Raw genomic sequence first — 72,089 nt, forward strand, 5'->3', positions numbered from 1 at the left:
GTGGGGGTGGGATGTTGCGCCTTTGGCAAATATTATGCAGTATTGCACAAGCTATTGCACATGCTTTTTCAGGAGAGTATCCACCAAATTTCTGAGTGTAGAATGTGGAATCTACGCTTCCATTGGCCAATCCCTCTCTCTACAACATTTTTTGTGATATGATGAAGGGATACGAAATTAAAACCTTATTTATAGCCTATATTAGGATAGAGAGCTGTATTAATAAACTAAAAAAAACAATTGTGTATAAATAGCTTAAAATAAAGCCTACCTGTTGTAATTGAGTTGGGCTTCTGTCAGTTGCATATGGAAAGGGGTGAGCAGCCAACCTCGTAAAGGGTATCCTTTACCTCCTAGTAGATGACACCCTGGCGGCACAAAGTGCCTTTCAAACTGCTGCTTCAGGCCACTTTCATTCATTATCCGCACGTCATTGTGTAGACCCAGGCCATTTGGGTACCACATCAAAAATGTTGTAGTCTGCATCAAACATGACTTGTGTGTTGATGCTGTGGTACCTCATCCTGTTCACAAACATGCTCATTTATGCTGGGAGCAATGATCTTTATGTTGGTGTCATCAATTGCGCCTAGTACTCATGGGAAGCCGGCTATTTGCATAAATTGTGCTTGCTTCTGTTGGATTACGCGGAGTGTTGTTGAGAAGTCGACGAAACGTGTGACAAAGTGTGGAGCTGTAAGTGCCATAATTGTTTCCATGACAATTCGCTGACAAAGATCAAGTTGCTGACAAAGATGATGTCTGCTCTGTCCAAACGATACTGTTTAATTAACTGTTCATCATCAAACATTTCCAAAACATTCTTTCTTCTGAAAAACTCGTGAACGTCTCTGTCTCCTTAGTAGGGTTGCACGGTGCACCGGTGCTACGGTAGCATCGCGATGCTAAAGTTTCAATATACCCGTGATGCCTCTCTATTTTTGAAATGGTAGTATCGTAGTACCGTAGTTAATGTTGCATATGCGCATTAATATATTTGAACACTTACGTCTGCCTTTTTGTGGTGTTCATCTCCAAAATGAATGTGTGTTTTAAATGTCTCGGACCAGTTAATGATTCAAATTGGCAATTTGAATGAGTTGGTTAAATGGTTCACTAACTCAGTGGAAAATTGACGCCACCTACTGGCTGTTTTAGTTCTGCATTTAAAGTAAGCCTAATGTAACGGTAATAATTTTTGAATGTATTTTTCTGGGAGACTTTTATTTTGACAGCGGTTTTTTTGTGTGAGCGGAGACGCACAAAAAAGTCAGACAGTCGTGAGTTGGTGGAGAAGCCACACGGTACAGTTCGCTTGTGTTTTTGCATTAAATAACGTGGTGATTTACATTCACATAGTTGTTGCAGCACGCAAAAGTGCGGACCCTGATAGCAATAGACTTCGGGGCGGATCCGCCTTCAATTCGCCTGGTCCGCTGTACTCTCAGATTCAATTCGGCCACACGCACAGAATATGCCCCGCCTCCGCACAACGCACTGTCAACTCGCGGACTCGCAACTGACGCTGGGCGAATTCTCTGACCGAACGCGCCTTTTTTAAACCGTCACAGTCACTTAATCCATCTCCTCACACAGTGGAAACGCTGGAGCTGGCAGGTCGGTGAGAGACGGAACACGGTAAGAATAGTTAAAATATGCTTTATTTGTACAGTTACGTAGCCATTAACATTACCGTTGATTGCTTTGCTTGATGTTTTTAATTCTGAAGTGATTTTTGCAAGCCAAGTTTCAGCACATTGCTCTGTAAATTAATGAAACTTTTTGAGTAAAAGCTTTTTGGACGGAATGTCTTTATCTCTCTAGGAGGTGGGGTGATTCAATCGGATTTTAATCCAACCCTGAGCGCATGTTTTCTCCCTTTCCAGTAAAATAGCAGGCGAGATAAACTGATGTTAGGCCTAACGTTAACGTTACCTGTTTTTTTTACACTGAACTTCTGGTATAGTTTGAGTCTTTTGTTAATATTTTGACATATATTCTCCACCTCCCCATGTAATGTTGTTTCAGATAATTTTCATATCATATTAAATCTTAAAATACTGTGCGTGCGTGTGTGCGTGCTGCTGCGTGTGTGTGCGCTGGTGTGTTATCACTTGTATCAGTAAACTTTAGTTCTGGTAGACTTTATTTCAGTCATATTAAGATATTAAATCATATTAAGATACTTGCGGTGTGTTCTGTTGTGTGCTGCGTGCGTGTGTGTGTTGCGTCATGCGGCTGGTTGTGTGTGTGTGTGCGTGCGTGCGTGCTTGTGTGTGTTGTGTGTGTGTGTGTGTTCTGTTGCAGCTTACAGCTGCATTCAGCTAGCAGGCTGGTCTTGGAGTATTTCATCTTTTCCAAACAACCGAGTAAAGTAAGATTGATACTGTTTTAAACTTGATTTAGCCAGCTATTTTGTCAAAATACTAATAATGGTCCACACTACAGTTTTAACATGTAATAAATGTGCAGTTTCAAAAGATTATACCAATAATTTAAAGTTAAAAGTTTTTAGGTTTATAAACTACTTCGTAGTTTAAAAACCCACTTGTATCAGTAAACTTTAGTTCTGGTAGACTAATTATTTCATGTCATATTAAGATATTAAATCATATTAAGATACTGTGCGTGTGTGTTCTCTTGCAGTTTACAGCTCATTCAAGTGCCACTGGTCTGTTTTTGGAGAATTTCATCTTTAAGGTACGTATGTAAACTTTGCCTACAGACTTAAAAAGAACACGGAGGTTCACAACTCGCATGCAGTTCTGTTTATTAACGGCTAGAGCTCCAAAAGTTACATAGTGTACCTATAAATGTCAGATTGTACACTCTTGTTTTTAAAGACAGTGGTTATGTGTATCCTTAAAAAAAACTGGTATCTCCTATGTGATTTCATGAATTTGTTTAATGAAAATTTGCTTGTGTATCACAGGTGCTGTGAGAAAGAGCCATGTCTCCCGTGCCGCCACTGATGATGACATTACAAAACACGTAATACGGTGGTTCAACTTGGCAGCAGATAGGGGAAACTCAAGGAGCCGTCCCACTGTCAGCACCCAACAGTAGCTTTCGGTGTTTCACAGTTAACTTCTGTGTTTTGAAGTGTTCGTTTAACAGTTAAGTAGTAACAGTTGAGATAAAGTTTACTACTTTAAATAGTTTTGTTTCTATTCATCTTCAAAAAACCCAGTTTCCACACAAAAAAATAAGCAGTGCAACATTAATAAGAATAAATGTTTCTTGAGCTACATTAAAAAAGTGTTCTTTTTCATTAAATAAAAAATGTTCTTTGGACAATTTATGGTTGCATTTCATTTTCTGTAATACCTATTAATTGTATACATAAATAATTGTTACTGGCTAAAATGGCTGAATTTTGATTTACAAGTTTTGAATGATTTCATCATGTTTTATTAATAAAGGCAGGCATATTAAATATTATAGAGCAATCCAGTCTATCCAATGTCGGTCCATTGATTTGAAATATTTCTTTAGCTAGTTTTGGCCAGAATACTAGTTTTAAATGAGGGATCTGAAAGGTATCCGACAGAATGACCAGATCGGATCCGTGGCGGATCAGCTGCTTTATAAACGGGTCCTGATCGGATCCGTGGGGATCAGCTGCTTTATAAACGGGTCCTGATCGGATCCGTGGCGGATCAGCTGCTTTATAAACGGGTCCTATGGATCCGTGGCGGATCAGCTCTTTATAAACGGGTCCTGATCGGATCCGTGGCGGATCAGCTGCTTTATCAGGGATACAGGGCGGGTCTGCCCCAGATCTGGTCCGGATCCGCAATCCTTATTTGTTCCGGATCCGCTGCGCTGTGCAAGTGGACTCCGTTCCGGACCCGTTTTGCGCATCCGTTCCGGAGCTTGGACACTTCCGGGGCGGATCCGTTCGGAGTCAGTTTGCTATCTGGAAGATCTTTTGCTTATCCGGGAGTTCGGTTTTGTACATCGGAAGATACAGACCGTGTTAGAGACTGGCTTTGGAGCAGAGAGGAGCTGCCAAGTCGAGAGTTTCGCTGAGAACGCTGTAATCTTCGCTGTAATACGACTTGGAGAGTTTCCGAACGAGGTTTGACATTTTTTTTCGTGTTACATGTGAACTGTGACCGACGCCGTGAAACGTAACCAGTAAGGGCACTTATTAGTGTGCTGGCGTATCGAACGTTGTGTTAAAAAGCTATTTTTGTATAGGACTTCTACGGAAGTTCGCTTGTGTATTTTGGTGTTTTTGTTTTGGAGAAGGATTCGTTTCCTCCACATGTGCCACACGTGCGCGGAGGCGCGTGCGCAACCTTTGTTCTCTGAGATTTTTCCTGCATCCGAACAAGCTCGTATGGATGTTGTTTTTCACGTTTACCCTGCCATCCAAGTGATTCTCTACGTTGTCTTGGTCAGATGTGAATTAAAGTATTATTATGATGAAAAGTTGGTATATTCACTCAACGCATCTACGCAACTCAACGCTCTCTACGTAAGTCTACGCACTCAACGTTCAACGCAAGGCATCGCATCATTGTTGCAACGAACTGGTATTATTCTCTTTCCGTACAAAAACACTTTTGACAGTTTTGTTGGTATAGACTGAATTTACTGAACCGAAACGTAAGTCCGGATGTGATCGTTGAGTAAATGAAAGTTGTTTTGTTGAGATTATAACCGTATGTGAATTGTGAGGGTCACCTTAACGAGGTTTGTACACGTGTTTGAAACGCTTATGTTGAAGTGATATTGATCATTTAAGTTCATTCCACTGTAAGTCGTGTATTCATTCCAGAGGGTGTTATAAACAAGGTTGTGGTGCACCACGAGGTAATGTACAGAGACAAAGTTGTTTGAATAACATTGTTTATTTGTTTTTTTATTTTTCATATTTGTTGATCATTTGTCTTTTGCTGAAACCAAATCTGACATCCTGAAGAAAAGCAAAGTCAATGATTAAATGTTACAGAAATCTTACAAGAAGTTTTGTTGTGGAACTTACTTTGGAGTAGGGGCGTCTCACTTGCTCTGTTAGGTATCGGTGGGTTGGGAATGTGACTTACTTGTAGTATTGCTTCACATATTTACACTTCAGATAGCCACCGTATTGACACAGACATTTTTACTTACCTGAAGCCATACACATCGGTCCCTTTGGTATTTTATACAGCAGAGTAAGGTAAACCGTGTACGCAAAATACACTGAGACTAAAAGTACTAGGGAGGGGGACCCAGATCCTTTCCTCTTTGAGTCTTCCAAAGTAACCTAGCAATTTCCCCTACAAGGCGGGCCGAGTACGCGCCCGTTACACTAATACTTTCCCTTTATAAACTCTGTATAAAATTAAATTTGTCCAACATATTGAATTATCCCTACGTGAAAACTATCTAGTGTATTTACTATTTACTACAGTAAAACTACTACACTCATAGATACTAAGGTTTGAGTCTTATCATAGTAAATATACAGACAAAAATATTTTGACCTTGCTACACCACAATAAAGAATCATATCGCTCTGTCCCTAGCAGCTTTAGGACTGTCTGATCACTGCCTGGTTCACCTTATCCCAGCCTAAGGCAGAAACTAAAAGCTGCCAAACCTATGGTAAGGACTGTTAAAAGATGGACCAACAAACAGAGCGGGCCTTACAAGCCTGTTTCGAGTGCACCGATTGGAGTGTTTTTGAAGCTGCTACCACTGATCTGGAGAGCTCACAGAGACGTAACATCATACATCAGTTTCTGTGAGGATTTGTGCATTCCTACCAGGACTTCCTTAAAATACAACAATGATAAACCATGGTTCTCAGCAAAACTCAGACAGATTCGCCAAGCCAAGGAGGATGCCTACAGAAAAGGGGACAAAGTCTTGTACAAGCAGGCTAGGAACACATTGACAAAGGAGATCAGAGTGGCTAAGAGAAACTACTCTAAAAAGTTTGAAAACCGGTTTTCAGCCAACGACCCTGCGTCTGTGTGGAAAGGCCTAAAGACATACAACTACAAGCCACCATCCCCCAATTTTGCAGGCAATCAACACCTGGTCAATGATCTGATGACTTTTACTGCAGATTTGAAAATGCTAACTTTACACCTCACACCAACTCGTTTGTGGACTTCAGCTCCGCTTTCAACACCATCATCCCATCACTGCTCCAGACAAAGTTAACCCAGCTATCTGTTCCTGGCTCTATCTGTCAGTGGATCACCAGCTTTCTGACAGACAGGCAGCAGTTAGTGAGAATGGGGAAACTCACATCCAGCACCCGCACAATCAGCACTGGCGCCCCCCAGGGGTGCGTTCTCTCCCCACTGCTCTTCTCCCTGTACACAAATGACTGCACTGCCCAGGACCCTTCTGTCAGACTTCTGAAGTTCGCAGACGACACCACACTCATTGGCCTCATCCAGGATGGTGATGAGTCTGCGTACAGACAGGAGGTTGAGCAGCTGGCTGTCTGTGTGCAGTCATAACAACTTGGAGCTGAACACCTTAAAACAGTGGAGACGATTGTGGACTTCAGGAGAAACCCCCCTGCACTCCCCCCTCTCACCATCATGAACAGACTGTGGCAGCAGTGGAGTCATTCAGGTTCCTGGGCACCACCATCTCTCAGAACCTGAAGTGGGACAATCACATTGGCTCCATTGCTAAAAAAGCCCAGCAAAGGTTGTACTTCTTACATCAGCTGAAGAAGTTCAACCTACCACAAACTCTATTAAAACAGTTTTACTCAGCTGTCATAGAGTCTGTCCTCTGCACATCCATCACTGTCTGGTTTGGCTCAGCCACAAAGTCAGACATCAGAAGACTACAGAGGACGGTTCGGACTGCTGAGAAGATCATTGGTGCTCCCCTGCCCACCCTCCAAGAACTTATACATCCAGAGTGAGGAAAAGGGCTCAGAAAATCACCCTGGACCTCTCACATCCAAGCCATCAGCTCTTCAACTCAACTCAACTTTATTTATATAGCGCTTTTACAATTTTCATTGTTACAAAGCAGCTGTACATGAGACACATTGACTACAAGCAAAACAATCAAAGTTGTACCTGCAAAAACAAGAAAAGGTTGAAAACACAGAAGACAGACACACCCACACACAAAACACTCCACACACACAACACGCACAGCACCACACACACACACACGTACGTACACAGACAAGTACGCACACACACACACGCTCAGTGAGAGCACACATTTAGGATAAAGGAGAGAGAAGCACAGGTCAAATATAACAGACTATAAATTCCTATATGCAATATTAATTAAGTAAAACTTTAAATTCTAAAGCAGCCCCCCCGGTCAGGCAGATAGTGCAAAAACAGTATGCAAACGGTGGCGAGGAACCCAAAACTCTAATCGAGAAAAAAAACCTCAGGAGAACCCAGGCCCAACCAGGGGATTCCAGTTCCCCTCTGGCAAAAGCTGCTGCCTCTGCACAAGCTCCAGAGAACTTGCACAACNAGTAGTGCTTGGAGACCTGACATTCGATATGCATCTGATCTACCTTGATGATATCATAGTGTTTTCCAGAGATTTCCGGAGCCACTGTGAAAGACTAGAAATCGTCTTCAGTCGACTACGTCAACATGGGTTGAAGCTAAAACCAAGCAAATGCTTTCTGCTTAGGTCTGAAGTGAAGTTCCTGGGTCATCTAATTTCTTCCGAAAGAATCAAGGTTGACAACGACAAAGTGAGCACCTTAGATACATGGCCTGTACCCAAGAGTGTTAAAGAAGTAAGACAGCTGATTGGATTTACAAGTTACTACCGGCACTTTGTACCAAATTTTGCTCAGATAGCAAAACCACTGCATGCACTGATGGGCAGTAAGAACAAGAGGAAGGCAAGTGGACTCTTTACCTGGAGTGGAGACTGCCAAGCTGCATTCGTCCAGTTGAAACAATGTTTGATGTCTCCGCCTGTCCTTGCTTATCCCAATTTTAGTGTTCCGTTCGTCCTCACCACGGATGGAAGTCACCAGGGTCTGGGAGCCGTGTTAAGCCAAAAGCAGGGGGGAGTCGAGAGAGTTATCGCTTTTGTGAGCAGAGGTCTCAGAGGGTCAGAAAAGAATGATAAGAATTACAGTGCGTTCAAGTTGGAGCTGTTGGCACTTAAATGGGCTATCACAGAAAAGTTCAAGGAGTACCTCATGTTTTCCAAGTTCACTTTAGTAACCGATCATAACCCTCTGCGTTATCTGGGAACAGCCAATCTTGGAGCGGTTGAGCAACGCTGGGTAGCTCAGTTGGCGGAGTTTCATTTTGAAGTTCAGTACAAGCCCGGTCGTTTGAACACAAACGCTGATGCTCTGTCAAGATTGCCTACTCGGGAGGAACCCGAACGAGATGATACAGAGAAGGACTTCATCCGTATCAGTCCAGAAGAAGTACAAGCATGTTTATGACCAGCTCAAGAGCTTAAAGAGAAGGATGTTGGTGTTAAACTAGCCGTACAAGCAACTGTTAGGAGAGCAGTAAGTGGTTACAGTTGGGATGAAATCATGGAATTGCAGAAGAAGCATCCTGTGATTGCCCCAGTATATGATGCTGTTTCAAGGAACAACAGACTAAGTACAGCAGAACAACGAAGTATGTCCCCTGTGTTAAAGAAACTGTTCAGAGACTTTGAACGTTTTCAGATGCACCATGGAGTGTTATTCAGATGTATCTACGATCCTAGGGATGGAGAAAGAATTAACCAGTTGGTTGTTCCAAGTCTTTTACAGCATTCAGTTTACGTTAGTCAACATGAACATGGAGGTCATTTTGGTGAACGAAGTACCCTGACGTTGATGAGGAGGAACTACTATTGGCCTACTATGTCTAAAGATGTCCAATGATGGATAGGACAGTGTAGGCGATGTACACTGTCAAAAGATGCCTTTCCACGTATCAAAGCCCCAATGACATGTAGCAACGTCACTGCGCCTTAAGAGGTTTTGGCGATGGACTACACCCAGTTAGAAATGTCATTGGGAGGATATGAGAATGTGCTAGTCCTTACTGACATGTTCACTCGATTTACCGTTGCTGTTCCAACGAAGAATCAAACGGCAAGTACTACTGCGAAGGTCCTCATTAAACATTGGTTCGCCTACTACGGGTGCCCCGCTCGTTTACACTCAGACCAGGGAAGATGTTTTGAGGCACAAGTGATCAAAGAACTCTGTAAGGTGTACAACATCAGAAAAAGCTGTACGAGCCCGTACCACCCGCAAGGAAACTCTCAGTGCGAGAGATTCAACCGTACCATGCATGATATGCTAAGAACGTTGACCCCTGAGAAAAAAAGGATTGGAAAATGCATCTACCAGAACTAATGATGGCGTATAACAATCATGTTCATTCTTCAACAGGATACTCTCCTTTTTATTTGATGTTCGGAAGGGATGCACGCCTTCCACTGGATGTTCTGGGTGGAAAGGATTTGGAGGAAAGTGATGCAGAAAACTTGGATGAGTGGGTGAAGAATCATTACGACTGTTTGAAAACTGCGGTGGAGGTTGCAAGTGCAGTCAATCAAGAGATGGCGAAGCGACGGAAAAGGGTGTTCGACCGTAAATCCGCAGGAGCACTTGTGAGACCTGGCGACCGAGTATTATTACGCGACCACAGACACCGAGGCCGAAACAAAATCAAAGACAAATGGGAGCACATAACTTACATTGTAGTGAAACAAAATCATGCAGATGTTCCTGTATTCACTATTAGACCTGAGAAAGGGGGTAAAACTAAGGTCATTCACAGAGATCAGATTCACCACTGTACATTCCCATTAATGACACCTATCACATCTAGTACACCTACGAAACAAGTTACAGATCAGTCGGACTCTGAGACAGAATACCCTGATCTTGTTTGTGTTCCAGTTATTCCCTTTAGACATGATAGAGGTGGAGGGGTGGTTCAAGATGAAACACGTGATGTAGGTTCAGGGGAAGAAGTAGTACAAGAGCAAGAAAATGAGACACGAGATGTAGCCCCAGAAACAGAGTTAGAATTACGAGAAGTTTCTAATAATGTTGATGTTTCTGAAGTTAATTGTCAAAATTTGCCTGAACTTCGGCGTTCTCAGAGACAGAACCGTGGTAAAGTGCCTGTGAGATTTAGAAATGATTACGTGATGAAAAGGTCATGAAACAAGTTAAGCTTAATGTAAATTTTGGGTAATGAATCGGTTAAAGGTTTAAATATTGTGATTACAAGTTTTGAATGTATATATTGCACTTTGTCACTTCTGTGTTTTTGTATTCCAGATCTGAGTCAACTGGAGATCGCAATGGAATGGCAGGGTTTAGCAGGGGGGAATGTAACGGTAATACTTTTTGAATGTATTTTTCTGAGAGACTTTTATTTTGACAGCGTTTTTTTTGTGTGAGCGGAGACGCACAAAAAAGTCAGACAGTCGTGAGTTGGTGGAGAAGACACACGGTACAGTTCGCTTGTGTTTTTGAATTAAATAAAGTGGTGATTTACATTCCACATAGTTTTGTTGCAGACGCAAAAAGTGCGGAAGATCTTTTGCTTATCCGGGAGTTCGGTTTTGTACATCGGAAGATACAGACCGTGTTAGAGACTGGCTTTGGAGCAGAGAGGAGCTGCCATAGTCGAGAGTTTCGCTGAGAACGCTGTAATCTTCGCTGTAATACAGACTTGGAGAGTTTCCGAACGAGGTTTGACATTTTTTTTTCGTGTTACATGTGAACTGTGACCGATGCCGTGAAACGTAACCAGTAAGGGCACTTATTAGTGTGCTGGCGTATCGAACGTTGTGTTAAAAAGCATATTTTTGTGTATAGGACTTATACGGGAAGTTACGCTTGTGTTAGGGCTGGGCGATATGGCAAAAAAGTAAACTCGATAGTTTTTTTCTATATTGATCGATAACGATATTTATTTCGATATATATTTCATTAAAAAACTGTATTTAAAAGAATCTATTTTAAATGCAGTTTATTAACAAAAGTTAACCTTTAACCAGTTAAAATTCTATTAAATTAATGCACTGTTGCAACACAGAGGATATTAGGCCATAAACAACATGTACCAGTTCATTCAGTCTCATTTTGACTCAATTGACTCCTTAAGTAAAGGGAGTGTTCATTCAGTACATTCAACCAATGAAAGGGCTCCGTTACTGTGTACATTCGAACGCTATTGGCTCAGCACCTGCACACATACATAACGCTGCAATAATGTCTTGCTTGAGTAGTGGGATTCATTCAATGCATTCAGTGAACCTTAGTCTTTCAAAAAGACATCTCACATAAACTGTAGTACATTTCTTTAATCATGCAAGCATCGTACATACAAGGTTCAATATTTTAATGTGCACACAAACTCACTTCATTACATCTCTAATCTGTACAGGGCAGCGCTGGTTTGTTTCATATGCACCAGCTCATGTTAGCAGATATGTTAACGATGGATATAAAAACGTTTGTGCTTGAGTTTCGAAGTAACACGCTTGCAATTGCGCCTCAAGTTTGTTTTGTTTAACCGGCGATTGCGAAAAAAAAAATAAGACACTTGATAAACCGCGTGATGACAACTCGAGGTTAGTTTCACCTTTGTTTCCGCTTCCAGTAATGTTTTCCTCCTCATGTTGAGTTTTCTTTGCCAAGTGCAGTATGAAATGGACTTTGTACTTTGACGCTTGCATGATAAAAGCTGCACGCTGACTGACTGTTGTTGCGTTTATTTCTGTGTTCTGTTAGACTGTAAGATTAATTCATATCGAGTCAAAATGACAATAGCTTATCATCGTTTTTGAAATACATTCTATCGCGATTCGATATGATATCGTTTATCGGCACAGCCCTAGCTTGTGTATTTTGGGTTTTTTTGTTTTAGAGAAGGATTCGTTTCCTCGCACATGTGCCACACGTGCGCGGAGGCTGCGTGTGCAACCGTTGTTCTCTGAGATTTTTCCTGCATCCGAGCAAGCTCGTATGGATGTTGTTTTTCACGTTTACCCTGCCATCCAAGTGATGTCTCTACGTTGTCTTGGCTCAGATGTGAATTAAAGTATTATTATCGATGAAAAGTTGGTATATTGCACTCAACGCACTCTACGCAACTCAACGCTCTCTACGTAAGTCTACACACTCAACGTTCAACGCAAGGCATCGCATCATTGTTGCAACGAACTGGTATTATTCGTCTTTCCATACAAAAACACTTTTGACAGTTTTGTTGGTATAGACTGAATTTACTGAACCGAAACGTAAGTCCGGATGTGATCGTTGAGTAAATGAAAGTTGTATTGTTGAGATTATAACCGTACGTGAATTGTGAGGGTCACCTTAACGAGGTTTGTACACGTGTTTGAAACGCTTATGTTGAAGTGATATTGATCATTTAAGTTCATTCCACTGCAAGTCGTGTATTCATTCCAGAGGGTGTTATAAACAAGATTGTGGTGCACCATGAGGTAATGTACAGAGACAAAGTTGTTGGAATAACATTGTTTATTTGTTTTTTTATTTTTCATGTTGTTGATCATTTGTCTTTTGCTGAAACCAAATCTGACATCCTGCAAGAAAAGCAAAGTCAATGATTAAATGTTACAGAAAATCTTACAAGAAGTTTTGTTGTGGAACTTACTTTGGAGTAGGGGCGTCTCACTTGCTCTGTTAGGTATCGGTGGGTTGGGAATGTGACTTAAACTTGTAGTATTGCTTCACATATTTACACTTCAGATAGCCACCATATTGACACAGACATTTTAACTTACCTGAAGTCATACACATCGGTCCCTTTGGTATTTTATACAGCAGAGTAAGGTAAACTGTGTACGCAAAATACACTGAGACTAAAAGTACTAGGGAGGGGGACCAAGATCCTTTCCTCTTTGAGTCTTCCAAAGTAACCTAGCAATTTCCCCTACAAGGCTGGCCGAGTACGCGCCCGTTACACACACCTGTAACAGAAGAACACAAATACAGTTATTTGATATGTCCACCATCACATAGTTTACAGCACAAATGAGTACTCTATATGCTATCAATTTAATGTCAAACAATTAAAAAATGCATCACCTCACAATATCAGAATTATTAGTTGACAAGTACAGTATATACTATATACTCTTATGAACAATCTGTTATGTGCAGATCAATCATTTAACCCCCTGGGGTCCGAGTGGGTTTTAAATCCTGGAGAAATTTTGTCATGTCCTGAGATTTGTGCTTTTTAGTAATGCACCCATATTTTAATACATTGTTATAAGTGGTGGGACATTATCACGTCGTGCTGTCAATCACTCTCTGGTAACGTTACGCTGAGAACCCTCAAAGGCTTTTCATTTATAATTGGCACTACACAAACCAGAAATATCACGCAAACAAAGCAAATACAACAAATCCGTGTTATATGATGTACATTGTCAGTAAAAAACAAGGTTCTTGAAGAACACATTAACGTATTTAAAATGTAATGGGAACTAGCATTCTAGCACTACACAGGCTGCAGACAACGATAGCGCGGGCTGCATAAATCTGGTCTCAGAACAGATTACAATTTATGTCCTAACATTACATCGTTTCTGACATCAGCCTTTTGAGCTTTAGACGTCTGAGGAATTAAAAAGAATGGCATTAAATGGTCAAATATCGTAAATTAGTGTCACTCGACATAGGCTGTGGTAAAGTCAATTTACGGAGCCCGTCTGGTCACCCCTCAGAGAAAAAGCTGGACCCGCAAATCCGTGGCCACAGTTTTGTAATTCGTTACCTCAGTTTAAAAATCCGTGCTCTCGGATTAATAAACTGTACCCACAGTTTACAAAACCGTACTCTCGGATTAATAAACTGTACCCACGAGTTTCCAATCAGTGCTCTCGGTTTTGTAAACCGTCACCTCAGTTTTTGAAATCTGTACCCACGAATTCATAATCTGTGCCCACGCTTTCGCAATCTGTTCGCACAGTTTTGCAAACTGTAGCCTACTCGCGGAATTGAAGCCTCTGTCTGTCAACAGAACAAGCTCCTACAGGAACATTAACGAATATTGTATAGTTTTATTTTAGATTATATTATAAATTCTCTTAATGTGTTTACACACGAGCGCGTGGCGCATATAAACGTTCATTGCCGTGTTTCACTGGCATAAAGTTGGTTAGACATTAAACTTTCGATATTCGTGAATTTAGGGACAGTCTCTAAAGTTACATACACATTCAAATACATGTTTCCAACTTCAATGGCATTTAAAGGGAATGACTTCCCCAACTAACTGTACAGTGTTAATGTGTGTGTCAGATATAATGCACACCTTTTAGATTATTTATATTTATTATAATAAACCGTTAAATCAAATGCAAATATTCCTATGTGTTTCACTGCTGTATGGGTTCATACATAAATATACAAATTTTAAAGCTCAATGGCATTTAAAGGGAATGACTTCCCTGACTAACTGTAAAGTGTTCATGTGTGTGTCAGATAGAATGCACACCTTTTAGATTATTGATATGTATTAAAATAAACCGTCAAATCACATGCAAACATTCCTATGTGTATAATGGTCTCATACACAAATATACCATTATTTAAAGATCAATATACATATAGGAATATGTGCATATGATTTGATGGTTTATTTTAATACTCAATAATCTAAAAGTTGTGCATAATAGCTGACACACACATGAACACTGTACAGCTAGTTTTGTGGCTATAAATCTTTCCTTTTAAATGCTTTTGAAGTTGGAAACATGTATTTGAATGTGTATGTAACTTTAGAGACGGTCCCTAAATTCACGAATATCGAAAGTTTAATGTCAAACCAACTTTATGCCAGTGAAAAGCGACAATGAACGCATGCTTAATATGCGCCACACGCTCGTGTGTAAACACATTAAGATAATTTATAATATAATCTAAAATAAAACAGTACACAATATTCATTAATGTTCCTGTAGGAGCTTGTTCTGTTGACAGACAGAGGCTTCAATTCCGCGAGTAGGATACAGTTTGCAAAACTGTGTGAACAGATTGAGAAAGCGTGGGCACAGATTATGAATTCGTGGGTACAGATTTCAAAAACTGAGGGGACGGTTTACAAAACCGAGAGCACGGATTGGAAACTCGTGGGTACAGTTTATTAATCCGAGAGCACGGTTTTGTAAACTGTGGGTACAGTTTATTAATCCGAGAGCACGGATTTTTTAAATTGAGGGAACGAATTACAAAATTGTGGCCATGGATTTGCGGGTCTTGTTTTCTTTTCTCCGAGGGGTGATCAGACGGGCTCCGTATCAATTCAATTTTACCTCAGGTGGAAAAATGGCAGGTACACGCAGGCTTACAAAATGCAAAGGAAAATGACGGTCAAAACAGGGTTCCCGGTGCTTGATAACAAAAACACGCTTAAGGAAATATGAATTTTACCTTCTTATTTTTGATTATTTCCAGTCCCGACTCGATAAACTTGCTGCTCGGTGGAGTTGCCAGCGCGCCACTGCTTTGCCAAAGATATCCTTCCGCCGATAAAGAAACTCCTCTGTAGTTTGATTTATTTATTTGATTTAAATCATAGTTGTCATTTAAACATTAAACATTTTCAACAAAATAATATTTAATTATGTGATATAAGAAAAATCTACCAAAACTCAGGAGAACTACTTTGTCAAGCGGAACAAAGTGTTCTCGGTCAGGGGTGTGCTCGACTCCATGCATCACCTGCTCAAAGCAATCGGGTTATGACATCAAGATACCGCGACATCGTTTCTAGGCAAGTGCTTCCTGATCGATCTCACGATAGTGTGACGTCGCCGGTCGGTCTGCTCAGCTAAGTACGAAGTGGAAAGTATCTATCACATTGAGCAAGAACGTCGCTTGTGAGACTCATGTAAATTGACCTGGATTTCTGCATTTATCTATCGTGGTTGATTTTCATACAGTTAGGACAGTGAAAGGAAGAAAATACTTATACAGGCCTATTGAATGAATTAACAAAAATATTCCAGAATCTCCATTTGCATTAAATACATAACAAAATCAGCCTAAATATCTGAGATATTTGTATGTTTAAAAGGATTATCAACCAAATATAAGAACTTTAAAAAGTTCAAATGCATAATGTATTTTAAGGATGAAATGCCCACTTGGAGCCCATGAAGGTCTCATATGGGCAAAGCTATGTGGGACCCATATTGGTATCCCACACGGGGCCCAAATGTTTTGCCCATCTTGAACCTATGCCCATGTGGAGCCCATATCGCCCAGATAAAACCCATATGGCGCCCACATACAAATGTTCAAATGTACGCATTTAAAGGAGTTTAAAGGCGTATTATGTATTTAAAGCATAAAATCCGTGTGCCCACATGCAGCCCATAAAGGTCCCATGAGGGCAAACCTATATGGGACCCACATTTGTAATCCCACATGGGGCCCATATATTTTGCCCTTTTTTATCCCATGCCCATGTGGAGCCCATGTCGCCCAGATATAACCCACATGGGGCCCACATACCAATGTTGGCTGGGAAAGGGTTAACAACATTATGAAAAGTGAATGTAAGACATTGAGTGCGTTTATATTTGGCATTAACATGCGAGCTCGGTGATCCGAACAAGCAGATCGGATCTTCAGACAATCAGGACACAACGCGTTTACACTTGTCTTTTCAATGTGTAAGTGGACAACATCCAGATACAGATCGCATGTTAATGCCAAATATAAACGCACCCAATATTAAGGACAGGCTGGAACTCTGCAATTGACAGAAATCCGCCGTAGACTCGCTGCAATTAACGGAAATCCTTCGTAGCGACGGAGAACTTTAATCCATGATTATACTATACATTTGTTTCTAAGTATGTGCAATCCCTGGGATCGAACCCATGACCTTGACATTGCTAACGCCACCCTCTAACCACTGAGCCACAGGAAACCACTGAGCTAGTCTTGATCCTGGAGCACCACAAAATTTTGTTCCAATTTTTGTTTGTCATTTGTGTTACTAGCCATTCCTGCCCACCACAGCTCCTGTCACCTTTTGACAGCAGCCATCGGGCAGATGTTTTTAACACAAAGACAGATACAGAATAGTTTGCATTGATGTAGTGTAAACAAGCTCAAACATGTGCAAAAATAAAGCTCAACATTCAGTACACAGTAATATCGATGCAAAAATTTCATATATAATATTAAGACAGAACATGTATTACCTTAATGTTTTAAATGTTTATTTAAAATATCAAGTCATCACTGGCTCACAATGGATCTCTGTGAAGCATCCATTCGTTCTATCCTTCATTTTGAGGGTGCATTCACAGTAGCCTTCAAAATAGTCTTGTTTTACCAACCTTTAGTTGCGCCACTGTGACAGATTTGGTCCTTGCATGCAGCCTCTGAACTGGGCCACAGCTAACCTCAGCAGGCCAGGAACACAACTGGACACAACAGCATTTGGTATAGCTGTATATGGGTAGCTGACAGACTAATATGCAAATTTGTCCTACAGCGTGAACGCAAAAATGTAGAAAAATGAACTGAAGATAAATCTTCCTTATGCTATTTTATATAATAAATATAAATATGAATAATATAAAACAATGTAATATTAATAGTTTGTTTTCAAAATTTTGCTGATGATAATAATAATTTATTCTACCCATATTCAGCTGGGATACGAGGACCTTTTAATATCGAAGCTTATGATCAGCTTAAGGTTAGCTACATACTGACAATAAAAATTAAAATTCCTTCCGTGTGACTTTCCAGCATTCTGATATCTTGTGTATTGTCAGTATTTAAGGTCATAATTTCATTCAAAACATATGAAACAGTCAAACAGCAGCAAGTCATTTATTGTTGTCTGTGGTAAAGCTGAGTGGTTCTAGCTGGCAGTGTCTCGAAAGGGAGAGGGTGGCAACAACTGCACAATAATCATTTCCCTGAGGCTTCCAAAATGTCCCACACTTGGCCCGTACACACGAGAGCACACACGCACAAAAACGTGATACTCTGCTCATCCAAATTAGGTCTAAAGCCAAGCCCTGTGCACAATGTTTGTTTTCTTTCTAGTGCTATCTTATTCCTGGATTACTAATCAAACAGGCCCTGGGCGATCACAGGGCGACACTTCTGAGGAAGTGCTTGGCAGTATTTCAACTCTCCATCCTGGAGCCAGTGGATAAGAGGCACCATTATTCATGAAAACACTTCAGACTGTCTGAATCAACTTCCCAGTTTGTTTTTAATATAAAAACATTCACCCTTTTACCAAACAAACAGTTAGCAAAATGGCAGCAGACAAGTTCATCCACTTTCGAATGTCAGCCCTTTAAACGAACAAAATCTACTATTTCTTTTCCATGTACATTTGCAATGTAATCTAAAAAAAAACAGTCCTGTCATGTGCAATAACTGTTGCCAACACTTGATGGCAGGAAAAGATTTGATTTAAAACGTTACTGGCTCATTCATTCATTCGGACCGTATTAGTTAAAGAAATGTTCATCTTCAGTTTCCACCATGGTCAAGTGCAAATCGTTGCTTTTTGGCTCGTGGTTACAGTTCCATTGATTCAAACAGGTCCCCATGATCCACATGTGCAGATGTCTGCCCATTCTCGGGTTCCTAACCGCACCCACACGTCACTTGATGTTGGATGCAGAAAAAGCTTATCATACAGCTTTTGATGTTCCTCCTGCTAAACGTTCTGAGACAGCAGACGGACTTTCTGCCCGCCAAGCACTCGTTTTCTGAACTCTGCTAATGAAGGAAGCTTCATCTTGTCTTTGTTTTTACTGTAGACATTTAAGAATATGCCAAAAACCACCAGCAAACCACCCCATACATACCTGTAAAAGAGGTAGACCACATCATTCTCAACAAAACTCTTATAAGCTAAAGCTATTACAGACATAAACGTGACTCTGTTAACTTTCTCAATATATTCCATATTGTGCACAATCATCAGTGCATATTAATAAAAAAGTCTGCTAATGTAGCCAAGACCACAAGAGTGTGGAAAATAATGTAAACCGACGATATCTATTAACCCAGGATCATACATCCCACCCTACATTATTTGCACTGGATAATGTTTCATTTAAATTAACCTCAGATGATGAGCTGCGAATGTAGTATTATTTTGATGTTTAAAACAATTGTGGCCAACTTACTGAAAAGTGAAAGGTTTTGAAAAGAACAGAAATGACAGTACAATGGTCATGGCTTTCCTTCCAGTAGTCACTGAAAAACAGCACAAAAATATATAACTTACTTGCTGGTGAATTAAAACGCATTGTATCACCAATATGGCCACATGAGAGCGATTCTCACCTGTGACGGCAACAAGTGCTCCAAACAGCTTTATTAAGGCCAGTACAAATGAGATGCCAAAATATCCCGTCAGAGAAAAGAAGAATGCGTAACCATAAGTAGTCACTGGATGCTGATAATGATCAAAATAGACATTTAGAATGTAAAACATCACTGGATATATCATATTAACTTTTATAACAACAATTTTCACATGTACATTTTATTGTTTTTTAAGTCATATGCTGCTGCGGCAATTCACACCAAGTTAATTCACAACTCAAATATAACTTTCAGAACTCACAGGCTACATCACATTCTCCCAGGCGATTTACAGAATATCAAGTAATAAAAACAAATAAGATGCACAAAGGTCTCGGAAAGAAATCTGACATCACAGTCCTAACCGTAAGCTTCCACATTTACATGAAGGCCTATTCAGTATTCTGCAAATAATATCACCTGATGACACAAAATGGCTAGACAATGATGACAGAGGTGGACTGCAGTCCTAATACCCACCTGAGAGCAGAAGGAAACTGCAGGCCCAAGCCCCCCCACACACAGCAGACCCAGTAGAATATACACAAAGCCAATGGAATAAGAATATAAAACCTGCAAAATAACAATTATGGATAATACAATTACAGTCCTTTAGAACACAAGACAAAGTACATAATGCAAGATGGACTTTTAAATAGTCTCTACCATCTCTGAATTGCTTCCATTATGAATTTTCATGGCTTTTTCCTGCACGTTTCCAATAGCAGCATCCGCACAGAGGGCCATAAATATGAGAATTACTCCTAAAGAACCCAACATCACAAGCAAACAAATAACTGTACTATTCACTGCATTTTAACACTGCGTTTTTACAGTCATTATTGTTCTATTATCAACGTTTTTACTGAGTTGAAAAAACGTTTTCCAAACTGCTATGCATTGTAATTACTGTAAGCCTGAAACTCTTACACGATTTTGCAAACTTTCTCATTATCAATTGACTGGAGCAGAATTTTGCTGTACCTGTTACATTGAAGTTTGGTGCAACTTTACTGTCTGCCAGTGTGAACCAGATCAGACCCAGACTCATGCAGAGAGCAGCGGAAACATCTGCAACATTGTAGCGCTTCCCTAAAACATAACATCAACAACCATTTTCAAACCAGAGACTCTGACACAGATGAACTCAAACACATCACATACAGACGAACAGGCTGAGGGCATTCTCTTCTGTCTTTTGAGCTCTGACTGCAGGTTTGACACTGGCTGCAGTTTTTCAAATCAACCAGAAGCAAATGGATGTGAAAAGAGAGCTTTAGGTTGCACAAGAAAATGCAAAGATCGAGACAAAGAGAACAAAAAAGAAGGCCAAAGAGTGTTTCCAAACAGGTAGTTGCCGTGGGGATGAAGGTGATGCAGCAGGTTGTGGTGCTGTGCTTTGATTCGGTCCAGGTTTGATGGGTTGGCATCTCACGCGCATCCTCAACCAACATCCAGGTGATCTTACGCAGCAGCCTCAGGGGACGCGAGGTGCACGTCGCCTGAGAATAAAGCGATATATTCTCACAAAAGAGGAGAATGTGAACTGCTCTCATTCTCTCTTGTTCAGGATATCAAAAATATTCCAGATTTTGCATAAAACAAGGGAAGACCTCCACAACAAAAGTGGCCAGTAAAAAAACTGGCTTAAAAACATCTGCTTACAGAAACCTGTCGCAGAACTGACCTTACGTTACATTGTGAAAAGAAGAGTTTACTCTAAAATGAACAGTATGCTATAACTTTTCTAATTTTTTTGTACTATTATTAAATTCTAAATTATCTTTTTACATACATCTTATAGGGACAACTAGGAAATCTTCACCAAAAAACACAATAATAGTTATATTAAATTGTTTCTTTTATATTAACTACTGAAGTCTTGCTCCAGAAATATTTGTGGTATGAACAGACTAAAATTTGAGTCATTACAGTCTTTAAATCTTCCCTTTGCTAAAGGGCACATGTGTCCTTATATATAATAAACATATTGAACTGCTGGAGTATGACAAAAGGCTGTGTGAAGATTCTAAACATCAATGTCAAACATATGTGATTGATTTACCTTGTATAAAAACTCCCCCAATCATGACAGGAATGAGTTTGCAGCACTTAAAGATAACTTGTGTAGGATAGTTCAAGTAACCCAGGGAAGTGTTGGAAAGGCCCATGGTCCCAACAGTTAAAAATGCGATGATCATGTACGTTTTGCATGGTATCCTGAAAAACAAGAATGATATCAAAACAAAGGCTATTTTCTTAGTTTGTCAGTTTTTGGAACACTGTACAAACTAGTACACACTGCTCCCACTAACATCAACAAACTTTGCATCTCGGTGTGTCTTTTTTTGCATATAAAAAGGACGATTGTTGAGCCCTGATTGAAAAAGAATGACATAAGAGACAAGGAATTTTAATATATGAGATTAAACAGGCCTCAATTTTGCAATCCAATTAATACATTTTTTACATTTGACAATATTATTACAACACACAAAAAAAGAAAAATCACAACTGACCAAAGCCACGTCCAGACATATTTGTTTGTCTGTGTATAGTTGGCAAGGTATTAGGTATTAGGTTAGCAAGTTAGAAATTATATTTGTTAGAAATGAATAAATGAAACACTTCATTACTAAACTAAATGTTGCTTAAACCGGTTTAGTTTAAAATGGGTAAAACAAACGGATACAATAAAACCTACCAACAGTTGGTGTATGTTGGCGCGGTATGAATAAGACAAAACATTTTTATCTTGATGGTCGACGTGAAGTACATACTAGGACTAACTATTAATCTTAAAATTGGAAAACAACATGACAACAGTTTGCTTTGAGAAAAGAACTCAGTGTTTCCCCTACATTACCTTGGGGGGGCGACCCGCCCCTCCAATGGCAGCCCCCGCATCCCTTGAAGGTCAAGTTAATTTTATTTTCTATTTAGCACCAGATCACAAGAGAAGTAATTTTAGGAAGGTTACCTTTCCAATAGAACATCTATATTTTGTTTTTTATTTAACAAATTAAATAGCATTATGTTATATCTTATTTACACGGCGGCATGTAATTTCTGTCTCTACGCGCTTTTACAATTCTCCTCTGCTCTCCGTAGAGTTCCCACACAGACACATACACAGGTAAGCACACTCCAACCAGCGGACAGAGAGCGCGTCATTATTTGTGTTTCTAAACGCTCCCAGTGTGGTGAAAATGGCAACATTCGCTCTCTTGCTCACTGGGTTCACGCCAAACGCGAATAAAGCGTTTTGCGCGAGTAAATTACATACAAAGTCAATGCAAAAACGTGTACAGACGCGAACTCACGGCAAGTGTTGCGAATGACGTGAATCGGGCGGCGCGATTGCGAACCTGACAAGCAGCAACAGTTCAGTGACCTCCGGATGACAGGTTTTCACCCAGCTTGGCTTCGTTCTATCCGCACCGCAAGTTATAATGAACCATTCAAAACATCAGACTATTTCTGTAGTTTAAATTGAGCAGCGTGTCTATATAACTGAGCTGTACACATCACGCGTGCTGAGGGACATATTCTAATATCTTTTTGACGCGTCGCATATAAAGACCTGCAGACACCAAGAGCAGGTAACTAAATGGACACTTTAGTACAATAAAGTATTTTTAGCTGTCAGTCAGTTTACTGTTTGCTATATAGGTTTGTGACAGATTATAAACCATAACGTCTTGTATCTACATTTAGCATTAATTATATTAATAATATTAATAGCATTAATAATCAACATAATGAATGAGAGCATTTCATAATGAATCATGTTTTAATCAGAAAGATTATTTAGAATCAGTTCTAGTATGAATGGCATGGAAAGGCTACTTGTTAGTAACTTTGCAAGTACTTCTGCTCATGATAAATTCATTTCAGTTGTTACATTTTGTTGTCAGTAGGTTTTTTATATTAAAATAGACCACTAGAACTTCGCTTTAGCACCAGAGCCTACAACACATTTTCTCAGTTACCAGGCCTTATACGTTTAATATATGAAGGGAAAGTGACCTATTAGTCAGATATGGTGACCCATACCCGAAATGTGACCTCTGCTTTTAACCCATCCAGAGAGTAGTGAACACCAGTGTTGTCAAAAATGTCGATATTTCGATACGTATCGATACTGAAAAATCTGAAACGGTTCCAATACGCATGTCCCACGTATCGATACCAGCTGCGCGTTCCCGCTCACTCTTTTTTTTCTGACAGTGAGTTGACACACACTGCACGTGAACGCTATGTCAACAGAGCCCCGCATCCTCTCACAGACTTGACTCGTTTGCGGCAGTTAAAAAGTGTTAATGTTAGAAAAGATGGCCAGTGCAGAGTCTCAGTAACACATCTGGCGCTTGGTGAACGCTCGTTTACACTTCCCATGTTTACCATCGCGCTCTATGTATGTGCGCTGATCAATAATTTCATCCACTCGTTTTATTCGCCCTGGTTATATGTTATTTATGTTTTTACAGAGTCTCCGCAACAGTTCTCATGTTTAATGCACGCGTTTCTGTCTTTATGTGCGCTCATCAATGATTTCATCCACCCGTCTCGTTCGCTCTGGTTAAGTTGGATGTTTTAAATGATGCTGGTGCGGGTAAAGTCTCCGCAACAGTTCTCGCGTGTGATACACGTTTGCACTTCCGTGTTTACCATAGCGCTCTATGTATGTGTGCTGTTCAATGATTTCATCCACTCGTCTCATTTGCTCCGGTTAAACGTTGTTAATGTTAGACAGATGGTCAGTGCGGAGTCTCTGCAACAGTTCTTTTTGCATTTGTGTTTCTGTCTATATGTGCGCTGATCAATGATTAAATGTGAATAAAAGCCAAATTAAAAATATGGGTATGTGTCCTGATGAAAAACTTGGAATGAATTTAACCAATTGGAGCTCAATTGGTTAAATATTGTTTATTAAAAAAAGTATTGTCTGGACCTCCGCCGCAAAGACAATATAGAGACCGCACCCACTTCCCCCCAAAGCCGTAAACCTAGGGGAAACACTGGAACTCTGCTCATGGACGCATAACCCACCTTCTTCTTTTATCCTGAGTAAGCTGTAACTCCACCAGACCGAACAAAGAATAAAAACCAAACTGGACTAAAGTCAGATACCAGCCAAATGGTTTAAACCCTTCCACGGAGAATATGAGCTCCTGAAAGCACAACAGACATAATTTTACAAAACTATTATACCATCATGCACCTACTATAAACCTGTTTGGTAACAAACACAAACATCACAAATACACTGACTGTGTCAATATAGTGTAACAGAAGAATCTGTACCTGCAGGTAGCCATAGACAAGGTAAAAGAAGAAGATGCCAGCGACACAGATGAAGAACTGTGTAGGTGGGTTGAAGTTGCTCAGGTTGATGCCCAGGACTCTGAGTTCCTCTAATGATTTGATATGAGGAGACATCACCTCCGTGGATGACGGCACAGTGATGGAGATGTGCTTCCGTGAGCTGTAATTCACCAGCCCATATTTACCACTCATGATGTCTGCGGACTCCTGACAAATGAAAATCATCCATCAGGTGTTCACAAATACATTACAAAAATGAAGCATCTCTCCAACACCTTCAAACAGAATGCTATCAGAATTATTCCTTGTTGTAGATTTTTTGATGGCTCTGTTAACACAGTCGTACTCTAAATAAATACAGTAACTATAATCGATATGATATTTTACTTTGTTAATCTCTCCTTATCTCAGATGCACTTTATTTTACTTTATATAAGAATATTATCCAAGAGAATACTGCTCACTACATACATTTGCTATGGTTTAAGTTCAGGGATGGTCAAATATAATGACTGTACGAGTAATACCTTGTTACTGAATGACTACTATATTTTATTGACATATATAACGTGTAGTTTTAAATAACAAATACTTGGTATTCCGATGGAGTTCAAAGAAAACCATGTCACTTTGTGCATTAACAACATCAGCGAAAAATTCAGCCAAATACATGAGAATTCGATATTACCTGAATAAATCAGTGAAGGTAGAGTGACTGATCAGTTGAATTGATCAGATGAAAGGCATCAGATTCTGTCAGCTGTCTGACTGTACAGCACATAGATCTCACATCATATCAAACTCACAGCCCTCTAAACGACGCGTTTCAGGACTGACACGTCTGTCAGGCTAAATCCGCGACTTCAATCATCTGAACGAGTCTAATATCAGAGATTTAACATACAGTCGCTCACTCAACGTGTCTTTTAAAATCACGAAAAGTGTTAGCGGCTAGGCTAACAGCTGCTGTTCGGCTCTACTTCCGGGTTTAAAAACGAGCTGTAAGCGCTTGTTTCAAGGTAACGAAGACATCACTTCACCTTTTCCGTCGGACTGGAACCAAAACAATTTCCCTTTCCATTAAGATATGCGTCACGTGTGTAAACTACACGGTAATGCTAAATGTTTTGTATTGCTCTGTCTCCCCGGCAGCAGCCAACAGCTTCCGGTGAACTCTGACCTCACATACGTCACTGAAAACACACACGTGTTACTGTAAACACTTTTTTTTTTTTCCCGGAGAGAGAAATCATTTTAATAATGTTGCAGTTAAAGATAAAAGTAATAGTAAATATACCGACAAACGTATGTTATTCTGAAACATTGATTGCTTCCTACCTGTTGTTAATCAGAAAATGCGTAAAAACACAAATATACCTAAACATTGGAGTTAAAACATGACTTATAAGTCAAAGTTGCAATCACAGAGTTTTACCAGTTATATTCATACACGAGTGCTCCAGGTTATCATTTGGTTTATGAGACGTGTGTGTGTAATTTTTAACACCAGCACAGAGAGAAATGTAGTAGGCCTATGTGGGCTATGTACATTTTTAGAAATATTTTAATGTTATTCTGTTAATTACTGGACATAGACTACCTCCAGTACATGACAAATGAGTTTGTGGTTTCAAGGCATGATTTTATGACGTTGCAGTGTGATGCAATACCACTGTTCTGTTTTACTACTCACACTCCATTACCAGCAAGAGACAGTATGTACTTTTAGTGCTTTGCAGCAGCAATATTTAAGTTGGAATTCCTAGAAAAACAACAACATTTTATTTCTAAAAAACATCCACAGAGGAAGAAATCCTTCATTGGCTAATGTTTGTCTCATGATTATGTGAATGTATGTGTCCGGATTAAAACAACAAACGGTTTCTGGCATCAGTTCGGAGATGAATAAAAATCATTTTGTACCTGCTTTATTTCTTGTGTTGGTTTCATTGAAAATATGAATAAAGGTACACAATGTGATCTTCCAAAGTTCTGCTGTGTGTAAACTGAGTTATACAACCTGTTTGTCTGGTTTGACAGGACAGTGTGTTTGCTACATTTGCATTGTTGTTTTGCATGTATTTGAACTTTTTAATGTATTTGATGGGATGCAAAAATCAATTGATTTTGCTCACACGCATTCAGATATCGACATGAGACACAGTCTGGACGGTCCAGCTCTGGTGAGCTAGGGGTCCTCCCCCTTGCTAGGTTTCCCGGCAGCCTGTCTTCCATCCATTCATTTCCTCCGCTTCCCCTATAGATGACAGAGGCCCTTCCATCCAGCGTGAGAGGTTAATTCACTCACGGATGGCGTTATTTCCTTGCAGCCCCTTCCACAATATATAAAAAATTCAGAGTGGACAGGCCCATCTCTCATCCGCCTGAGATTTGATTGGAATGGTATTGCTTCCTGTCCCGAGGAGCCCCTCCGCTGGCTTGGCCGCACTTTATGACACTAAATAGCCAGGCTACAATTTTTCCATCTATTCAAAAAATTCTCTTAATAACTCATTCTTGGGAATGAAAGCCCTCGCTCTCCGCTCTCAGCAGAGAACAGGCCCATCCCCTTCACGTCCACAGGTCAGCAAGACGGAGACCTGAAAGTGTCCAGAATTCAACGGGTTAATTAATCTCCGAATTTACTGCCCTTTCTCTGGCACCCGCTCGCCGAATCATAGTCCCGCGGAGGCGTCCTTGCCATATTTACTGCCTGCTAATAGTATTCAGCAATGCACAGAACCTTCCACATGCATGCGGCTCTTTTGCCACCCATCTAACTTTACAAGTGATCTCATTTATCAACAATGACGGATTTGTGCAATGACTTTCACCTTTTGCAGCCCTTCGTAGCAGATCCTTATAAATAATGAAATGGCTGTTTATTGATTATTCAGAAAGGTACATATTCCTGTAATGGTCTTGGACCCGATCAAATAACCAGTAATAAATAAAACATTAAATGCGGAAGGAAATGCGGTGGCTTTTCAAAGACCAAAGTCTGGATCCAATGAGTTCTGTGGCTCTGCGAATCAGCGGGATCTTCTGGGAAAGCTGAACGCTTCAGTGATTCTGAGCATGGATTTGATTAGAATTCAGGTGACCTAATGACTGTTGTGGTCCTGGATGAGTCCGCAACAAATGTGAAAAGCCACACAAGTGTTATTTAAAAAAAGGTACATATTTTCATAATTTATTCACCCTCATGTCCTTTCAAACCTGCTTGCGCAGAAAACAAAAGAAGATTTTCTTAAGAGTGTTGGTAGCCCAAAGACATTGACAGTCTTCCATCTTCCATTGTAGGCATGCAAAACATTCTCAAAACATCTTTATTCCATGCATTGTTTCAATAATTAAACACTGCCAACAAAGAAGTTATTGGTTAAATTCTCAAAGCCCACAGACCAAAGCCACTTCAAATAAAACCACCAACTGCAGGCGAACAGGTAAAGAATTGACAAAATATGTCCTATGAAATGGATCCAATATCAGTTTAAACACACGGTATAGCCCCTGAATTGACCGTAGTATACATTCCTTCAATAAAACATTGTGACCAAAGCAGTGGCTTCTCTCCTCGTTTCTAACTTTCCCCCATGAAGAGTAAAATCACCTCATACATCTCCAGTCATTCTTACTGTGCCACCTTCAAAATTGAAAATACCAAAGGAGAAATACACTGGCGCCCCTTTTATGAAATAATGCTCAAATTTATTTGTTATATAATGCTTCTCTTCCCAACAACTGGGCATGACAGCATTTTGCAGATCGAACCCTTTAATGTTGCCCAATCTCATATTAACTTGAAGGTTTCTTAATAAGTCATTTTTGGCTGTGTGATCCAGGGCTAAAGGGTCGACTCTGTTGTCGTCTTCTTGTGCTTGTCTGAATCCTGCTGCATGATTTGGGAAACAGATGGTATCAGGCCAATATTACTTCTAAAAGCACTCATATCCTCTCTCTTGTTATTTTCTTTGATCTGCTGGGCTTTCTGAGCTCACTTTTTTTCTTTTTGCAAGTCTCTCTCTCTCTCTCTCTCTCTCTCTCTCTCTCTCTCTCTCTCTCTCTCTCTCTCTCTTTCTTTCTTGTGTCTGTCTATTTGAGGTCAGCATTCACTCATACAGGAAAGTGTGCCCGTGTAGATATAGCTCTTCTTAGATGGACTGTATTGACTTAATGTATATTTTATGTCTTTTTGATCAAAAGAAGAAATGGCAGCCTTCTTTCGATCTTGGACAACAATGAAATAAGTTTTTCTGAGATAGAATTGCGTTTTTTTCTGCTGTCATTTTAACTCAGATTGTCAGGAAATTTTCTGTTCCATTCAGCTGATCTGAAATATCAGTCTATATCTTGGACTAGTAAGGTTAATACGGGAACATTTAACAAATTACACATATTTCACTGCACTTAACTGTGTTTTGGGTCGCCGTTTGAACCACAGTGCACTGTAAAAGAAAATCCCATAAAAATCGGACAAAGTACTGGCAGAAAATTACCAGTACATTTTCCTTTATTTTACAGACATTTCCGTTCATGCTAAAATGTAATTTAATGCAGTGCAAAATGTAAAATACAGGTAAAACAACAGGTCAAAATGAATACGGAAAATTCCTTCATATTAATACAGTATATTGTGCACTATTTTGAGTGTTGGTTTTCTCGATGATGAAAGTTACAAAAGTATAACTCTTATAACTTTTTGTTTCATAATAATTTGCATTATTATTGTATAACAACTTTTTATTTCATGCAATAAAACTGTGGTTTAGTAATGGTATGTGACAAATGGGTGTTTAGTTAAGTACTGTGTTAGTGTTTGTTGTTTTTATTTTTGTAAGAAAATAAACAACCTAAAGGGCCTGGGAGGCAATTCGTTTTTTTTTTTACAAAAGTGTGAGAGTTTTTACTTCAATCGCACCGGAAAACCACCGTACACCATTATTGTAGCTTCAGAGTTGATAAGTTACTCACTATGAGCGGTTGAAGTAATGTTGAGCATCAGAACTTAAACAACTAGGCACTAATCTAGTTGTGAAGCCACCAGTGACTGCTTTCTGAAAGATGTTCTGGGTTGTTTTGGTCTCTCAGCACTCATGGCTGAGGATTCATTCACCACAACACAATGCAATAACATTCTCTCTGCATAGACGCCTGTCATAAGTCACATGAACCTCTAGAGCTCTGCTGATATGGCGCTAAAAAAATGTTTAACATAAAATACACTCGGTTAGATGTAACAAAATGTGAAAATGAAATTCAGCTTTAGGAGAAGCATGGACTGATTCTTGAGAACAGCCAGGAGGGGGAAGCAGACTTCTGTTGAACCTAGAAATAAATTAAAAACAAAATAAATATACTGTATATATTTATAGAAAATAAATAATTAGAAAAAGAAAGTCAGATTCAGTTTGTGTGATGAATTATTCCAATTGCAGTCATGCAGTGGAATAATTACATCTTCATTCAGAATCAAAATTCCGATTCACAACGTAATGTGACTTAAAATGATTCATTATGCATATTATGAACCTTCTATATATAACCTTCTATATATAACATAATGCATCTACTTGTAGTTACACAAACATTGACATACTTATTTTTGACGTATCTTAAAGTCAAGTCAAAATGCAACATTTTTCGTATTATTTGTATATGGTATATTGCAGTGTGTTTTGTACACAAATTATTTGTGCATTATTGTTCATGATGTCTTAAATTAATGCGCCCTCATAATCTTTTCATGGGAAGCTACTCCTTTAACATTACAGATAAAAGTTATACAGCTATAACGTTGATATATTTATACAGTAAATTAATAAACATTATGTCATGGCTCTGCTTCATTTAGTCATGTTTTTCTTGGTCCTGTAGCAGAGTCATGACAAAGCCTTTGGTTATGTGTGGAGAGAAACATATTATTGTCCTTTTGACAATAATATACGTTCTCTCCAGTGTCTCGTCTCTGTTCCCGCCATCTCGTTTCCTCGTTATCTTTCCCTGAGTGTTTAATTACACACACCTGCCCTGTGTCGTTATCCTTCGTTTGTCTTCCCTTTAAATACCCTCTTGTTTCTTTGTCTTTTGCGTGTGGATTGTACTCTGTACTACGTCGTGTTGTGTGGCCGTTCGTGCGCCAGTCCTCTCTTAGTGAGTTTTGCTGTGCCTTTGTATTGTTTTATTGTGCTTGTTCCCTGCCTGTTAGTAGACGTTGTGTCATAGTTGTATTATTTTGTCTTTTTATTTTTGCCCCACCGAGGGAAGTGTTTTGTTTTCAGTTTTTGCCTTAGTCGTGTCCTTGTTACCCCCTCGTGGGTGTTTTGTTTCTGTTATTGTTTATTAAACGTATTCTGTTAACCCCTTCACTGCTTGCCTGCGCTTGGGTTCTCTTTCACCACGTTCGTGACAGAATCCACATGCCAGTCTGAACCCAGCAGGCAGCCATGGACGGTGCAACCATTTCCCGGTGGCCTTGCACCTCCAATCCGGAGTGGTGGAAGGCGATCGCCTCTCAGTCCCACGCTGGAGGAGGACCATTCCCTGCCCAGCGCCAGTGCCCCTTGCTGGACTATGCCCGAGACGTCGAGGCCAGGAAGGCGTCCGTTCCCGAGGTGCTGGTCCGTGCCTATCTGGTGGCTGGGATGGATGATCCTCCACCCTTTCCTGAGCGGGAGGAGATGGTATACCAGCCGTTCCCACAGTTAGTGGAACGGCTGCAGCTCCGAGAGGAGCTAGTCAAAGGCTCCTCTCCCAGCTGTCATCGGGTCTCCTCTCGTCCTGCTCTGGTGTCCGTCCCGGAGGACCACGTGATAGGCACCCTCACTATCGGAGGCCCAGCACCTCCCGTCCCAAGTCCGGCAGCTCCTCCACCGTCCACCAGCCTTGTGGGCAAGCGGGGGAGGCGAGCATCCTGGGGGTCCACCTCCGAGGAGTCCCAGCCGGAACCAGCCATGCCTCCTACATCCTTCCTTCAGCCGACCTCCAGGCGGGTGGCTCGGCTGAAGAAGAAGAGGCAGCGGCGGGCAGCGCGGGCTCCTTCCAGTCCGGTGTCCAGTCTGGTGTCCAGTCCTGTGTCCAGTCCGGTGCAGCCGGCGTCCAGTCCGGTGCAGCCGGCGTCCAGTCCGGTGCAGTCGGCGTCCAGTCCGGTCCAGCCGGCGTCCAGTCCGGTGATCCAGCCGGCGTCCAGTCCAATGTCCAGTCCGATGTCCCAGCCAGCCTTCCAGCTGGCGTCAAGCCCTGTCCAGCCGGCCTTCCAGCCGGCGTCAAGCCCTGTCCAGCCGGCCTTCCAGCCGGCATCAAGCCCTTTCCAGCCGGCCTTCCAGCCGGCCTTCCAGCCGTCCAGCCGGCCTTCCAGCCGGCGTCAAGCCCTGTCCAGCCGGCCTTCCAGCCGGCGTCCAGTCCGTGTCCAGCCGGCGCTCCAGCCGGCGTCAAGCCCTTCAGTCCGGTACTTCCAGCCGGCGTCAAGCCCTGTCCAGCCAGCCTTCCAGCCGGCGTCAAGCCCTGTCAGCGCCTTCCAGCCGGCGTCAAGCCCTGCCCAGCCGGCCTTCCAGCCGGCTCAAGCCAGCCTTCCAGCCGGCCCTAGTCCGGCAGCCAAGCCGACTCCCGGGAGACCCCCAGGGCAAAGACTGTCCCCCCCAGGATCTCCCCCTAAGTCCCCCAGGACTCCGCGCCCTCGAGCGCAGCCAGGGACTGGGACTGTTCCCCCTTCTCCCCTCCCCCATGGACTGCCTCCCTATGGCCAGTGGTTTGGCCCCTCCCCCCTCTCCCTTGTTTGTTATTTTTGTTAAGTCACCCCAGTCCTGTAGTCTTGTTGTCCTGTCTACCCCTTGTCATGTTCACCATGTTTGTCTGGTTTTTGTCTTTGTCTCGGTCTGCCTTGTCTTGTCCGTCTACCCCTTGGTGAGCACCTGGAGGTGCTCATTAAAGGGGGGGCTTCTGTCATGGCTCTGCTTCATTTAGTCATGTTTTTCTTGGTCCTGTAGCAGAGTCATGACAAAGCCTTTGGTTATGTGTGGAGAGAAACATTATTGTCCTTTTGACAATAATATACGTTCTCTCCAGTGTCTCGTCTCTGTTCCCGCCATCTCATTTCCTCGTTATCTTTCCCTGAGTGTTTAATTACCCACACCTGCCCTGTGTCGTTATCCTTTGTTTGTCTTCCCTTTAAATACCCTCTTGTTTCTTTGTCTTGTGCGTGTGGATTGTACTCTGTACTACGTCGTGTTGTGTGTCCGTTCGTGCGCCAGTCCTCTTAGTGAGTTTTGCTGTGCCTTTGTATTGTTTTATTGTGCTTGTTCCCTGCCTGTTAGTAGACGTTGTGTCATAGTTGTATTATTTTGTCCTTTTATTTTTGCCCCACCGAGGGAAGGGTTTTGTTTTCAGTTTTTGCCTTAGTCGTGTCCTTGTTACCCCCTCGTGGGTGTTTTGTTTCTGTTGTTTATTAAACTTATTCTGTTAACCCCTTCACTGCTTGCCTGCGCTTGGGTTCTTCCACCACGAGAATCGTGACTCATTATTATATATTACAACAATTTTAATATTATATTGGATTTCTAAATGTGCATGAAACACTTTACACCTTGGGTGTTGTGGGTGAGAAGTGTTCTAAGTTTTTTTTGTCAATAGATTATTTTTTTTTAATCGCGATTAACCGCACCCTTTTCATGCGATTAACTGTGATTAATCGCACATGTATAGTGCAATTAAACATACACCATTTATTTTGTTTAACATGTTTATTTCAGTGCTGTCAATCAATTAAAAAATTAACTTATACAGCTTTGATGTTTTTAAATATACCTTTACTTTCTAATAATTTCACATTTTATCTCCAAATTAATGTAGAAACAACACATTTCTTTAAAAGCATCATTTTATGAATGAAAGCCAACATTCTAATATTGTTGGCTTTGCAACTGATGGCTTTATTAAATATATATATATTTTTCTACAAATCAAATCCATTATAAATAATAAGTGTGCCCTTCCTACCTGTCTAACACGTAGGAAATATAAAGAAAATAAAGTTCTCAAACACTTTAGTCTTTACTACTAAATACATGAAATACAGAAGAATCCTCATTAAAGCTACAAAATCACATTGATTTCTTCTTTTCTTTTCTTTTTTGCTTTGATTAACATTAGTGACAGGAGTCACAGCAGCACGTTTAAGAATGCGGCCCCTTTAAGAGCTGCTACTCTAAGCAGGTCTAATGCGCTTCCTATTTTCACTACTCTTTGCATTCATTTAAGACTTTATTTAACTCGTTGAAGACTGTGCTTGCGAAAATACTAGACAAAATGTTATAACTTATGTGGTTGATATTGCTCAGTGTTTACCAGCCCAATTCCACCCTTAAAGGGATAGTTCACCCAAAAATTAAAATTCTGGCATCATTTACTCACCTTCGAGTTGTTCCAAACCTGTATAAATTTATTTGTTCTGATGAACACAGGGAAAGATATTTGGGAAAATGTTAGCAACTGACATTCCTGGGACATCATTGAATACCATATAGTTGGAAAAATTATTGTATCTTTTTTTGTTCTGTAGAACACAAAATGAGTTATTTTGACAAATTTAGGAAAGCAAACAGTTCTAGGGCACAAATGACTACCAAATTTTCATCTCTCTTTATGTTCAACTCAGAACAAAAAAATGTATACAGGTTTGGAACAACTTGGGGAGGACAGTATGACAGAATTTTCATTTTTGAGTGGAGTATCACTTTAAGTGTCTATGATTTTCTTGTCTGTATGGCTTATACAGCCCTCTTTCAATGTGACGTGCAATGTAAGGATTGTTTTCCAAGAAAACACAAAGCTCACATGATGCAGGGAGGAGGTGCATGTTGAAGTTTAATACACTGTAAAAGGTAATACCTTAGATCTACTCAATAAAATTATGGTAACAGATTACAAGCAATTATATAATTAAATACAACGTATTAGAAATGAGTAAATTTCAATCAATTTTATTGCTTAAAAGTTACACAATAAAATTGAGTAAATGCAAATTGTGACATAATAAAATTAACTTAAGGTTCCAAGGTCTACTTAATTAAATATGAATAACAAATAATCAAAAATAATAATTCGACTTTAAATATTATTCAAAGAAGGTAGAATTTACCTAAAAATGATTAGACACAAAAGGTTCTGAGGTGAATTTATCTTGGTCAAAACATTTGGAAGAAAAAGTCAGAAACACAGACATTAAATGAAAGAAGCAAAACATACATATAACTCCGTAAATAATAATAATAATAATAAATTAATTACTTCCCTTCTAACACTGTGGCCTAACCAGATGATACAAGAAGCCAGGACATTTAAAAAAGTGATTTGGCCGAAGCGGCTAGTAATTCGACTTTAAACAGCACGGAAAACATATACCCAGCTAACAAAAGTTTGTTATAAGAACTTTCCTTAGAGGTTTTTCATGCTTTTGAAAACATTTTAAAAACATTCAGTGTCCAGTTTTTTAATGTTTTAAGAACGTCCCCAGCTAACAAAAGTCACCATCATGGTGATCAGTGTTTTCTTGAGTTAGGCTCTTGATCCTTGACTTTTATAGGTTGTTTTATTAGCTTGCTGTATCGGTGTGCTTTTAAAGTACATTCGTTATGGCAATGCAGTGAGAAACTAATCGAGTGTTGATTGGGGATCATTAAAATCACCATCATGTTGTGGTTTGATTCACTGATTTCAACTCATTTGAGTGCTGTGCTGTTGATCATGAAAGAACACTATAAGATCAGGGAGTTTGAGTACATTTTGATATCTAGAAACATTTGTGAAAACCGGACGCAAATAATAACTTAATCTACAGCATAACTGCAACACACAGACATCAAGAATCAGTGTATGAACCTCAACAATTTGTCACCATTGTTGAGATCCATACACTGATTTTTGATGTCTGTGTGTTGCAGTTATGCTGTAGATTATGTTTTTATCAACAGAACAGCACTCAAATGAGATGAAATCATTGAATCAAACCACAACATGATGGTGTTTTAATGATCCCCAATCAACACTTGATTAGTTTCTCACTGCATTGGCATAACGAAAGCACACAGATACAGCAAGCTAATAAAACAACCTATAAAAGTCAAGGGTCAAGAGCCCAACTCAAGAAAACACTGATCACCATGATGGTGACTTTTGTTAGTTGGCGACGTTCTTAAAACATAAAAGACTGGACACTGAATGTTTTTAAAACATTTTCAAAAGCATGAAAACCTCTAAGGAAAGTTCTTATAACAAACTTTTGTTAGCTGGGCATATGTTTTTCCGTGCTGTTTAAAGCCGAATTACTAGCCGCTTCAGCGAAATCGCTTTTTTAAATGTCGTGGCTTCTTGTATCATCTGGTTAGGCCACAGTATTAGAAGGGAAGGAATTAATTTGTTATTATTCTTATTTACAGAGTTATATGTGTTTTGCTTCTTTCGTTTAATGTCTGTGTTTCTGACTTTTTCTTCCAAAAGTTTTGACCAAGATAAATTCACCTCAGAACCTTTTGTGTCTGATCATTTTTAGGTAAATTCTACCTTCTCTGAATAATATTTAAAGTTGAATTATTCTTTTTGATTATTTGTTGTTAATATTTAATTAAGTAGACCTTGGAACCTTAAGTCAATTTTATTATGTCACAATTTGCATTTACTCAATTTTATTGCGTAAATTTTAAGCAATAAAATTGATTGAAATTTACTCATTTCTAATAAATTGTATTAAATAATGTATTAATAAAATTGCTTGTAATCTGTTGCCATAATTTTATTGAGTAGATCTAAGGTATTACTTTTTACATTGTAGGTTTGGGGTTTGTTCAGAGGACTAACTCTGATATGAGCAATAAACACCACTGAATACATTCAAATGTTTCTATGTGTGTGTGTTATTTGTAAAAAAGGAAACAATACTAAGTATCACAATGTTTTTACACATGCTTATTGAGAAATCAAAATATAATAGACTTATCCGCTTTCCATGGATTATGCCTTACAATGACACATTGTTAAACTGTTCAAAGTGGCTAAGGAAGTTTGTTTAGTTTTGCTCCAGGCTAGCACTGTGCTCCTGGTGACTGGAACTGTGTAACGTCATACCACTTTAATGTGGCTTTGATTGACAGCTGGCGGATTGGCATTCTGAGCTGGAGGGTGTATGGGGGTGGGTATCTTTAGCTGGCACAGCGGGACTTTGGAATTTGAAGATGACAGATTTCATGAAAGACACATTGGTTCTCTCACACTCATAAAAACAGAAGAATGAATTGTGTGGTCAGGAAGGAAAATTAAAAAAATAAAGAAGGGAAATGAAATTAAAGAGCTCAGTGACAGCACAAAACATGCGTATATGATGTTTTATGACTTGCCAGAAGATTTTAGCACCTGAGGTGCTAAAAAAAGTCAGAGTTACGGTTCAATCAGCAGCCTAAGCAGGTTGCTGTTGGAACGGACAGGTATAGGCACGGTGGAGGAAAATAGCTTTAGATAAAAGATTTCCATGCTCTGGTCCAAAATCTAGTGGGTTGTCTTGCTTTTTGATGTCTTACAGTCGCCTTGTGTTTAGATGCACCACATTGAAATGGATCATTGAAAAGGTCTTGTAAAAACGTTTTACTATTCAATCCACAGTCTATAAAATACAATGGCCATGATGCAAGACTCTGTTTAAACAAGTAAATGCACCACAGTCCAGCCAGCCCAGTACTGGGCCTGAACGCACCTGTGTTTGGATATAATCACAATGTTTTCAGATGGCATTTCATCTGTGGTTTCTTATGAGTTCATCATTACACTGTTGATGTTTCTGAGGTCTGAAAAACGCTCCCACACACAAAAAAGTGACTACATTTTTTACAGCCCTAACTAAAGGTAATGAAGTGGTTGTATAAGTAACTAAAGGGAATGATGGTTTAATATATCAAAACAGATATAATAAATCAGTTTACTTGTACAACAGCATTTTTTTATGTATTTCCTTTATCTCCCGATTACACCACATTGTGCATTGAGGAAAATGTATACATTGAGGCGCAGAAAAAAATAAGAGATAATTCTAAATTTTCATTTAATCAGCATTCATAGATGTATTGTGGCCAGTCTAATGTCTGTTGAATTTCAATAAAATCAAACCTCAGGAGGGACAAAGTAATCCAATAGCAATGTGAAAGACTGACAGCATGACAAGACATGAAAACTGAGGAAATTGAGGTTATCACATAAAATTATTTTTTAAACATTTCCTAAATACATATAAAAAATGACTGTTGTATTGCTTAAAACTGAATATGAACTTGTTTTCTTTGATGTATTTGAGGTCTGAAAAAATACAGAGCATCTTTTTCTGTTATTTTCACCTGTTTCTCCAGTTTTCTTTTTCTGTAAATAAATGCAAACAGAAACAATATTTTTATTTGACATTTGGGAAATTTATTGTTAGTAGTTCACAGAATGAAACAAAAATGATTATTTAACCCAAACACATACCTAGAAATAGTTCATTCAGAAAAATAAATACTTTTGAATAATAATTTTCTCTCAATATTTTTCCACAGCTGTATATGTATCAAATTGGTTTTCTCTGAATTATTTACTTTTGTCCTTTACAGTGGATTGAAACCCCAAAGAAATGTTGTGGGTTAAATCAAATTTAAGTAATGTCATGACAAAACAAAAGAAACAAAATTGCATGCAGATCTGTGGTGAAAAGAAGAAATTATAATTATACAAATGCAATAACATTATATTAACGTTGTGATGATTTAGACAGCTTTACAAATCAAATATGAGACATTTCACCATTGAAGAATTCATGTTAGCCCTTAAAAATACATGCTGCAACTATACCTTTTTATTTTAAATCTTTCCTAATACTTTTCTGTAAATAAACCTTTGTTTTACAAACTGATGGACTAATCAAAATGGTTTTTAGTATTAATCAATATCTTCAAATGACAGATGATGTCCACATTGCTTAAACCCTTTTAATAATAGCATGTTTAAACGTACGGTTAAGTGTTTTAAGCGTGGCATCTTTACACTGCTTCTTGTGTTGTACAGTACAGCTGAAAAAAGTTGTGTAATATTCAAAGTGTCCTCACAGAATGTAAACAGACACAGCTTTGAGAGATAGACTCCTCTCACGTGTATCCACCCCCTTTCAACTTAATAACCATCTGCATCTGTACACATCTCTCTGCCTACAGCATGGAGTTTGTGTACAATTACATATAGTTTAATATATCTGCCGTGCACCTTTAAACAAGCGTCCTCGGTGCAGGAGGTGATTTGTCTTTCGCAGCCATTACTCCATTGTACATCTTGATAGCCACAGATTGCTCGCAGCCATGTTTAACCATTAAATAGTGTATTATTATTTCACATAAATCAAGCAGGGACATGGGGGGGGATTCATAAATTTTACATTTCACACGGACAGTATTTTAAAGCCTTCTCCATCTCACGGTGGGACATCAGAGCGGAGAGCCATCTACACACACACAGTATCACAATGAGAAAAAATATTCAAAATCATTTTATGAAGTGTAAATTTAAGTGCCAACCACTTCTAGAAACTGTAAAGGGTTCAGTGTGTTAGTGTATCCATATGAAATCATAAATTATTTATAAAATTATCTCTTAAAACACTTCAAACTATTTCTTTCGATTTTATGAGTTCAACTGATGGTCTCTAATGATTTGTATTTAAATGTTAATAATGAATGCAACATATAACGTTTTATATTTATGTGCTTAAATTCACAAGACCATTGTATTAGAATGTCTCCCTGATAGTAGTTCACAAAAATGACCTCCTACAGTACATGTCAGTTAAAAGCATGTAAACTAAGCATTACATTGTATGTTATGAATGTTGATCAGATTTATTTGCGGTTTTCCTGCAATTTTCTTAGAAACATATATATATATATATACTGTATATATGGTAAATATACTACATTTCATTACATATAAAATATAGATAAAATATTGAAGCTGTAATAGATTTGATATAGATATTATGTAGTATAACAGCGTTTGTTGTACAGTACTAAGCACACTGAATATATAACATACACTTATCATACACCCAGTCAAAAATGGGACAACATGGGTGATAAACTGAAAATGTTAATACTAAAATGCAAGGGAGGAGAAAAAATTACATATGTTTTATTGTGGATGTTTTCAAACATATGTTATCCTATATTTATATAATAAACAATTCTACATTTACATTTACATTTAGTCATTTAGCAGACGCTTTTATCCAAAGCGACTTACAGATGAGGTAAACAATGTAAGCAATTGGAACAACATAAGGACAACAAAAAGCATAAGTGCCATAAAAAACTGGTCTCATATAGCAGTATACAGAGCTAAGTCCTTTTTCTTTTAAAGAGTAGAAAAGAGATGTGCTGAGTCACAATTTAGTGTCCAATATAAATTATGTCTAAATGCAAATTACTGTATTTAGTTCATTTTACTCAGAGATATAAATAAGTTTTATCTCGCTCATGTAGCTCACCATTATATTTTGATTTTAAATGTAAAAGTTTAATTACATCATAATACATCATACAATAACAGGAAACAAATGTGTTACTATGTTGTTAAGACAACAACAACTAAAAGAAAGTGCTCAGATAAAAAAAGGAAATGACGGCTCCCACTACAAAAGTTCTCAGTGTAAAGTATTCCACATTCAGCGTGTGTAATGTTATGGAGGTCTGATACAAGAACCCTTTGGTGTCAAAGCTGACGAAGTATAGTGGGCAGCAGAAGAATGTGTGTATGTTGTGTGTGTGTTAGTCTATAGGCCTGTCTGTCTTTGTCTTTCATCTCTGTAGGGCAGATGCTTTCCTCCTGACAGGTGCTGGCAGCTCCGTTTGCTCACATGTTCCTGTGGGTTTCATGTCTCCTGACACTGGCTTTATCCTCTGGCATCCCGCACGGATCTTGATCACAGTCTCTCTATAACTTCCACTGGGTTAAATACCTGCGAGGGTAAAAGTAAGTTCAACTAAATCAACATCAGCAGACACATCTATTCTTACCTGTCCATATTTTCCAATGTGAACTGCTGAAAGAATCATATTCTTTTTATTACTGACTGCTGTAGATTCTGGTGAAGGTGTATCTCCACTCTATTGAAATCTGCGTAATGGTTTATTGACAGGACTGAAGTATCCGGGCAAACGGTGAGTAGCGGTATGGCTTTTGTTGCTCCCATAGCCCATAGAGTATAGTCATTTTTAGCGAGGAACTCATCTGCACCATTCACATTCAAATCAGGTGCTCGTGAGGGGATATGTGATAAGACAATTCTGGTAAAGAAAAGAGGTGAGTAAAACAGTATAGAGCATTATAGAGACCATCATATCACAGAGACTTGAAAAAGAGTAATTTTGACTTGAACTGTAAACAACATCACCACATGGCAACACATTAAAAACCAATGAGAATAGCTCAACGACTGCATAGTAACGCCATGGCAACCCATAGCTTTATGGCAGCAAGTACCACTCACAGTTTCTTCAGGAAAGTTCTCAAAATGCTATATTCTTATGATAATTGTTGTGGTTATTGAACGTTGTGTAGACAATATTATTTCGTTTGAGTTAACATTACAGCACATTGACTCATGACTTTGATAATGACCCAACCATCTCTTGAACTTGAAACCTGAAAGATCTCAAGATTAATGGATTTGTGGTGTAGCACATCTAAACTACATTTTATGTTTGACACATAAACATTAATAGCAAAAAGTTTTCAAAATCGCTTTATTTAAGTCATAATTAATAAAAAGGACACATTTTTTAGTAAAAGAGAACATAAATCAAATAGTATTTTTTACTTCAACACTATACACACTCACACACCGCACACAAAACAATCTTACAGATCAGCATTAATTAGCATCTCCTGCGTTATCTCATGCTTCCTTTCTGCCCTTTGGTGAAATGTGTCTTGGCAGGCATGATCTCATTTAAGTTTGTTTTCCTCTCTCCAGGACCGCATTCGAGATGGTTCCAATTTCCAACCCATTCTCTAATTTTCAACTCCAGTGACAGACAGCGCGTGCTGAAAGAGTGGTTTAGCTCAAGTAAAGCATTGGTAAGTGATGAGTTTAAATGCTGCATGACGTTAAAATGTTTGTTCATTTTTGATCGACATGAACGCATCTGTAATGTCCAGAAAATGCTGGTTTATTGTGTTATATGTACAGTACAGCAGCTGACATAACCCGTTTATCTCTTGACAATCTAACTCATGTCACATGTGTAGTTTATATGTATGAAGTTTTTGTCAGATGTTTATATAATGTGAATGACTTGAATGTAAAAGTCAACAAGACAAGAAGTGATGTAAATAGTCTGTTCTGTTATTGAAAACATTTATGTATGTATAAAAGGTTATGTTATTTTTAATTTATCTTTTATTTGCTGAGAGTGTTAATCTACAGTATGTATCTGATGTACATTTTATGAATGCTGCTGAAAAAATACTAAATATTGATTTGTATTTAATTTATTTGCACATTTATATTTAATTTATTAATTGATTTAAATATAATTTAGGTAGATGATATATATTGGATGATGATATACGTATTGGCTCTTATGTGTTGTCTATGGTGTTTATATTTAGATGTTTTTATGTCTTAGCAAACAAATGTCATGTAAACTATAATTGTTAGACTTTGCTTTTCTTGGGCTTGAATTACATTTTTATGTCAAAAATATGATTTACATGATCTTAACATCATTTTATAAAAATCCGTATTGTACATAAGGATTGACAAGTATAAAACGGGTTTCCCCATGCTTCCTCATGCCGGTTTATGTTGTTTAAGCTTTATATTTGTCAAACATGTATCTGATTTACCATATAACTTTATAAAACATGTCTATGTCTCTTCATGTCTACGAGGACCAAACATATTTAATTACCAGAAAGAATGTGAGGTACAACATTTCAAAAGTGTTTCCACATTTCAGATCCAGCCCGCCATCATAAATCTTGTTTGAATTTCCATCTCAATCTGATTATTGCAGCCGGGACTGGGGGATAATAATCTGAGGTCACAATTCTCAAAATCTAACAAATGATTGATTGACTCTAAAGCATGTGTAATATGTGGATAATAGTGAATACATTATTATTTCACTATATAACAGAGTCTATGATTTGAAAACTACTGACACAAATGACTATTCATGATTTCACTGTAACTCAAGACAGATGCACCTACAGATTTTATTGTTACTGTCTGTGATAAATGTACATGCCAGAGTCAAAAAGACCCAGCATTTTAAATTCTCATGAATATTGCCCTGTAAGAAAGCCAGGCTCATGAAATAACCCGTGAGCCCAGCAAGTCTCTGACATGATGGTTACATGTGAGCATCGGGTGCGTTTTGGCTGGATTCTGATTTGTGCATCTGTCTGTTTAGTGATGGATGTCTGTCCGTTGGCTTAGCAGCCTCATTTGACTCCCCTCGTAATTGAAAACTTGGCTTTGTTGTTTAGGGATTTGTGCTCTATAAAACATCTCCAAAACAGGAAAAGCAATAGTGAGAATAGAGCCGGAGTATAATTAATTTTGCGACTATTATTGCAGGAGGAAGAATTCTAATCAGTTACAGATTCCTTCCTGTTTGGGTAGCGTGACCATAACCAATTACATGTGAACTCTGAGTTACAGTTTCACTTCCTGTGCTACTCCATGAGTGAGTGGACGGCACAGCGCACACGCTGAAACACACACACGCATGCATGCACGCACACGCAAAGAGAGAGAGAGAGAGAGAGAGAGAGAGAGAGAGAGAGAGAGAGAGAGAGAGACAGAGAGAGAGAGAGAGAGAGAGAGAGAGAGAGTATAGGACAGTATAACTGTAGAAACAAAGGACATGCTACAACAACATTGGGTCTGTGTTACTACTTGAACAAGTCTAGTAAAACTAGTAAAAGAAAGCAAAATATTAATAATGTGTTAATATTATGAATAATATACAATAATACGCTTAATATCAATATCAAATTAACGCTAAGATCAATTCAACATTTTTGTCTTACCCACTTATAGTTTCTTATAGCTTTTTTTTGCAAACATGTTCTGTCTATTGGTTTTGTTTAGAGACCAAATGTATTTACTGTATAACTGCAACAATGTAAAATCAATCACTCACAACAAGTAAACTATTAAAATTAGTTGCATAGACCTGGTCAATATGCTAATTTATAGAGATGACTTTAACTGAATAGCAAAACATAATAAGTGTGATTTTTGGTGTGATCTGTGTATTACCATATTACTTTCATATAATAACTGTTTGACTATTGTTTATTCTTTCCTATGAACTGAATGGAAAAACAGCAACACAGTCAGATTTTAACCCAAATAGAATCACGAAACACATTGCAGGAGAAATTCACAAAACCAAAACAAATCTCATGAACATACCTTCATTTCTATTCACAAACCTAGTGCATTTTAATGTCTTGCCTTTAGGGAAATTAAAATCATTATATTAAGCATTACTTGTTTAAAAAAATGATTTATTTTGTTTATTAATCTGGATAATTAAGGGGAACAACATGAATGTGATAATGTGATGATTTAATATGAATGAATGGGTAACAATTTACTTAAGTAAAGTTTCACCTAATGCTTTAACTCACACAAAATACAATAATAAAAACAGATGCTATTAATCAAAAACATATTAACCAATACATTTTAGACATTGTCAGCTTGGTGGATTAACAGAAGCAACTGCGTGTCAATTTAACAAACCACCATCAGCTTTGTTAATGAATAATGCATGACATCTGTTTTTAACATTTTATATTCAATAAGTAAAAAATATTATTATTGCTTTATTAAAGTTCAGTTCATAGGAGTGTATTTTTCTATTTCACAACTTGTGACCTTGTCTGTGAAAACCCAGCTATTAACCCAGCCAAGGGTATTTTTATTTATGATGCTCGATATCTTATGAGAGGTTTTCACAGAATGGGTCACATTTTATTAGCCTGTATCAGTGGATCTCAATTAATGGGTCAAGTTTCAACAATTGACCAATATCGTGATGCAAATCATCTGTCACTTGATAGCAAAGATGATAAGTGTATGCAGTCATTTTTATTTTCATTCATCAAACAATGGTGCAATGGTTCATTGCTACTTGGTGTCCAATTTGAAATGCAGGACCTTAAGCGATGCTACTCAAAGAAGGAACATTTTGTATATCAAAAATGAGGGTTAGGAGGGAAGACTTCTTCCAAAGTCCTCCAATATAAGCAACAGAATTAACACAAGACGAAGCATCAGGCTGAATGACAATGTTAAACCACTCTGATAAGCGTCTCTGTGAAAATGATGGCGATTCAACGCGGTTTCACCAAGGTTTTATTTCCTCTCATAGCTCAAGTGGAGGCCGACGGGCTCACGGCACGCCAAGACTAACAAACACGTCTATTTATTCTATTTAAGTAATGACTTATATAGTGTATTACATGGAGAGGCTGCTGTATAAAATACTCATAACATGAAAAATGGAGTAATTTCCGATGCATTGTGGGCGAACATGAAAACCCAAGCCACTAAACTAATACAAGCACAATTGTCCCCCCGTCCTGGTCAGGATCATTTTCCAAACAAACAGTATTCCTGGAAGAATTGATTCATTTAGACGGTACATTGATCACCTACATTGCCTGCAGTAAGGAGATGGCTTTACAAGCAATAAAATGAGGGACAATTATATTATTTTAGTGAAATAAGACAAAGTGCAGGCGCAGAATGCCAATAGCAAAATGACTGCATTGTAGGCCAGTGGTAGTATGTTTGTGTGTGTGTGTGTGTGTGCGTGTGTGTGCGTGCTTGTGTGTGTGCGTGTGTGTGTGCGTGTGTGTGTGTGTGTGTGTGTGTGTGTGTGTGTGTGCGTTGTGTGTGCGTGTGTGTGTGTGTGTGTGCGTATGTTTGGTTCTCAAGTGGCATGATAATCCACTAAAGTTTTTCAGCTCCGTTTCCAGCTGCAATCAGAGAATGGCGGCTCACCTCTGATTATGCTCATTTATAAAAACATCCTGCAGAAATGGCAGCCCTGGGCTGATAGAGTATAAAGATGCTGATCAGAACTGCAGCTAAATAGACTGCACTCGGGGACATAAAGTGTCACACACAGATCTGGAAGACCAATGACTGCGCACAGCGCACTCCAAACTTTACAGCGTGGAATACACAACAGGGCTACACAAACCCAGTTGGACCCTTTCGTGTGTTTTTTCCGTCTCTGAATGAATGCGTTTGTAAAGCACGCAAATGATGGACATCCTCCCGCCGCTCATAAGCGCTTCATCATGAATCTGATATATGATAAATATTTCTATTGATTTTCAATAGGTTAAATCATTTTAAAGGTTGCTGTATATTGTCAACTACAATACCATCTAAAATGGTAGACAATGGTAGAAAAAAAACTAGATAATATTTAAAGTGTTAAAGATCAGAACGACAGAGTGGCTAATCTGAAATGTCAGGACAATTCCAATTGTTGATAATAGCACATGAACAGCAACATTCAAATCAGATACATTTGAGATACATAAACACATATGTTTATAATATATATATATATATATATATATATATATATACTGGTATTTATATTCTGGTGAACAAAAATATTTCTCTTAAGGATTGTGAATGCTTCACAAGGAAAAAGTTAAACAACCTCTCATGAAAGCTTTGTTATATTTAAAAATCTGTTTCTTAAGTGAGATTTTGAAGTGTACATGCTCTTACTATTTATTGACCTTTATAAAATTATAAGAATATTAACATTGATTTAGCTACAAAATAACTTTTTATTTAGCCTTACTTGATTTTTTATTCATACAAACAAAATGGTGTAATGAACTCTCTCACAATGAAAACATTTTACATTTTAATCAGCTTTTTTTCCTGGTAAAGATTTCAATTTTTATATAATTAATTAGCCTGTCAAACATATTTTTTTGGCAATAGAACCCATTTAATAATTATATCAAACAGAAACACATTAAAACAAGCTGGTGTAATTTAGAGCCATAAGAAAAAGCTAAAGGCTTTTGTTTGTAGGCACACTGAAACATTTTTTTTAAAACACGCCAGACAAGCATGTGAACATCAAGTGTACAACACGTTATTAAACCCATGTGATTTAAAAGATTCGATCTGATTGTCTTTCTTTTCAAGATTGAACAAAAACTGTAGATAATACAGAATAGGAATCGGTGCTCTAGATGTCACGCTCATCAACAGAAGTCAATTTTAAAGGGTTTTTGTGACTGAAGCGATTGAAGGCCAGGCTTTGATTGACAGCTCCAGCTCTCTTTGTGTGCCCTCGGGCTGATTGACAACACGGTTCATCTCACATTTAGTGACTGAGCTAATCCAGTAAATTCCTACCAGACGTCTCACAGCCCTGCTGAGATCTCCCTCTGTCCCAGGTGGACTTTTATCTCCCAAAATAAATATGTTTTTCCATCTGTGACTCTAAAACAAACCAAATATAATTAAGTGTAAGTATATAATTAAGCCGGTTAAGAAAGCACAAGCTTCCGTACGAATAGCGTACGTAGGCTAATTACTGAGGGAATCTGTAAATGTTTGCAGTTTCATAGGTGTCCGACTGGGTCACCCTCTCTGATGCCTACTGTTCTCTTGCCAAGTTTAATAATTAACCTGTATTTCAAAAACGTGCACAACACTGTCTGTTTCTCTTTTTTCTTATTAACTGGAGTCAGAGTTTGTGATCTTGACCCAGTGACGTTTATATTGTTCAAGCTCTAAATGGCTTTGAGTGTCAAACTCCTTTAGGAATTGAGCTAAAATTCTTCTGAACTCAGCAAACCCCAGAGAATTTCTTCGGTCAAACACTTTCTTAACAATACTGTATATTAATTTAATTACAGCATGAACTCAGATAATTGTGGTTCATTTGAACACGTTATGTATCGCATAAATGTGCGGTATAGAATTATCATTAATCATCAGTGTAAGTCATTATAAAAACATTTAATCATGATTAACTTCAGGCCTGTACTTTTGACCAGCAATGTTTGTTCTGTTAGTGTGTCAAGCAACCGCTTGAGTAAATGAAGATGAGCTGTGATCTGTATTCATACAGTACACTTCATCTTTTTGTTATTAACTCTTTCCCTGCCATCGGTTTTTAATAAAGTTGCCAGCCAGCGTAAGCATTTTCACCAAACTTTCATAACCCTCAGAATATTTTCTATAATCAGTATAAACATGCAGGTATATGTCAAACAAGACAACAAAGAATTTGCCTAAAACATATTATTTTATCTCCTTTTTTTATCTCTTCCCGAATGTAGTTTTCTTAAAAATTTGTAAATTGTGTTTCCATATCAAATTTAGAATGATGATAAGAGTATATGCTTATTTTGTAATTAGACATGCTGTCATTATATAACAGGGAAAACATGAACAGCTGGAAATCTTATCAAGTCTTGTCATAAATGATGAAAAAAATGTCAATTGTGGGGAACCGTCGTGTCATAAATGACGCAAAATCTCATCAATTGTGGGAAAACAGTTAAATAATCAGTGTTAGCAAGCCACTTTGAAAGTTTATGTTTCCACTAAATTCAAATAATTGTTGAACATTTTAAGTGAATTAACTGTAATCTGCAACAAAGTAGTGTTTTTACAATTGCATTTCAAATCATTTTGCAGTATTCTTTATGCAGAAAATGACATTGGTCACTGTCCGGTTTTAATACAGGTCACATAAACTGCTTAAAATTTCACAAAGCAAGTTGTTATGTGCACCATATGTAATGAAACGATTTAATTTATTATTTACTAATCTACAGCTAACATGAGAATAAGAATTACCATAACAGTTTGCAGAAATATTTTCTAAATTGAAGTTTAAATTGAGTTTATCCAAATCCATTACAGCATTACACAATTCAGATGTGCTGTCAGTTTAAAGTCTGTAATTACTTTCTGACAGACTCAGAGCTTCTCCCCTAAGCGCTTTATTGCACACTACAGGGCTTAAAGCAGTTTCATGTTTTCTTGAGCAAAATTCATCGAGCAGTCATTACATATGACAGATTTAATGTGACTGTCACAATGTGACTTTTTGTTGAATAATTAAAAGCATGAGAAAGATTAATGAGTGAACATTTCTGCTGGGTAGTACTTCCAAAAAAATGAAGTCTCTGCAGTAGTTTACTATACCATATGCACTGCGTTTCTGTCTCCACAGACATTTTTGGACATGTGTGTCTTATGATATAATGTTTGATCAAATCCACTCATAGCCAACCACTCACATATATCAAACAGAGAGACATAGAAACAGCCAGAAATTGAGTTTGCAGAACTCAGTAAGAAAGCATGAATAAAGTATACTCCGTCTGGGGCCTTACAGTGCACATGAGATGTGTTTTTCTTTCTTCTTGTGTGTGAAATGCCTCGAGCTGGGCCAACTGCTCGAGAAGTCTTGTACAGGTGATTGACAGTTATCAGCCTGCTCTCTTTTATGGTTTTGTTTCATATTTGACAGGTCAGATTAGCTCATTAGAGTGTTTGAGACCCTCTGAACATGTTCTGTCATGCGTTTTGACATGACAATAGACACTCTACACCAGGAGTCATACAAAGACTCAACATAACTCTGTAATTCACACTGTAATTATCATTCTCATTATACTGTATATGATGTTCAGTGATATTAAAGAACTGCAGGAAAGTAGGACCGTGAAACAAATCTAAAGTAAAGTTCTATTTAAACTATTTAAAATATATAAGTACGGTTTTGTTGAGAATTGTCTTCTCTCAGCATGTATTTACTGCAGCAGCTTACCACATCCTGCAATAAACCTTTATACATTGTATTATTATTAATAATACTATTTAGTTGAAGTCTGAAATGTAATTCAACACAAAAAGTGTGAGCCCATGTTGGTTATGTCCAGCTTTGTTGGAGCGAGCCGAACTGACTGCAATAGCATTTTGTGCCGCTAGTGGTGCAGAAATTATAAGCTTCACCTTTAAATAGAACATTTGCACTCACTTTTTCACCATTTAACCAAAGATCATAGTAGCTCTGGGTGGTTTGTGAATGTTAGTTCATAGCCGTTAGAGAGGACGGCAGCGGCCGATAAATCAGTGCCTCGCGGGTCCTGACAGTTTGCCATTTACACACAATAAATGGCAGTACACTAAAACTCAGGCAGACTAGCTGATAACAGAGTCGTTCATTTCCACATATGCATGCGAAACCTGCGTGATAAACGAGATGCCTGCCAGCGCTTCCTCACGCTTTTTATCACAGACACACATAGCTCTCTCTCTCTCTCTCCTATCTCAGTGTTTTCTCATTATAATGTGGAATGAGCACAGATTTTTCTCACTAGTCTCAGGCTGTCACAGCATCACAATTAACATCAAGTGGAACAATTGTCTCGTTTCTCTTTTTCACTCCTTACTTTATTTTTGACCTGAATTGGCCCCAAGTCTGAAACTAGCCACTGAAGCTCCTGTTTTTTTATGGCAACAGGTGAGTGTTGGTTTGTGTGTTCATAACAGAATATAAACATAACCAACATAACCATGAAGAAAAATGGAATAAAGGTCAATTATGTCATTCTTTACATGTTGGCTTGACAAAAGTTTATTTTTATTTCTGATATTTGCTTTTTAGGTATTGGAATTCCCTCGCCTCTTATTGGCTATGTTTTCTTCATTATTTGGTCCAAGTGATTTATTAGAAAAAAATATTATTTTGATACAATTTGGCACAATTATAATTTCACTCAAACAGGTGCTAAAGGTGCTTAAAGTCGGCATGAAATTAAAAATGATCATTCTAATTGTTTTACACAGAGGTGAAGTATTTATTATAAATGATTTATCCGTGTACATCATTATTTTTTTTAATTAATTTGCACTTGTAATCTTTAATAAAAAATGTTAACCTCCTCCCCCTCTCGAAACGACCTCCCTTCACTTCTGGTCACAAGAAATGGCGCGAGGGCGGGGCTGCAATGACTGGCGTTTAAATCTTTCACCTTTTAACGATCCCGCCCTAAATTTTGAAAAGTCGTTTCACTCGGGTATGCGTCACAATATGGTAAAAAAGACAATCGCTACTTCTGTTCCATGCCAACTTTAAATATAAAACATATTTGTGTTATTTTGAATTTGTTTGGTCACAATATAACTCATCCTTTAGTTCATCATTCAGTTTACGAGTGGTGAGCTTTTTTATCTGGTAAACGCTATACGTATATATAGGTCTATTCAAATGTAGGAAATCTCTCTGAATGTCTGTAAATACTGAGACTTATAAGCTTCAGGGCTAAGAGATACAAGCTGATGTCAATCTGCGTGTAACATTCAGATATGAGCTTTTGAAATATCTGTGTTGATGAATTCAAATCTAAAATGTTACTGGAAATGTATGACTATAAACAGCATTCATACACAGCAGTAGTGCATGGGACACAAATACACTGAGAGGCATGGAATGGTTTATTCACATATATAATATAAACATTTTACCTCATATTGTTGCACAAAACAAATTCTGTATTTGTGTGTCATAACATCTGTATAGTCTGTCTAATCTGAATATCGGGGTTATCCACATACGTCTGTGGATGTTTAGCAGGGAACTTTTCAATAACTAAAAATGAAAATACTACAAAACTAAACATTTTCTTAAATGTTCATTTTCCGGCAATGACACTCATACTGTAAATGCAGAGTGAGTGTGATATATGGTACATAGAAGATCTCTTACATTCCATCTTACATGCAGCATTATTATACCATTCCTACATGAAGAGGTGAGACCGCACTGGGTTGAACGTTCACAACACACAGCATAGGATCGCTCTGAAATGCCTCATAGCAGTGCAATATCCTGACACATGAGACAGCTTCTCAACCCCCTCCAGCGTGACAGTTTATCCCCCTGCCCCTGATCTGCCCCGGGGCTGGGCAACTGGAAGTGTCATCTCAACTTCACAGGGTTCTGGGAAACTCCATCTGGAGAAATGAGCAAGAAGATACATCGGTATACTGCAGAATAATCTTTTTAAATCAGTGAAGGGGAAACAGACTGCATCGTCAAGTTGCCTTTTCACATTTTACAGCACAACTGTCACATCATTTGTGGATAGTAGTAAGCTGTCTAGTAAACTATTGCAATGTGCCAAGTTTGAGCAAAAAATATAAGCAAATGTGAACACCAAGTTGTGCAACTGTTTAGTAAATTCACCGCTTGGAATATTGAACACAAGTAATTTGGATAAATATTGATTTAAGAGCGTGTCGGACCCACTGTGGTGTATTCTTTGAATGTATTGAAAACCAGCATTCTACCTCCTTCTGCTCCTTAAGAACTCAATTTGAGTTCCACATAAAATAACAAAAGTCCTACAAATTAACCTGTACCTTAACCAGAAGTCCATGTAATGGGTCTGTAATAACAGTTTGGTGTTAATCTGTGATGAGATTGAAAGAGACCAGCCCGAAGCAGAGCACAAAGTTTTTCTGTCATACTTTTGTTATTTAGACATCCTCCAAAATCAGAGAGCATGATGCATAAAGAGCCAGAGAGAGAGAGAGAGAGCGATAGAGAGAGAGATACGAGAGGATGAAAATGAGGAGAGTGAGAGTCCTCAGGCCCTGCCTCCTCACGTCACGGTCAAAATCATGTGTACAACCTGTTTCCAATAATCTGTTAAATTTGATAAAGAGGGCCCGTATTTTATTACAAAGCCCAGGGGCCAGTTGGACTGCTATCATGAATACATTTTGCTCTCATAATAATGTTGCGACTTCAATCGCCTGGCAAAGTAAAACTTGCGCTCTCTGGAAATCGAGTCAGACGGTGACACCTGTATAAATGGAGAGATGATGAGGCTGTAATATATTTATGCCTGCTGCATTAGTGCTAAAAGACTCCTACAGCTGTATGGCTTACTGTGAGATGCACTGAGCTACAGCAAATGGGAATATTACTCCAACCAACACAGAAGAACAAAATATGGCCAATACCTTGAACTATAATCTTATCAGCAGCGAAAATCACAGGTAGCATTTGGCAATATGTGTGCAATGAGATGACGTGGCTCACTTATGAAATTTCAGTTTGAAGGGAAATGTGTTCATCACATATAAGGCTAAGTGTTTGTAATAAAATATTAAGGAGAATGTTATTTTCTTTATATCATGCATTCTAAAGGAATACTAAAACATTACAAAGGTAATGTACAACTGTGTTTTAGAGCTGCTTTAGAGCAACATTTTAATAAGTATGTGTAAAGATGCAGCTGCATTAAAAACAATCTCAAAATAAATCTTTTGAAGTATAATCTCATAAGGTTAGCAAGGATTAGAGTAAGTAATAATAAATAATAATATATAATTATTTATGTATTATATAATTTATAATAATATTAAAGTAGTTTTACTTTGAGAATAAAGTAAACATTTTAACAATAAAGTTGAAGTCAATCATTAACACACTTTCTGTTGTATATGATCAACATAATTACAAAAAATATGTAGTATATTTGGGTTTCTTTCATACAAGCTACAGTACATTTATATTTACGCATTTGGCAGACGCTTTTATCCAAAGCGACTTACATTGCATTATACTATACATTTGTTTTCTAAGTATGTGCAATCCCTGGGATCGAACCCATGACCTGCTAACGCCACGCTCTTTCCACTGAGCTACAGGAAAGAAACGGCAGAAAACCTGTTTGAACAAAACCTGAATGAGTAAATAATGACTAAACTTTGGCTAACTATACCTTTCAATTATGACACCCAGCAAGGAGCATCATTTGGATATCTTTCCATAGCACACAAGACAAATATATTCTACATTTTTGCAAACTTTCTTAATTGTTAACCCTTAATTAAACAATATCCAGCCCAACCCTGTTACCCAATTTACTGTAAAAAATAATCAATATATAGTTTTAATAATTCATAGGAAATTAAAGGTTATCAATAAATGCAAACCAACATTTGGTCCCATACTTAATGGTACCTTAAAGGGATACTCCACCCAAAAATCAAAATGCTGTCATGACTTACTCATCCTTCCGTCGAACACAAAGACATATAAAATGCTAGCAACTGAGGTGGTCAAAAAATGGCAAAAAAAAGGTGGCCCAGAACTGTTTGTTTTCCTAAATTCTTCAAAATATCCTTTGTGTTTAACAGAACAATATATACTCTATATACTGATTATATACCCAACGGGGGGTTGGGGGGGGTGGATTCATAACATATTTATCATTTTTGGGTTCATGTATATGCTTATTGCTAGGAAATGTCAACAACATATAAATTATGCTAACATATAAATTACCCCAAATTGTGCTAACAGGGTTGCCAAAATTGCCTAATGACTTGCATCAGGTGAACAAAAGCTTTTTCGATTCAATTCAATTCAATTCAATTCAATTCAATTCAATTTTATTTATATAGCGCTTTTCACAATGTGCATTGTTTCAAAGCAGCTTTACATTAGAAAATAAGAAAAACTGAAAAACACAAAAAAGGTAAAACACACAGTGCATGGTGTTTATAGAACAAGCAAGATTATTCTAATAAATAATATCTAATAAATGCAGTCTCCCAGTGGTTTGTTTAGCATATTTTGCATTAAGTGAATGCTTGGTTGAAAAGATGTGTCTTTAATCTAGATTTAAATTGGGAGAGTGTGTCTGACCCTCGAATAGTATCGGGGAGGCTATTCCAGAGTTTAGGTGCTACGTATGAAAAAGCTCTACCCCCTTTAGTGGATTTAGTTATTCTAGGTGTTATCAAAAGTCTGGAGTTTTGAGATCTTAGAGATCGTGATGGGTGGTAGTGTGGTAGAAGCTCTGTTATGTAGGTAGGGGCTAAACCGTTTAAGGCTTTATAAGTGATTAAAAGAACTTTAAAGTCAATATGATACTTAATGGGTAGCCAGTGAAGGGTTGATAACATTGGGATTATGTGATCGTATTTTCTGGACCTTGTTAGAACTCTGGCAGCTGCATTCTGAACTAACTGTAGTTTGATTAAAGATGATGCAGGACAACCACTAAGTAGTGCATTACAGTAGTCAAGTCTTGAGGTCACAAATGCATGAATAAGCTCCTCTGCGTCAGCCACACATAAAATATTTAGCAATTTGGTAACATTTCTAAGGTGGAAGAAGGCTGTTTTTGTGACATTTGAGATGGGATTTTTAAATGACAGGTTGCTGTCTAATATAACGCCTAGGTCTTTAACTGTATTTGTTGGAGTAACAGTGCAGCCTTCAATTTGCAGGTTATAATCCGAAATATTCTTCTCACATGTCTTTGGTCCGATAAGTAATATTTCTGTTTTATTAGAATTAAAAAAAAGGAAATTACAAGTCATCCAATGTTTTATATCTTCGATGCACTCTGCCAATTTGGATAGCTGGAAGAAATCATCTGATCTTGATGAGATATATAGCTGAGTATCATCTGCATAACAGTGGAAGCTAATTCCATGTTTTCCAAGGGGCAGCATGTAATAGCAAGGGTCCTAAAACCGATCCCTGAGGTAATCCACCATTTACTTGCGTTAGATCCCTTACAGAAAAGACACATGAATTTCACGTTTTTTACATGTTTTTCGCATGTGATCACATGTATACAACATGTGTTTAACATGTGCAAAAAAACACGTGTGATCCAGAGGTGTAAAGAGTACCTGAAAACCATACTTAAGTAAAAGTACAGATACCGTGCAGTGAAAATTACTCCATTACAAGTTACAAGTCACCAATTCCAAAACGACTTCAGTAAAAGTCTTCGAGTATCTGATTTGAACAGTACTTGAGTATTTTACTCATACTGAATGTAGGCTCAAAGCAGCACTATAGTCCTCAACACTTAAGAGACACGTCAGTGAAAAACAAGAAACAGATGATTCGTGAGGAGAGCAATCGCATTTATTTTCTTAAATCATAATAAGACTGAACACCTCAAAATGCAACAAATCATGGTCGACACCATAACCTACGTCATTACAAACACCCAAGTCTCATTTAGCTCAAGTGCTCATAAGTAAACCAAACTCCTTCAAAAAGGTCTCTTCAATATAACGGATAAATAAAATAATGTTAAGTAGAATTAAAAAGTCAAAGCCTTTTTGCACTGGACATGCTGGTTTGGGCCTCATGGCCAGCTGCAGTCATGTCCTCATTTCACATACACTGTTAGCCCTCACCTGCCATTTCTACAGTAATATACTGTATTGTCAACACTGTTGCCTGCTAGTTACTGTAGGTGTTTTACAGTAAACTACTGCAATGGCTGTTTGAAGATACATTATTAAAGAATCTATTAATGCACTTAAGTCACACAGTCTTAGATGAACATGTGTAAATAACAGATGAATACAATATATCTGTCAAGATTTCACCAGAGGAGAATTAAACACAAACATCAATTACATCTTCACATATTACAGACACCACTTTCACTTTATTTCTGTCATCTCTGTAAGATCTTTTTGGGGTGGTTTCCCGGACAGGGCTTAGCCTAAACCAGGACTAGGCCTTAGTTAAATTAGGATATTTAAGGCGTTTTTAAAAACATGCTTTACAAACAAACATTACAGTGTGCATCTTGAGACAAAACAATCGCACTGATATATTTTAAGATATGCAAGTGCAAGTTGTTTTCGATCAAGATAAAACAGTTAAATAATCAGTGTTAGCAAGCCACTTTGAAAGTTTATGTTTCCACTAAATTCAAATAATTGTTGAACATTTTAAGTGAATTAACTGTAATCTGCAACAAAGTAGTGTTTTTACAATTGCATTTCAAATCATTTAGCAGTATTCTTTATGCAGAAAATGACATTGGTCACTGTCCGGTTTTAATACAGGTCACATAAACTGCTTAAAATTTCACAAAGCAAGTTGTTATGTGCACCATATGTAATGAAACGATTTAATTTATTATTTACTAATCTACAGCTAACATGAGAATAAGAATTACCATAACAGTTTGCAGAAATATTTTCTAAATTGAAGTTTAAATTGAGTTTATCCAAATCCATTACAGCATTACACAATTCAGATGTGCTGTCAGTTTAAAGTCTGTAATTACTTTCTGACAGACTCAGAGCTTCTCCCCTAAGCGCTTTATTGCACACTACAGGGCTTAAAGCAGTTTCATGTTTTCTTGAGCAAAATTCATCGAGCAGTCATTACATATGACAGATTTAATGTGACTGTCACAATGTGACTTTTTGTTGAATAATTAAAAGCATGAGAAAGATTAATGAGTGAACATTTCTGCTGGGTAGTACTTCCAAAAAAATGAAGTCTCTGCAGTAGTTTACTAAACCATATGCACTGCGTTTCTGTCTCCACAGACAATTTTGGACATGTGTGTCTTATGATATAATGTTTGATCAAATCCACTCATAGCCAACCACTCACATATATCAAACAGAGAGACATAGAAACAGCCAGAAATAGAGTTTGCAGAACTCAGTAAGAAAGCATGAATAAAGTATACTCCGTCTGGGGCCTTACAGTGCACATGAGATGTGTTTTTCTTTCTTCTTGTGTGTGAAATGCCTCGAGCTGGGCCAACTGCTCGAGAAGTCTTGTACAGGTGATTGACAGTTATCAGCCTGCTCTCTTTTATGGTTTTGTTTCATATTTGACAGGTCAGATTAGCTCATTAGAGTGTTTGAGACCCTCTGAACATGTTCTGTCATGCGTTTTGACATGACAATAGACACTCTACACCAGGAGTCATACAAAGACTCAACATAACTCTGTAATTCACACTGTAATTATCATTCTCATTATACTGTATATGATGTTCAGTGATATTAAAGAACTGCAGGAAAGTAGGACCGTGAAACAAATCTAAAGTAAAGTTCTATTTAAACTATTTAAAATATATAAGTACGGTTTTGTTGAGAATTGTCTTCTCTCAGCATGTATTTACTGCAGCAGCTTACCACATCCTGCAATAAACCTTTATACATTGTATTATTATTAATAATACTATTTAGTTGAAGTCTGAAATGTAATTCAACACAAAAAGTGTGAGCCCATGTTGGTTATGTCCAGCTTTGTTGGAGCGAGCCGAACTGACTGCAATAGCATTTTGTGCCGCTAGTGGTGCAGAAATTATAAGCTTCACCTTTAAATAGAACATTTGCACTCACTTTTTCACCATTTAACCAAAGATCATAGTAGCTCTGGGTGGTTTGTGAATGTTAGTTCATAGCCGTTAGAGAGGACGGCAGCGGCCGATAAATCAGTGCCTCGCGGGTCCTGACAGTTTGCCATTTACACACAATAAATGGCAGTACACTAAAACTCAGGCAGACTAGCTGATAACAGAGTCGTTCATTTCCACATATGCATGCGAAACCTGCGTGATAAACGAGATGCCTGCCAGCGCTTCCTCACGCTTTTTATCACAGACACACATAGCTCTCTCTCTCTCTCTCCTATCTCAGTGTTTTCTCATTATAATGTGGAATGAGCACAGATATTTCTCACTAGTCTCAGGCTGTCACAGCATCACAATTAACATCAAGTGGAACAATTGTCTCGTTTCTCTTTTTCACTCCTTACTTTATTTTTGACCTGAATTGGCCCCAAGTCTGAAACTAGCCACTGAAGCTCCTGTTTTTTTATGGCAACAGGTGAGTGTTGGTTTGTGTGTTCATAACAGAATATAAACATAACCAACATAACCATGAAGAAAAATGGAAAAAAGGTCAATTATGTCATTCTTTACATGTTGGCTTGACAAAAGTTTATTTTTATTTCTGATATTTGCTTTTTAGGTATTGGAATTCCCTCGCCTCTTATTGGCTATGTTTTCTTCATTATTTGGTCCAAGTGATTTATTAGAAAAAAATATTATTTTGATACAATTTGGCACAATTATAATTTCACTCAAACAGGTGCTAAAGGTGCTTAAAGTCGGCATGAAATTAAAAATGATCATTCTAATTGTTTTACACAGAGGTGAAGTATTTATTATAAATGATTTATCCGTGTACATCATTATTTTTTTAAATTAATTTGCACTTGTAATCTTTAATAAAAAATGTTAACCTCCTCCCCCTCTCGAAACGACCTCCCTTCACTTCTGGTCACAAGAAATGGCGCGAGGGCGGGGCTGCAATGACTGGCGTTTAAATCTTTCACCTTTTAACGATCCCGCCCTAAATTTTGAAAAGTCGTTTCACTCGGGTATGCGTCACAATATGGAAAAAAAGACAATCGCTACTTCTGTTCCATGCCAACTTTAAATATAAAACATATTTGTGTTATTTTGAATTTGTTTGGTCACAATATAACTCATCCTTTAGTTCATCATTCAGTTTACGAGTGGTGAGCTTTTTTATCTGGTAAACGCTATACGTATATATAGGTCTATTCAAATGTAGGAAATCTCTCTGAATGTCTGTAAATACTGAGACTTATAAGCTTCAGGGCTAAGAGATACAAGCTGATGTCAATCTGCGTGTAACATTCAGATATGAGCTTTTGAAATATCTGTGTTGATGAATTCAAATCTAAAATGTTACTGGAAATGTATGACTATAAACAGCATTCATACACAGCAGTAGTGCATGGGACACAAATACACTGAGAGGCATGGAATGGTTTATTCACATATATAATATAAACATTTTACCTCATATTGTTGCACAAAACAAATTCTGTATTTGTGTGTCATAACATCTGTATAGTCTGTCTAATCTGAATATCGGGGTTATCCACATACGTCTGTGGATGTTTAGCAGGGAACTTTTCAATAACTAAAAATGAAAATACTACAAAACTAAACATTTTCTTAAATGTTCATTTTCCGGCAATGACACTCATACTGTAAATGCAGAGTGAGTGTGATATATGGTACATAGAAGATCTCTTACATTCCATCTTACATGCAGCATTATTATACCATTCCTACATGAAGAGGTGAGACCGCACTGGGTTGAACGTTCACAACACACAGCATAGGATCGCTCTGAAATGCCTCATAGCAGTGCAATATCCTGACACATGAGACAGCTTCTCAACCCCCTCCAGCGTGACAGTTTATCCCCCTGCCCCTGATCTGCCCCGGGGCTGGGCAACTGGAAGTGTCATCTCAACTTCACAGGGTTCTGGGAAACTCCATCTGGAGAAATGAGCAAGAAGATACATCGGTATACTGCAGAATAATCTTTTTAAATCAGTGAAGGGGAAACAGACTGCATCGTCAAGTTGCCTTTTCACATTTTACAGCACAACTGTCACATCATTTGTGGATAGTAGTAAGCTGTCTAGTAAACTATTGCAATGTGCCAAGTTTGAGCAAAAAATATAAGCAAATGTGAACACCAAGTTGTGCAACTGTTTAGTAAATTCACCGCTTGGAAAATTGAACACAAGTAATTTGGATAAATATTGATTTAAGAGCGTGTCGGACCCACTGTGGTGTATTCTTTGAATGTATTGAAAACCAGCATTCTACCACCTTCTGCTCCTTAAGAACTCAATTTGAGTACCACATAAAATAACAAAAGTCCTACAAATTAACCTGTACCTTAACCAGAAGTCCATGTAATGGGTCTGTAATAACAGTTTGGTGTTAATCTGTGATGAGATTGAAAGAGACCAGCCCGAAGCAGAGCACAAAGTTTTTCTGTCATACTTTTGTTATTTAGACATCCTCCAAAATCAGAGAGCATGATGCATAAAGAGCCAGAGAGAGAGAGAGAGAGCGATAGAGAGAGAGATACGAGAGGATGAAAATGAGGAGAGTGAGAGTCCTCAGGCCCTGCCTCCTCACGTCACGGTCAAAATCATGTGTACAACCTGTTTCCAATAATCTGTTAAATTTGATAAAGAGGGCCCGTATTTTATTACAAAGCCCAGGGGCCAGTTGGACTGCTATCATGAATACATTTTGCTCTCATAATAATGTTGCGACTTCAATCGCCTGGCAAAGTAAAACTTGCGCTCTCTGGAAATCGAGTCAGACGGTGACACCTGTATAAATGGAGAGATGATGAGGCTGTAATATATTTATGCCTGCTGCATTAGTGCTAAAAGACTCCTACAGCTGTATGGCTTACTGTGAGATGCACTGAGCTACAGCAAATGGGAATATTACTCCAACCAACACAGAAGAACAAAATATGGCCAATACCTTGAACTATAATCTTATCAGCAGCGAAAATCACAGGTAGCATTTGGCAATATGTGTGCAATGAGATGACGTGGCTCACTTATGAAATTTCAGTTTGAAGGGAAATGTGTTCAACACATATAAGGCTAAGTGTTTGTAATAAAATATTAAGGAGAAAGTTATTTTCTTTATATCATGCATTCTAAAGGAATACTAAAACATTACAAAGGTAATGTACAACTGTGTTTTAGAGCTGCTTTAGAGCAACATTTTAATAAGTATGTGTAAAGATGCAGCTGCATTAAAAACAATCTCAAAATAAATCTTTTGAAGTATAATCTCATAAGGTTAGCAAGGATTAGAGTAAGTAATAATAAATAATAATATATAATTATTTATGTATTATATAATTTATAATAATATTAAAGTAGTTTTACTTTGAGAATAAAGTAAACATTTTAACAATAAAGTTGAAGTCAATCATTAACACACTTTCTGTTGTATATGATCAACATAATTACAAAAAATATGTAGTATATTTGGGTTTCTTTCATACAAGCTACAGTACATTTATATTTACGCATTTGGCAGACGCTTTTATCCAAAGCGACTTACATTGCATTATACTATACATTTGTTTTCTAAGTATGTGCAATCCCTGGGATCGAACCCATGACCTGCTAACGCCACGCTCTTTCCACTGAGCTACAGGAAAGAAACGGCAGAAAACCTGTTTGAACAAAACCTGAATGAGTAAATAATGACTAAACTTTGGCTAACTATACCTTTCAATTATGACACCCAGCAAGGAGCATCATTTGGATATCTTTCCATAGCACACAAGACAAATATATTCTACATTTTTGCAAACTTTCTTAATTGTTAACCCTTAATTAAACAATATCCAGCCCAACCCTGTTACCCAATTTACTGTAAAAAATAATCAATATATAGTTTTAATAATTCATAGGAAATTAAAGGTTATCAATAAATGCAAACCAACATTTGGTCCCATACTTAATGGTACCTTAAAGGGATACTCCACCCAAAAATCAAAATGCTGTCATGACTTACTCATCCTTCCGTCGAACACAAAGACATATAAAATGCTAGCAACTGAGGTGGTCAAAAAATGGCAAAAAAAAGGTGGCCCAGAACTGTTTGTTTTCCTAAATTCTTCAAAATATCCTTTGTGTTTAACAGAACAATATATACTCTATATACTGATTATATACCCAACGGGGGGTTGGGGGGGGTGGATTCATAACATATTTATCATTTTTGGGTTCATGTATATGCTTATTGCTAGGAAATGTCAACAACATATAAATTATGCTAACATATAAATTACCCCAAATTGTGCTAACAGGGTTGCCAAAATTGCCTAATGACTTGCATCAGGTGAACAAAAGCTTTTTCGATTCAATTCAATTCAATTCAATTCAATTCAATTCAATTTTATTTATATAGCGCTTTTCACAATGTGCATTGTTTCAAAGCAGCTTTACATTAGAAAATAAGAAAAACTGAAAAACACAAAAAAGGTAAAACACACAGTGCATGGTGTTTATAGAACAAGCAAGATTATTCTAATAAATAATATCTAATAAATGCAGTCTCCCAGTGGTTTGTTTAGCATATTTTGCATTAAGTGAATGCTTGGTTGAAAAGATGTGTCTTTAATCTAGATTTAAATTGGGAGAGTGTGTCTGACCCTCGAATAGTATCGGGGAGGCTATTCCAGAGTTTAGGTGCTACGTATGAGAAAGCTCTACCCCCTTTGGTGGATTTAGTTATTCTAGGTGTTATCAAAAGTCTGGAGTTTTGAGATCTTAGAGAACGTGATGGGTGGTAGTGTGGTAGAAGCTCTGTTATGTAGGTAGGGGCTAAACCGTTTAAGGCTTTATAAGTGATTAAAAGAACTTTAAAGTCAATATGATACTTAATGGGTAGCCAGTGAAGGGTTGATAACATTGGGATTATGTGATCGTATTTTCTGGACCTTGTTAGAACTCTGGCAGCTGCATTCTGAACTAACTGTAGTTTGATTAAAGATGATGCAGGACAACCACTAAGTAGTGCATTACAGTAGTCAAGTCTTGAGGTCACAAATGCATGAATAAGCTCCTCTGCGTCAGCCACACATAAAATATTTAGCAATTTGGTAACATTTCTAAGGTGGAAGAAGGCTGTTTTTGTGACATTTGAGATGGGATTTTTAAATGACAGGTTGCTGTCTAATATAACGCCAAGGTCTTTAACTGTATTTGTTGGAGTAACAGTGCAGCCTTCAATTTGCAGGTTATAATCCGAAATATTCTTCTCACATGTCTTTGGTCCGATAAGTAATATTTCTGTTTTATTAGAATTAAAAAAAAGGAAATTACAAGTCATCCAATGTTTTATATCTTCGATGCACTCTGCCAATTTGGATAGCTGGAAGAAATCATCTGATCTTGATGAGATATATAGCTGAGTATCATCTGCATAACAGTGGAAGCTAATTCCATGTTTTCCAAGGGGCAGCATGTAATAGCAAGGGTCCTAAAACCGATCCCTGAGGTAATCCACCATTTACTTGCGTTAGATCCCTTACAGAAAAGACACATGAATTTCACGTTTTTTACATGTTTTTCGCATGTGATCACATGTATACAACATGTGTTTAACATGTGCAAAAAAACACGTGTGATCCAGAGGTGTAAAGAGTACCTGAAAACCATACTTAAGTAAAAGTACAGATACCGTGCAGTGAAAATTACTCCATTACAAGTTACAAGTCACCAATTCCAAAACGACTTCAGTAAAAGTCTTCGAGTATCTGATTTGAACAGTACTTGAGTATTTTACTCATACTGAATGTAGGCTCAAAGCAGCACTATAGTCCTCAACACTTAAGAGACACGTCAGTGAAAAACAAGAAACAGATGATTCGTGAGGAGAGCAATCGCATTTATTTTCTTAAATCATAATAAGACTGAACACCTCAAAATGCAACAAATCATGGTCGACACCATAACCTACGTCATTACAAACACCCAAGTCTCATTTAGCTCAAGTGCTCATAAGTAAACCAAACTCCTTCAAAAAGGTCTCTTCAATATAACGGATAAATAAAATAATGTTAAGTAGAATTAAAAAGTCAAAGCCTTTTTGCACTGGACATGCTGGTTTGGGCCTCATGGCCAGCTGCAGTCATGTCCTCATTTCACATACACTGTTAGCCCTTACCTGCCATTTCTACAGTCATATACTGTCAACACTGTTGCCTGCTAGTTACTGTAGGTGTTTTACAGTAAACTACTGCAATGGCTGTTTGAAGATACATTATTAAAGAATCTATTAATGCACTTAAGTCACACAGTCTTAGATGAACAAGTGTAAATAACAGATGAACACAATAAATCTGTCAAGATTTCACCAGAGGAGAATTAAACACAAACATCAATAACATCTTCACATATTACAGACACCACTTTCACTTTATTTCTGTCATCTGTGTAAGATCTTATTGAGATTTAACTCTAGTTCATAGTGGTTCAATTATGTTTTAAGTCACCATTATGGCGATCAGTGTTTGCTTTGGTTGGACTCTTTGACTTTCTTGTAGCTTTAAAATGTACACTTATACAATAACACTGAAAGGGACTTTACAGGAACCGCAACTTTATGTTTGCTTAGTAACTGAAGATACATCTGAAAGAATTCAATCATTAAATAATAATAATATAGCATTTAAGATTTATTAAGATATGTTTGGTAAAGTGATTACATGTTATAATGGAAAGATCTCTGTCAGAAAATCTTTCTTTGCAATTGAGACACAGTTAGACACTTGACATACAAACCTCATCAATGGTGACAAACAATCATGAATGAGTTTTGTACTATGTACCCAGCATGCATTGCAGCATGAAGCTGTTCAGTTGATTGTCACCATTGTTGAGATTCATATGTGGATTGTTCATTTCTCTGTGTCCGACTCATTCTATAGGTTAATATTTTGTCTATATAGTGTGAGAGCACTTTTGAAAATTGAAATACTATACATTCTCTTTACTGGTTTACATCACTTCATGGCAATAGTCCCACCACATGGTCAAATTTTGAGCAAACATGTTTAGAGCACATTTAGGAAGAGTTAGTTTTAAAAATAAGAGCTTTTGTAGATGTGTGATCTACAGTAACTAGCTGGCAACAGTGTTGCCAATATATTACTGTAGAAATAGCGGGTAAGGGCTAACCGTGTGTAAACCGCCAGCGATTGACATCTACCTGATACTGCACTCATATTCATATAAAGAAGCCATGTTGACAAGTTTTTGTAAGTTAAGGCAAAATCCACAAGATTGTAGTACCTTCATTGCCCCATAAATGGCAATATTAATTATAAGATAGGTGTNCATGCAAAATGTAATGTGTAATTGCATTAGTCATTACAAATGTAGTGGAGTAAAGAGTACATATACTTGTTCAAAAATGTAGTCAAGTAGAGAGTAAAAATTGCTAATATCTTTAATACTCAGTACAACTACAAAGTAGCCAAAAAGATACTTAAGTAAAGTAACTAAGTACATTTACTCCAATACTTTACACCACTGGTGTGATCACATGTGAAATGTGTGTTTTTGTAACATTTTGGTGTGAATTCCATGTGAATTCCCACGTGAAACCCATGGGATAACATGTAAAAACCCATGGGATGACATGTGCAACATGTGGTGACGTGAAGAACATGTGATCACATATGGAGACATGTTGCATATGTTATCCCATGGGTTTTTACATGTTATCCCATGGGTTTCACGTGGGAATTCACACCAAAATATTCCAAAAAAACACATTTCACATGTGATCACATGTGTTTTTTGCACATGTGAATTTCGTGTGTCTTTTCTGTAAGGGTGTCACGCTTCTCGTGGCTTAAGAACCCAATTGCAGGAAGGCAGTGGATGAAGGGGTTAACAAAGGATATTTATTATAAAAATTACAAAACAAAAACCCACGATGGGGTGCAAAACAAAACAGGAACTAGGAACACGGAAACAAAACAAGAAATCTAAACAAAACACTTCCCACGAGGGGGCAAGAAACAGAACTAAATCAAAAATGGGACACGACAAATTAACACGAGGCAAATCGGGAACCACTCACAAAATCCAACAGACACAGGGTAAGTACAGTACTGATCCACGGAAAACATGCACATACACGGTACACAATACAATCCACGAGCACAAGACAAAGAAACAAGAGGGTATTTAGAGGGAAGACAAACGAGGGATAACGACACGGGGCAGGTGTGGGTAATCAAACACTTAGGGAAGGATAACGAGGAAACGAGATGGCGGGAACAGAGACGAGACACTGGAAAAACACATGAGAGGTAAAAACATAAACATCTCATGGCCTTCCCACATAAAACCCAAGGACTCTGCCCCGATCCCACCACACGACAAGAATTTCATAAACAAGACGGTGGGACCGTGACAAAGGGATTTGATGATTCCCCATTTAAATGGACAAATTGATGTCTGTCTGATAAGTAAGATCTGAACCATTGTAGTGCCTGTCCCTGAATACTGGTTCAAAAATTGCTTTTTCATATTGTTTCCTTCTTAGTTAGACACTCAGAAGCACGTTGTTATTTTTCATTAGCTCTAAACAACTTCCTGCTGTTTCCCGCTTGTTTCCTCACATCAGCCTGATCTATGACAGACACAGCTCAATCTGTCTTGCTGTATGAATACTCACTGCACGCACTGCACGCGCATTGTCATTCCTTCACTTCGGCACCAGGTCAATGTCATCACGACGTCCATAATAAAACAGTTCTACTGACCTTTACTTTAATCTTGTGTCCATTGACAGTGACATTACTCACAGGACATTCTATTACACTGGGAGCGTTTGTGATCATTTACACTGATCTATCCCACAGTAACACCCAACGGACATCTACAGATCAAACTGTCACAGCACATAACCTTCTGCAGATGCTGTCGAGACAATTTCACTCTGTCAAATAGTTTCTGTTCTGATGGGGTGAGCAAAGAATCCTAGATTCAGTGGAAATGCTGCATCATGTGCCAATGAGATGAAGATGATGTTCCTGACAAGAGAGAAACAAGAAATGTTTCTTATCCTCGTTCGAAAATGTGCATACAATTAACGATAATGTATGATTCAAGTCTAAGGTTTAACAAAACAATTAAAAAATAGACTATTCTTATGATTTGTGGTAAAGGTTATTCCCACAAAACGTTTTACAATGTGTTCACTACTCTCTGGATGGGTTAAAAGCAGAGGTCATATTTCTGGTATGGGTCACCATATCTGACTAATAGGTCACTTTCACTTTTCACTTTATAAATGCCATGATGATACAGGTATTTCCTGTTGCTCAGCTATGGCAGAGCATTGGGTTTACAGTGCAAGGGTTATGGGTTAAACACACACACACATTAAAACATACTTTGTCTTAAAACAAAGTTCTTAAAGATAAACATATTCCTCTGAATGAGTGAAAACAAAGCTTTAATCCTACAATAAGAAGACAAGAAAAAATATTTAGGAGCATGCGACCCTTCCTGCATCTCGCCCCAGTGGGTGTTCTCATGCGGCCAGACAAAAACATAGTTCACTTCCTATTTTATTTATTAGTGACAAGAGCAGAGACCGGATGTCTCTTATTAGACTCCCCATCAAACCTCTCTGGATTATTAATGGCACAAATATTAAGAAGAAAGACCCACACATTACCTTTAGGGCTGAGAGAGAGTGTGTGTCTATATGGCTGACGATGTGTTTGTTTGCGTGTTTGTGTAAGTCTGCATTCGGATCCCCCGCTTTGCTAATTGGAGACCGTTTCGTAGTCCCATCCTGCGTCTGATCCCCCAAGGTGGAGGGAATTACTGTGTCTGCCCCTATATTTAGCCCGTTTAAGGTTGCGGTCTGAAAGCTAAAGTCAAAAGATGCCATTCTTTATTAATGTCTGAGGCTATGAAATGGGTCGAGTTTCCTGCAGTCGCCCTGCAGGAATTCACCTTTTCAAATATAACGAATGCCTCAATTAAATTCCCTTTCAAACACCATGCTTATTTTTCGATAACAATCGCTCTCTTTTCTCTTTCCGGTGCTTTCTGCAGAGATGACCCATAAGAGCATGAGAGAGAGAGAGACGACTGTCGCTCAGAGAGAGAGACGGCAAGATGGGGGACCAGCAGATGGCAGGGTAACAACAGTAATCACATTAACAGATTCCAGTGCTCATTACTTGAGTTTAGCTCTAACAATTGCACCATCTATACAAAAATATCAAATTTAACAGGTAACACCACACGCATGCAATCTGTGGTTCATGCAAATAATTTTTAGTCACTACGTGGCCTTTTATTGCTATTATTACAGCAGTCATCAACAGTATATTTTGAAGTGTAAACCAGTACTTGTATTAACATTATATCAGTTTCCTAAGCAACTGATCCCAGAGCTGCCCACGGATTGCATTCTGCATGACCTATCTGCTTATTTCCTCTGCACTCCTCCCAATTTGTAAATTTGCCTTTAAGAAATAGGCCAAATCAAAAGATGTTTTTTCTAGTTACCATTTCAATTTGATTGACAGCATGAATTTGGCATGTCTTTGGTGAAGTTGAAAGCAACTGGATTCCAACAAAAAAACATTTAAGAGAATTGACCAACAGCAGACGAGTAAATGCAGAAAACATGTTGCCCGGCATTATCCGGACGGGACCATCATAGCCAAAATCTGTTTCTCAGGCCTGTTGTTGTTTAGCTCTTGTTGACTGTTTCCAATTAGCCTTGCGGGGTAAAGAGGATTTGAAAGAAATAGACAAACTTCTTCCATTCACTAACTCTTTAGTGGTCGACAACTGCATAAACATATATAGTAATTACATAGACACGCACATGATTGGCTGTGTTTTTCCTTTTATATGCATTTCTTGGGTAAACTACCATCTTGTGCAATAATGTGCTGTCTCATGAAGATGCAGATGACACATGAAGAAAATGTGAAAGTCAAAACATCAAAAGGAAGTATTTTATCGTAAACGCATATCGTAGACTTCCGTTTTATTAAGAGGTCATCAAAATCTGTGGACAAAGACTTCCTGTCAAACTCATTCTGACACTCTGAACATCCCTACTTTCTGTATATCACACTTTCATTTTTATTTATCGTATACGTAAAGGTCTCAATACGCAGTAGTTTATAGTGTGAAAAAACAAATACGTGTGTTTATAATAATTTGTTGAATTGTTGCATTAGCTGTGACTGATGTTTGTTGATGTATACTGAAATTGGATGCAATGATCCCCGGTGACTGTCCTAACACCCACCCAATGCTGCAATATAAATCTTTCTGACTGCAATAAAAATGCATTAAGCTTACACTGTGTATTTCGTGTTGGAAACACTCTGGATTACATTCCATGTTGTTTGTTACTGGACACAAAGATGTTGTTTTGTCAAATTGGACATGATATGTCATAGTTTTTATATATTTTATTTCAACAGAGACTGAAAAATGTTAACCATTTGAATAGATTACAAAATATTGTGTGTTTTTGACTGAGCCCCTGTCAGATGTCAACTCCTTTAAATCAAAACGATGAACAAATTATTTCATATACTGTATGAACAGACCTGGTGCTTTGGTGCTTTGAAACTCAAAACTAAAGTTTTTTCGTAATCATCAGTTCCAATGCTTTATTTGATTATTATATAATAACACAATAAAACATAATGTATTATTTACTAGTAAATAAGAACTAGTATGCTTTGTTTACACAATTATTACACTATGTATTTGTTTTGTAAGAACCTCATACATAATATTATGCTCTTACTGTAAAAATAAAACGAACATTTGTGAATATTAATAATACTCTCCTTTTGTGTGTATTTTGAACTTTTATAGCAAAAATGCAAGGAAAAAGTGTGTGGTGTGCGCGTGCACAACATTGTTTGACCAAAAACAGTGAGATAAATCATTATTTAGGTGCTTGTTTTTGATCATGTATAGGATCATATTCATAATCAGCCATCTTATGTTCATATCTTATATTTCCTAAGTGATTTCATTCATTTCTCTGGGTTCTTCCTGAGTGTGACATGAAGGAATGGGCTGACTGTACTTGCTGAAAATTGGGAGCCATTTGTTGCTGTCCAGCTGCAGGTTTGTGAAAAATCATCAGGCCTGAAGGAATATCAGAATGACATATCACTCATGTGAACTATAGGATATACAGATAAATGTACAAAACGTTTCCCTTTATATATTAAGGGTGCGTGTGCACGCACTATTTTTAGTAACCTATTTATAAAAAAAGAGTTAGTATTGAGAAGAAAATGATGAAACTGGTCTACAACTCTATAGCTATCACACACACTGTGGTCCATGCTAATTAATTTGGAAAGAAATTAGATATATCTGGATAAAACATAGCAGACCTAAAAACCTACTTAAATAGAGTAATCACAATCTTCATTTATTTTGCTCCTCGTCATTTAATTGATTATTTGAAGCATGGGAGAGAGATATTCGACTAAACCCTTGAGACAAGCATCCGTCTAGCACAACATCAGCCGAGTGAACTCGTGTTTAGACATCAGGTGATGCCATGTTTCACAGGTAACCAAGTGTTTATATTTCAGTACGAGTTACTGTTATGTGTTAAATCATTTTTATTGTGTTTATCAGAGTCAAAATCTTTATAGATCAATGTTACTAAATATATAATCGACATAAGACCTTCATACTGCTGAGCTACTCGATTAGTCAATAATCTAAACCATATTACTTCTGTATCTTGAGTTAACATTAAAAAGTTAAAAGTTAAATATACTATTTAATGAGAATAAAACAAAGAAATTGATTGGATCATAAAAAGTAAACATTACCTAGCCAATTAGCCAGAGGAGAGGAGATGACCAGGAACAAGGATTATGAAAATAGTTTATTTTGATATCATGGAATTGTTAAAATCCTGATATGCAACATGACGTCTTTAATATTCCTCCATCTATTGTGTCCATCAACTTGTTTAAGGATAAGAAAAAGTATCTGTATTTGCTCGATTCGTGTTCTATGGAGGTCACACATATATTTGAAGTGGAGCAGTCAAAACACGTTTGGCTCTTTAATTAACCTTCTCGCTCATGATGATGTAAGTGGAAAAGGAAAGCTGTCACTGGGGCAGAGCAAGTTTTCGCGAAAACATCATCGCCATTTTTTTCTCCGGATGAACGTGCACTAATGAATTGTTCACATTAAGACCAGTAACGTGCCTGAAGGAAGTAAACAGGCCAAGCTACACAGAAAACACTTAGCAATACTCTGAAACAGCATGTAATGAGGATGAATTATGATGAGTATCAATGAGCTGTGGTCCAGAGATCAGCGTTACAGTACCGTAAACTGCTCCATTTAACTCTCTCCATGTCCCCGTGGCCCTCCGCTAAATAAGGATATCAATTAGGCTAAAGCATGCAGTAAAGACTCCCATGTTAACCATCAACCCGAGCATGAATGAATCCTCTGGGATATTGACTGCTGCAGTGATGGGTTTGTAAGTGGGCTGACCAAGGGTAATTAAACCAGCATTATCATGTTAGCGCATTTACGGCCCTGATGAGGCCTGCTTTCTGTTAGTCAACCCACGTGTGTTGAGGAGAACCGGACCCCGGCGCAAACACGGCGGCTTTCGGTACGAGAGTGTCCTTGATGTATGTGCAATTACGCTATAATTACAGAGATAATTACTATATGGGCAAGATTAATAACTTTATTATCTGAAATGGTTCACTTTTAAAAGGGGGGAAATGTATATGTCGCTCTAGAAAATCTAAATTTACCGTGAGTCAATTAACGAGCTTATTTTCAAACTCATTATTCACTAGTTCTACCTTGGAAAGGCACCTTGAAAAGTAAATTTAATATGTAAAAAAAGGTCAGAGAGTCTGAAATACAATTATGGCGAAAGTTGTTTCAGACAGCATAAAGACATTAAAACCTTCCCTCATTAGAAATCATAGTGAAAAGCTCTTAAACTCATCCTTCGGGTTCAGTCGAAAACAGTGAGCGCCCGCATAATCTCATTTATTTAACCATATTTGAGCAAAACATTATCGCCTGTACTCAGTTTAGATGAC

General features: G+C 37.9%; 1 protein-coding gene and 1 long non-coding RNA gene across 3 annotated transcripts; one reads left to right on the plus strand and one right to left on the minus strand.

Moving 5' to 3' along the window:
* The first annotated feature begins 2,342 nt into the window (after positions 1 to 2,342).
* On the plus strand, positions 2,343 to 3,062 carry LOC130547375 (uncharacterized). The gene is made up of 3 exons (XR_008961874.1): positions 2,343 to 2,374; positions 2,647 to 2,700; positions 2,933 to 3,062. It is a non-coding gene; the product is annotated as an uncharacterized LOC130547375 (long non-coding RNA).
* A 14,530-nt stretch (positions 3,063 to 17,592) lies between these two features.
* Positions 17,593 to 25,828, minus strand: slc35b3 (solute carrier family 35 member B3). Of its 2 annotated transcripts, none has more exons than XM_057323360.1 (10): positions 25,690 to 25,828; positions 24,629 to 24,856; positions 24,374 to 24,495; positions 21,387 to 21,541; positions 20,306 to 20,413; positions 19,988 to 20,085; positions 19,802 to 19,894; positions 19,301 to 19,412; positions 19,141 to 19,210; positions 17,593 to 18,816 (listed from the first exon to the last, which is right to left on the minus strand). In XM_057323360.1, exons 2-10 carry the CDS (start codon positions 24,839 to 24,841, stop codon positions 18,666 to 18,668), a joined length of 1,122 nt encoding a protein of 373 aa, XP_057179343.1. In that variant the 5' UTR covers positions 24,842 to 24,856; positions 25,690 to 25,828; the 3' UTR covers positions 17,593 to 18,665. The 2 variants fall into 2 exon arrangements, with proteins under 2 accessions (XP_057179343.1, XP_057179342.1); XM_057323359.1 differs by having other exon boundaries at positions 17,594 to 18,816; positions 25,338 to 25,828.
* Positions 25,829 to 72,089: the final 46,261 nt, after the last annotated feature.

Source organism: Triplophysa rosa, linkage group LG23, assembly GCF_024868665.1.
Source record: "Triplophysa rosa linkage group LG23, Trosa_1v2, whole genome shotgun sequence".
NCBI classification, from domain to species: domain Eukaryota; kingdom Metazoa; phylum Chordata; class Actinopteri; order Cypriniformes; family Nemacheilidae; genus Triplophysa; species Triplophysa rosa.

Coding starts and splice junctions, on each gene's coding strand:
- slc35b3 (XM_057323360.1), bottom strand. CDS start 24,841: ATGAGTGGTAAATATGGGCTGGTGAATTACAGCTCACGGAAGCACATC. Junction 19,895..19,987: donor ATGGAAGCAATTCAGAGATG/GTAGAGACTATT, acceptor GTTATTTTGCAG/GTTTTATATTCTTATTCCAT. Junction 19,211..19,300: donor AGCACTTGTTGCCGTCACAG/GTGAGAATCGCT, acceptor GCTGTTTTTCAG/TGACTACTGGAAGGAAAGCC.